This window comes from Clinocottus analis, unplaced genomic scaffold, assembly GCF_023055335.1.
Source record: "Clinocottus analis isolate CAN_PGR_092001 unplaced genomic scaffold, fCliAna1.0.p SCAF_2, whole genome shotgun sequence".
Lineage (NCBI taxonomy): Eukaryota > Metazoa > Chordata > Actinopteri > Perciformes > Cottidae > Clinocottus > Clinocottus analis.
Genome location: NW_027175931.1, coordinates 10,239,922 through 10,293,066, shown reverse-complemented (window position 1 = coordinate 10,293,066; position 53,145 = coordinate 10,239,922). Strand labels below are relative to the sequence as shown.

At 40.0% G+C, this 53,145-nt stretch overlaps 1 protein-coding gene across 1 annotated transcript; it reads right to left on the bottom strand.

Moving 5' to 3' along the window:
• Positions 1-24,277: 24,277 nt before the first annotated feature.
• On the bottom strand, positions 24,278-33,871 carry abhd15a (abhydrolase domain containing 15a). The gene is made up of 3 exons (XM_068585210.1): positions 33,003-33,871; positions 26,722-27,074; positions 24,278-25,846 (listed from the first exon to the last, which is right to left on the bottom strand). The coding sequence occupies exons 1-3, from the start codon at positions 33,537-33,539 to the stop codon at positions 25,186-25,188; spliced, it is 1,551 nt and encodes a 516-aa protein (XP_068441311.1). The 5' UTR covers positions 33,540-33,871; the 3' UTR covers positions 24,278-25,185.
• Between the last annotated feature and the right edge of the window lie 19,274 nt (positions 33,872-53,145).

Genomic DNA, 53,145 nt, shown 5'->3' with positions numbered 1-53,145 from the left:
TTAATTGTTTTTCCTGACTAACCGTCTAAAGCAATAAATTCAAAATGATACAACACAGAAAAAAGCTGATGCCGAAACCAGCAAATATTTGGCTTTTTTGCTCTATCGAAATAGTTGCATATTAATTTTCATCAATCAACTGAAGCTCCTTTTTCATCAGCATACAAATATAAATCACGGCAAGTATAATAACATTACAAGATGGCACTACACAAGTGTAGTAAGTTAGTATACTGGTAACACCAGTGTAGTCCAGAAGAAAGACGCACACTGCTACTCACCTCAAATCTTTATGTCTGCATTATTCTGATGAAGACGTCTTTGTCTAGTAATCGGAAACTACAAAAATCATGTATTTTTTTTAGGTCTGTTTTTGGATTCTACACCTACCTGTCTTTCTCTCTCTTTAACCCATCAATTACCTCTTTTATCACATCGCTCCCCATCTCCACCCTCCCATCTTTCCTACACATCTCTTGTGGGCTTTGCTAAGCTCTCTTCTTTGGCCTTCTAAGCTTTCATTTTCCTCTATCGCCCGTTTCTCCCTATGTGATTCCTTTCATCCCTTAATATCATCTCCTTGGCTCTCCCTTCACTGTATCCCTTCCTATCCTCCTCATCCTGCTCAGGTCCCTCAGTGTCTTTAGGTTGGTCAGTTCAACAGGGCTAAGTTACATTCCTGGGATGCCTGCTACATATGGTCCACATTCCAGCCGCTCTGCCAAGAGGCCCACTGCTTTTCACCGCTGGCCCTGCAGAGACCAGCGCCAAAGTTGAGCGTGCTCCAGCATTGCTTCATCCTAAAATAATCTTAACACAGCTTTAGTCTCAGCCTGCGCCTACATGAGGGTAGAACTAAAATTCAGAAGTAAAGCTCCAACTTGAGCCCACAGCGGCGCTTCATAAAGCTTTCTTTCCTTGCATACAGGCTTTAATTTATTTCTCTATATATCTGTTTCCTGAGGCTACTACCTCTGATTCTATGTGTGTGTATGTGTGTGTGTGAGTGTGTGTGTGTGTGTGTGTGTGTGTGTGTGTGTGTGCGTGTGTGTGTGTGTGTGTGTGTGTGCGCAGTTTAACATTTTTGTTGGAAGAGAGAACTTTTCCAGTGGGCAGACACACATAATGCAACATGTGTTGTACATATGAGTATGGGGCTGGTTAAATCACACTCAGCCCTGCAGAGGAGTGGTGGCGATCTCTCTCCATTTGATGCATACACATTATAGTGCGAGACATGAGTGCAATACTGTCCTTTACTAAAATACGGTTAGCAATGCATCGCCAACGACTATATCTCAGACTTTGTGTGGCTGCACGCAACAAAATCTCCTTATCCTGTGAATGTGTGCACATGAAAGCACAGATGATACTGCTCTCTCATCATACAATACCATACACACACTTATCATACAATACCATACACACACTTTCACACAACACGGCAACACCTGCCGAGGAGCTTTGTCCGTCTTATCTGTCTTAAACGGACGCAGACACACACCCTTTTAAACCCGCTGACAATTGCTATTCTCGTTAACCTCTTTCAACTGTACACGGATGTTCGGAGGAACATTTAGATTTAGAACAAAAATTGCTGCATTCATCCCAAAGCGTGGAGAAAGATTTGTCTTAGCTAGGCAGAGTTAGCTCCCTAGGACTGGGCGTGGCCATAGAAATATGAAACCTCACTGCAGCTACCGCATTTCCCCCGCAGATCCTCCCTTCTTTGGTTGGTCATCAATAACGATCAATGTTCAGTCCTGCTCACTTACAACAAGTCAATTGATGGATTGGTCATCCATGAACGTAAGTTAGAAGAGGAAGAGTGGCTCATCAAATGACATATTTACACGCTACGGTTCTGATCAATGTACGTAACTCTGGTAAAACTGTTCCAGGTCTCTCTGTGGGTATCTTAAAAAGTTAAGTCAAATGCCTGTTTGTCCGACCAAACCCTTTCCAATTTGCCAACCCACACGTATACACAATTTTGCATACGATATGACAAATACTCAAACACATGCACATATATTTAGCATTCACATCCACTCAAACTAGCATCTTTCAGGATAACTTGACATTTGAATTTAGATTATAGAGCACACACACACCAGTTACCAATCATTCTCCCCTCTTTCATGGCCTTTCTGTATGTGACGCAATAGACGTCACTGCTTGACGGCCATATTATTCACATCTGGCCATGTAAAAATAATGACTGTGCCGGCTTACCACTAACACACACGCACATATCTACATACTTAGGTTAATTCAATGTGGCTAAACAAGCCGTGCCCAGACAAAACAAACATTCCAACAAGATGGCAAATGGGAGAAAGAGAGAGCACAACAGCGTGGTACAGTATGCTGTGTACAGTATGCTGTACAGTCCCTTGAAGCGGGCTGCTGTCGTGGTGAATAAGGGTGTTGCCTGAACAGCAACTGACTTTATAAAGTCATTACACAAATACACAGTAATTACCCTTGAATTGCAAGAATGCAGCCTACTGAGGCTGCAGATTCAGTTCCTTTTTTACATGGTAATCTGAATTTCTAACTTAGACCATATTAAACCCAGTTCACTTGAGCTTATCAAACAACAGCGACAGTTTCACATCCTTTTTGTAGACCAGTCTTTTAACACCGATAATGTGTAATTATAACCAAAGTCCACGAGGCAGTGTAAATACATTTTCACACTCCCAAATGTGAAACCAGTCCCAACGCAGTGCTTCCTGCATGGGTGGGACATGTGCTGGGACTCTGACATGTTTACCCTTAAGGTTAATTCTCTTCAATACAAGCCCAAGGCCTGGGCATTCATATGGTGGCATCCCGATAATCCAGATGTGTCCCGTGGTCCGGACTTTGACCGGCCTGCAGCATCATGTATAATTTACTATTCATACCCAAAGAGAGGATAATTACAGCAAGCGAGGGACTCTTGAGGAAAAGGAAGGCAGTGGGGGAAGCCAAAGTCATCCCCATACAACTAACAAGCATTTCCAGCTCATCTCCGGCCTGAAAAGTATATTTTCTTTGATTCATCATGTAGAATTGGAGAAGGATAGTAGGGGAAAAAATTGCAATCATTTTGCATTTGAGCAGGTGAACTTGTCAGTGCAGGGTAGGCTGTTGGAACAGCAGCAGCAATGGGAAGGTCGTACCCCCCCCCCCCTACTGGAGGTGTGGGGGGCGGGGGGGACAACGGCCATTAGAAATGGCCATGATTTGCACATGGTTAGGTTGTCCATCAGGAGCTTTGATGTCAAAGATCAGAGACACTAAGGTCTGAATGTCATTTGGCTGATGTAGATAGGATGCAAGTGGAAAAGGACAGGATGCGAAGACGGGGAGTTGCAGCTCAGCCGTCAGTCCTTACTGCATCATAACCGGACTCTCTTTCTGACAAAGATTTTTCACTTTGAAACCTGAGCTTAGATATATTGTTATTTTAACCCATTATCTTTCTAAATATGGAAATCTTTACACTGAGATTGCATAACAAAATATGCGAGGGCCTTGAACACAGACTAAACGATTACATAATCCCTGTCACTATAATTTATAGCAAACATGGGGGACAGAGTTCATTGACTGTTTAAACTTGCAACAGGTCAATGAGCACAGCACAATAAACAGGGTGCCAGTAAAATAAAATGGCAAGCAGAAAAAAAGAAAGAAAAAAAAATGCTGACAAAGCATATACATATTTTTTTTTAAATACAATTATGTGACATGAATACATTTCTTGGCTGTCCATGGCAAAGTAGACAATAATCCTACCTTTTTGCTTGCTACACTTACAATAGAGCTTCAAGCATTCCACAGGTTGACTCAAAAACAACCACGCCTTACCTCCAACAATTAACACCTTTCTTGATCCGTGGAAGTAGATCCCGACGCCTTGATCTAAAGTTGGTGAAAAGACATGACGATCTACTGGAGGCACCCGAAGACACTGGGGGGAAAGCACAAGACAAGCTTGAAAATGGAAATGAATGACGCGGAGGGAGTGACGGAGAGGAGGAGGAAGAAGAGGAAGAGGCGGTGGGGGCAACTCTCCACATCCATGTTGCGCTACAAAGGGTGGGGCCTTGAGGAATTCACTCTATCTGCTTTCCTCTCGACTTAAAGCTTATCTTAATTACACTATAAGGGGTCAGTCTGCCTGTGCACTCAATTATAGCTCGGTTATTGTGGAATAAACGCATCTCAAGATTGAGGAATGACTGCTCGATATTCTTTGACAAGTAGAGCAGACTACAAATATAGACCCAACTCCTTCCCCGCTGGATTCAGATTCATTCAACGGCCAACCGTTTGCCTCACACGCACCCGCCTCATCCTATTATAGCAATAGAATCACGCTCCATCATAAAACCATGCAGAAATTACATATTTTAAATAGGCCTCGGCAGAACGACCCTTCATTGCCAAATCATTCGGTATAATCTGTTTAAACTGACACAAATCATAACACGAGAATGACAATAAAACATGTAATAACGCCTTTGCTCTCACACCGTCGCACGCCCTTCCTGTGGCCTTTTAAATGTCACCACCGCTAAAAAGTTTGCAAAATTGTATTTGCCAGTCGCACTTACTTTGGTTCAGGTAAATCCAGCGGCTGCACCGAGGCACTGGTCAGTTCGGTTATATTATGTCACATATGCGCAATTTGTGCCGTGCTTGGATGAGATCTGAGGAATATTAGGCTCTGTCCGGACCATTTCCCCCACGCCCAGTTTGCCTCTGGCATTCAGCAGGGCTGCCTGCTGTAAAGTTGCCACGTCCGTTACGTTTCACTTATGAAACCAAATCGACCTGTCAAGCAGTAACAAATATACTCGACTTACTTCTGAACTGCGTAATAGTCCAATTTATCTCGGTTACTGCGAGAGATGTGAGCCAAAAGGTATGCGCACATCAAGATGTGGCATTACATTTGTTATGTAATATCTTCCTAGATGACGGAACAGAATCTATAAAGCCATCGGTATATATAGGGCTCAGCCCTGACTGGAAACTCGAGTAGAAACGATCGGTTTTGTAACATTTTTCAGCCCAGAAGCCTGACAGAAAACCCTTAGCCACACCTTAACTCTCAATCATTTTTTTTTTTCTAACAGTTCCAGTGGTTTCGACGTGATGCAAAGCCCGCAAGTTCACCCTAACCCGACAGTCTGCTTTGTGTGTCTCGTGCACTCAACTGTTACCGTTTAAACCCCTAAAAAAGAAACATACAGCGGTCCAATCTGAGTATCCGGACCCACCCCGTGCTACGCGTTGCTCCTCGGGGCTCCCTCGCCGGTCTCTCTCTCTCCGGTCCAACTCCTCTCTTCAAACCGGCTTCTCACTTCGATCAGCTGGCAGAGCCGTGACGTCACCATCCACCATCGGCCAATCAGGTGCGAACCGGAAAAGCAAGTGCGGACGCCCACTGCATACGCACGCTGACGATCCGCTGCATCGACCAATGACAGCGCACTTCTGTGTGAGGAATAAGGCGGGCGCTAGAAATAATGACCAATGGCACTCCATCCGCCCATGGGAGGCGTTTTATCCTCTGACCTATTAGGTGTTGGGAAACGTTATGTGTGAAGTGTTGAGAACTTTTCTACACTAGTGGCCAACATATTTAATTGAATATATACTGCATTGCTATTGAATGATTATGAATAGTTGGAATAACGTAATGTGTTGACTATTAACATGTAATGCTTTCACATGGTCAGCTACAATAAGCGTGTGTGTTTTTCATTTATTTATTTTTATTTATTCGCTGAATTCAGAAAATTAAAAAGTCCCACAATTCTGTTTTGTTTTAGCAAAGGCCTGTTTTGCCTTTTTTTCTAACGTCATGAGTCAAGTTCACATATATAGCCTCGTCCAGGTGCTGCAGTATATAACCAAACTTAATTTTCTGAAGAGGCCCTCTGGTTTTCTATTTTGGGTCGTTTAGCTGGTAAAACTAGCTGTGATCAAGCCTTTACGACATGGGTCCTCACCTCTGAAACAGCTCTCCATTTACTCCATTTTAACGGCTGCTTATCCTTTTTATTGTCTTTCATTTTTATAACTCCGGAAAGCACTTTCTGCTTGAAAAGTACCCTATAAATAGAATAGTATATAAGTTACAAAGGGATTAGGGGCACATTACAAATTAACTTTGCGGTTACACTACTTTATGCAACTGGAAGCAAATGCAAACGTTTACCATTATACTTTTTACTTTCACACTGAAATGGTGCTGTTCCCAAATGCACTTTAAACTTAGGCACAGATACCTTTTTGAACAATTGCAGACCTCAGACAGACACAGTAGGGTGGGAGTTGTGTTCAAACTCACAACAAACACCCAAACACTCCACCTTTTTTTCATAATTCTCCATGGTTTGAGAAGTCTATGTGGAGACCGAACAACCAAAACTCCTTTTAACAGTTTTAGATGCATTTTGCATCTTTTTTTAGGCAAATAAAGCTTTCTTGTTGTTTGGAGTGAAGTAAGAATTTGGTTCTACTAAAAAAAATAATTGATTGCACTTCTCGTGGATGGAAACGTCAATTGGAGGCTTGCTCGTTGAACACACTACAAGTCCACATTTGAAAAATGGAGTGGTGTGCTGTTTCCCTTTTTGAACCGCTGAAAAAAATTAAACATTTGTGTGCCAGCTGTGGAAGTAACTCTCGCTTTAGAATTCAAGGTAAAATGAAAATGCACATGATGTAATTTACATGATAAGATATGTGTTGAGAAGACTAGCCATGTCTGAATGCAGCAGCAACAGAGTTTGGGCACTGAATGGGACATGCAGATATGAACAGCAGAGAGTATGGAGTTTTTGATACCGACAAGCAACGCCCAGTGCTGCACAATTGAAGACACCTGAAGTCTTCTCAAGCCACTGCAGACAGTGCATGCATGAGAAAAAACAGATATTGCTTGAATAGACATAGCTTTTTTTTCGAGACAGACAACCATTCACGCTCACATTCACACCTACGGGCAATTTAGAGTCCAATTAACCTATGTCGCATGTCTTTGGACTGTGGGAGGAAGCCGCTGACACAGGGAGACCTGCCAGACCAGTATAGGAGGGAATCAAAAGAATGCAGTTTACCAGTTTACACAGCACCAGCTAATCTTTTGACTGAGACACAGAGCAAAGAAGCAACTCATAGGCAACAACCTGTCAACCCTTTTGTTATAACACTTGAAACAGGCAGTAACACAATGCTGCCTCAGCACAGTGACACAGCTTTTATTCCTCGCCTCAGTTTATGTTGATGCATTCACAAAGCTGGGCAAGACCGCGCCACAGGCACACATCGCTCAAGAAGCCAGTCCCTCCTTCGCTCAGTATTATTGCATGGGTCTGATCCACACCGTGAGGTGGCTGCTATGGTGTCCACCATCAGGGTAGGGTGCACTACTTCTGTAAAATACATCCAGGTTGAGGGAAAGAGGAGAGACATCTTTAAACCTCAGTGATGACGGCAACGATTTATAATATCCCCATATAATACAGCTTGTTGTGCACCACTCGAAATGATCAGATTAGATTTCCTGCAATCAGTAGATTTGATATTACAACCAACCACAAAATGTCTCTCTGGCCCTAGATGGCTACTTTGAGCAGACATGGAGCGAGCATGAATTGAACTGAACCAGAAATTACTTTAATTGCTTGAATTTTAAGGTGGGACAACACAAATGAAACACAATCATTATACTGATGTGCAATTACATTAGAGGCTAATACATTTCAATGTTGTTCGGAGACAATGTTGGGTGAAAGTAAATGGTTTGACTAATTTTCTTAAATTAGCTTTTTTTGATCACTTTCCAAGCAGACTGCTGTCTTTTCCGAACTCACTTGTAATTTAACTTGTAGGCAACCTGGTGTGAACAGGAAGGTTAATTTAAACTTGATTACTAGAAAATGTAAAACCTTTGTATAATGTAATTCAATAGTTAAGTGAAATATAATGTTTTACAAAATTGTGATAAAAGTATTTGTCTCAACTCTATAACAATATTCAACATCTTATATTTGAATTGTTATTTCTTTGGATAGCATTATATTGTTAGCTGGTTTAATGATTCTTCGGAATGGACAATTAAGATGGTGTTGCCACATGAATCCCCTAAATGATGCTCTTTCAGAAGCACCATATTTATTTCACCAGCTTGATGAAATAAATATGTCCATAAATATCCATTTCAACATCTAAAACCTTGTTGTACTTGGAAAATGTTATTTCTTTAGCTGTGGTTTCACCTTTCACAGACCGCCCTGGGAGAATACATTGATTAAGGATTCAGAATGACGGCGCACACATTTACTGTAACTGATACATCATTTGAACTGCAACGAGAGACAAAACTTAATTGAAGACTAGATTGCATTATTTAGTGATTTAAATTTGTTAACAGCAGCCTTTGAGTTGCATCACATCGGCAACACATTTAGTGGCTGCCCTTCCTTTGTGTGGCTTCAAGATCAAGAATATAATTGAATCTAATAATAATAATTCCATAACAAGGATGCCAGGAAATTATGTCACAACTTCTCTATTATTGTTAGACGTAAAAACAGGTTGAACTTACCGCTTCCAGTACACATTGGGCCTCTCTCTCTATCTCTGTGTGACTAAAGAACCATACAATCAAAAATGTACATGACAAGCTGTCGTAGATTCAAGAAAGTGCATCGAGAGTGTGTTAATAATGTTTGAGTTAGTAAAACATCATCAATACTGTGGTGACAGGATAACCAGAGTGGCTTCTTAAGAGCTTTTGATGCATCTAATCATAATTAAATGACTATTATTTCCCAAGTCGTTAAGGTAGCATACCTTCACTGGTATCTTATAAAAGCCTGAGTGAATCAGCGTTATTATATAGCAACAAAGGAGAGAGCAGCCTTCTTCCTTTTGTGAAAGATGTATCACGCATCACAGAGTAATAAGCAAGCCTCAGGTATGACGTGGAAACGTCAGGCTGCCACTTCCTGTGTCTCTCATAACCACACAGCACAGACTTGAATACCATGATCTACATCAAAGTGCACCAGTACACATGTTAGTTAGAGCCACACATTTTCCATCTTTAAACTGTATCACTTCAATACATGTTACACTTTTTTCTCTCCTACTTTCTCCCCCTTCCTCAATTGCAGAGTAAGACTAGATACAACCTCTGCCAGTTATTAAGGAGCAATCTTTAAACTGTTCAAGCCTGCTAATGGCTTTCTACAGCCAAACAGAGAGAACACATTGCACACATTACAACAGGTGGGGGACTTTCTGGTCCGAGTGAGCGAGAGCAGTTTGCGCAGATGAAATTGAGAGCCTGAAGCCATAAGTCAGAGGGTTGAACACTGACAGACTGCTGAGGATATCACCCAAACCATCCTCGCCATTCAGGATCTGGATATTATGATCCATAAAAGTGCAGCTCTCTTGGAAGGAGATTTTCAGGAAATAATTTAGATAGCATCACTTTGTTCTGAGGGAAATAAATTGAGGAGCAGGTAACGATAACGTACTCTATTTCTCTAGTTCATTTAATTATTAATTTAAATGATCAAATGTGTTTATGAGCGATGTTGGGATTCTTTGTGCAGGTAAGAGTCAGGGCCTATGTATTGAAACAACACTGAGAGTCCGCTACGCTAGCGACTCTAGCTGTACTTTTACTGTGTCTCAATTTGGACACTTTATTCTTCGATCATGGTCTTTACTCCAGCATGCTGACTCTTCCTCAGTCTCTGATTTAACCACCTCGAGTGTCCATCTGACCCATATCCCAAACACCCAAATGTTTTTTTGTTCTTTACAGTTGTCTCACATCCAGCCTCTCTCCTTTCAAAATCCCCACACTTAAACCTCTATAGACTTCTAGGGTTGAGTCCTCTCAGGCAGTCAGTTAGACAGCAGTCACAGGGGAGAAAGGTATCATCCCTGTAACTTTAGAAATGCCTCTGGTAAAAAAGAAACTGATTAGTAGTGCCGGCAGCCAACCACGTGGAGTGCTGTGTGGAGACCAAGGCCAATGAGAAGCCCTGCTGGGTGGAGGTTACAAAAGCAGTCTGAACCCAATGACTCAGCAAAGTTGGGTGCGTGTGAGATGACACTTTGCAGCGATTTAAAGGGCCAGCGTGCTGGCTTGCAGCCCTCCAAAGGAAGCTGAAAAATGCACTTTCAAAAGCAGGCCAAGTGTTTAGTCCCTCCCTCTTGTGCAGATCATAAAAGTATGTGGACCAGGTTGTTCTGCAGAGTTGTCTGTAAATGCCGTGCAGAGTGCATTAAAAGGATTCACGCAGCTTCTTTCAGTCAAGGGCACTGTCAAACTGTTTGTTGCAGAATGATCCACCTCGGATAACATCTAAAGGCTTCAAACTATAATGCTTTAATAAGTGTTGTCTCAGCCGATGTTGTTCATTTCTCAAATTAAGAATCTATTCCATCCTCCCCTCCTTATGATCTGTTTCCACCGGTATGCTTGGCAGAGTCATCCTCACACTTGTACACAGATTTGCAGACGATAATGAGTTGGCCCATTCAGCTCTTTTATAGATTGAATGACCCACATTATATTCTGGCCAGGCGCCGTTCCTCCTTCTTCCTCTCTATATTGTAATACTGAGCAGTGTTGTGAAGAAGTTGGGTCTGCGAGGAGCAGTGGAAACTTCCATCAGGCACATGAGAAGTATACTTCTGAGTATTGTTCTGGTCAGGCCTGCAACAGTCAGCATAGAGCACAGCACACTTCTGTGACAAGATGGGCTAAATATATATACTGTGGTTAGCAGTAATTCAGCAACTGCAGTCATCTCCAGCATCCCAGCCATCACTGCAAGATGAGAAGGGGCCTCTTAAAGACATAGTTCACAACTTCATGTCTTAAAAAGAACAGCAATGGCTTGTTCTCTCTCTTGCACAGGGTTAACTCAAAATATTAATACTGCTGCTATCTGTCCAATATAAAGCCGGAGCCAGGAAATTGTTAGTCTAGCTGTTTTCTGTTTAAGTTAAGCTAACAATTCTATTCTTCTCTCCCAGCAAGAAATATGCATATTTCCCAAAATGTCAAACTTCCTTTAGTTCCGAAGGTTACCTGACATTAAAAAAACACATGTGGGGCTGCACGGTGGTGTAGTGGCTAGTGGTTCGGATCCCGGGCGGGGCGGGGTTCGGATACTGGTCTGGCAGGTCCTTCTGTGTGGAGTTTGCATGTTCTCCCCGTGGCAGCGTGGGTTCTCTCCGGGTTCTCCGGCTTCCTCCCACAGTCCAAAGACATGCTGCATAGGTGAATTGGACTCTTAATTGCCCGTAGGTGTGAATGGTTGTCTGCCCTGTGATGGACTGGCGACTTGTCCAGGTTGTACCCTGCCTTCGCCCCTTGACAGCTGAGGATGGATGGATGTGAAACATTTGAACTACGAGACTTTTTTTTCTTAAATTTAAATTTAGTTAATTCTTTGACTTTTTGTTAACCAGACGGTTGTGACACAATCCTGTTAACCTGATAATTGACACAAAACTAAATGTTATCATGTAAATAAATTCCAGACCAAATGATGACCCAAATTTATGGAATCTTGAACTCATCTGGAAAAAAAATCCAAGTGATGCTCAAGCCACTAAAACCATAATTTGTAACTTTGTGGAACATACTTGACAAGAGGGTTCAATACATTCTGTTCATAATTGTCAGCTAGGCAAATTTCCGAACAAGTGAGAATTCAGGGCAAAAGTGTGGTGAACATATACTTCTGCTGAAAAATGTCAGTGACTGAATATTCAGATACCACTATCCTTTTTTTCTTTTCATACTAAAAGGTGAATGTATAGACCGTTTGCGTAACAATATGACAACTGCAGATAGAGAAACAATTCCGTTCCCAGTAGATTAGACATTGGTCCAAAGTGCTGTCCTCCTCGTGCTCTCCTTTCTGGGCTTGTTGTACTCTTCCGCAGTCTGAACTGTAACCACTGCCCTCGGTCTCCGTCACCTCTCCACGTTGAGTTTGTTTGTTCCAGGAAATACTCTCACTTGAAACCTGAACCCTTGAAGAAGTCACCTACTTTCTTTTCAGTTTGAGCCAGAAAAGAGTGTTTCCTCGTTGATTCATGTGATCCACATCCAGCTGTTTCATGAACTTGTTATGGCTGTGATGCCAACCACACTCGTTCATGTAAATGTAACCTGGATTAACTACAAAGAGAGGAGTATTTCTATGCATAGTCACAGCTGACGGCTGAACTGTCTGTGTTGTAGATTTGTTTTGGCTCAATAGTTACTTTGGCCTTTTATATCATTGTCCTAATAATAATTCCCCACTATTCCCCATGACATACTGGGAACTTTGAGCCCTTTGCATGTAGGGAGGCCATGGCAATGTGCACTCATGTCAGAATTCCCAAATAACCGTATTTCCATAAGGTTTATCTTGGTTGCCACAGGGCCACTTACAAGGCCTACTTACTGATATGATTGGCCTTGCTCGTGGAAAAGAAACACATTTTTCTCAGACAGTCTGATCCAACCACCATTCTTTCCAAAGACCCTTAATGTCTAATACTTGGAACAACTGATGATGATAGTAACTGAAATGCATTTCCCTAAAAAGTAAAAAAAAAACAAAAAAAAACCTGATTGGATTGTTGAAGCTGATAGATGGAGACAGGATAGCAGAACTGTGGCTGGTGAAAGGGATGGCACGAGACTTTGAGAGAATACGTCTTAATGACAAGTGGTAGCTACTAGAGCAGAGAGCGTCAAAGATCCAGGGCTGGCTTTTTCACACCAGCAGAAAAAATATTAATATCATCCAAATATTTTGTTTCACCTAAAAATCTGATACTGATTCGATCACTTTGTACCTCCAGCAATGCTCTGACATGTTGGCTTTCCATGCGGTGACACCATGTGACTGTATTGCAGCGGACACACCAGCAAGATGCCTCAGTCCCGACTAGCACTCTGTTTTCCAACATGCATTCTCACGGATCAATAACCTCTTACATAACATTCGGGTTTGGACTGGAGGCCAGATTCCAGCTGACTGGAACATGTGACAGGGCTTTGACTGTGTTGACCCACATTTTCCCTTCCTCTCGAGATCCCTCCCTCAGTCTCCTCCCAACGCTCCCTCCCCCCCCCCTCCCCCTACCGCTCCCGCCCTTCCCTCCTTCAGCCCAAGCCCCTCTCTACCCCTTCACACCCATCAGGAAAGCAGTCATGTAGGCTGTCATATCCAGACTTGGGTTGGTCAGGCCTTTCTGCGACATGCACGAACATGCACGGACATGCACGGACATGCTTGGACTTTTTTACTTTATCTGTAATATTCCAGATGAATACAGTGTTATGGCTGGACGTTTTTCCTCTAACTGCTAGCTAATAATCAGTTTTGGACAGGTACACATTACTTTACAATGTATTACAGTAATAATATTGTTTTTTTAGTAATGAGTACTCGTGCCATTAAGAGAGATTACAATTAGAAATGTTGTACTTTATGTGCATCACAGTTAATAATCCCAGCAAGGCTCCGTTATTTCAACAATTTGAGAGTCAATTTCAGGGTCAAATTGTTTTCTGTGTTACCGCTTGTTTAATGGAGGGTTGATATCAATTTCTTCTCTGTGCGTTCTGAGGACAGACTGCTGCAGAAGCATTAGCTAGACAAGAGTGGGCGATGTGGGGAGGTGATTATGTTGCATTCACAAAATGTCTGCTAAATATGAAGAACAGAAAAAAAAACCTCCTGTGGTTCCAACTTGGGTGCGTGTATGTGGGAGGTTCTCCACCTGCTAGCCTTGTCACACCATTTTTAGATGAATTATGTATCATGGAGCAGTTTGTTAACAAGTAAAGCAGGTATGATCTTTGTAAACCATTGTTTTCACCTAGTTGGAGCTATTTTAGAAGTCATAAATTCTTAATTGTTTGTTTTCCCGCCTTTTTGTTAGAAGGATTGGCTGGAAAACAGAATTGTTTTATCCGGGGATCTATATGACATTGGTATATTGAAATCTTTGGAGGACTTTGTACAACAATTTGAAATTCCCGGTCTCAATTGTTTTAAAACATTTGCAACTTTGCCATTTGCTATCCATGATCTTGGATGTAGTACACCAGCTCACACAGCTGCAGAGTTATTAGATCAAGAACTAATAGGCCATGGGAAGGTCATGAGGCATCTCTGTATTATTCCATGATGATTCAGAGCCTGGGTAATGAGGACTTTTTTTTTTACTCTCAAGAAAACACAGGAAATAGATCTGAACCTGACATTGGATGATGAGTGTGATAATATGGAAGAATATGATTTTTAAGAATACCAAAATCATGTGAATAAGGGATACAAGGATATGTCTCATTCAATTATGCAGCATGTCCACTAGACTCTCTACAAATAATAAACATTTTGGTGAAGAGACACAGCAGATGAACCACAATGTCTTGTTTTCTCTTTCAGGTGTGCCGGGAAAGAAAAATAAATAACCAAGAAGCTAATTACTTTTTCAGTTCTTTACTTAGTAATTGTTGTTGTAATGTCTTTATTTTTTCACGAGTGATTCATTTCAGTTTTCAAGTGGTTACCATAATAAAAGTAATGCAACAATGAATTTGATAGTTTCCTTAGTTTGTCCAGTTTCTGAAGTTTTGTTCGAGGTGTTGGTGCTTGGGTGACTGTAGTGTGTTCATACACTACATTTGCTTGTTGTGCCTCCAGGAGAGTGCGCAGATCACACCCAGGCACACAATAGATGCAGCAGGTTGCACACTGCATTGTCTGCAAAACTCTGTGTTCTTACAGTGAGCAATCAGACAGCATTACAGTTTGAGTCTGAGCTCGTGTAGGGGGAAGCCCGTTCTGTTTTCCTGCCACATTAACCTGTCTGACTTTGCATTACAGTAAGCTGATTAAGTCCCCACAGGTGTCCTATTTGAGTGTTTGTTTCGCTAAAACTTCCTCCACACAAGTGCCTCTGAATCTTGTGAATATTTCTGACTGATCAGTTTACAGCTGGCTGTCGAGTGGTGTCTTTCCCTCAGCCCCGTTTATTCTGAGCGATACTAAACTAAGCCAGTTGAGGCTTTTCACTGACTAATTATGCCGAGTACTGTGCAACAAATGAACTGACAATTCCTTTCTACTGATACTTCTGTACGTTTGATCCACTGGAACAGTTTGGTCTGCATAAGTACACACGGCCTCCATGTAATAGCTGTATGCTCGCACCATCAAAGTTATCCCAGTTAGGTAAAATAGTTTTTGTTTTAATCAGGTCTAGTTTAGCTTAATGTTGTCAACTTTATGTTTTGAGATGATAATGAAGCATACTGCTTCACTTTTTTCTTCACTCATTTAGACACTCAAGCGCTTAAACCTGTTCTCCATAACTCAATTTACAAAGGCCCACTGTAGTTCTATTTCTATTCTTATTGTTAATTTAATATTGTCTCATAGTCGTCTGCTTTTCCTATTTGGGTAATTAGACAGTGAATTACATTGGGCCTGCAGTTAGTTCCTTAGGAAGTAACAGTGACTCATCAGAAGCCCACTTCCTGCTTCTATAAATAGACTGTATTCACTAGCTTGAACAACCAGTACAAATCAGTTGACAAAACCATTTTTTTTTCTACAAACTTAAATATTGGTCTATAACTTGTGTCTCTCACTAAACAGAAAAGAGTGGTGGGTACTTCTCAGATGCAAAGTTTGAATTTAATAAAAGATTTTGACCATTAAAGTTAAGGTTAAATGTAAAGTTTGAAAAGGTTATATAGGCATTTTCTTTAGTCTGAAGCCTTGTGAAGGAAATTCAACTCTGTGTTCTCTTTTATTGTGTTTTTAAAGCTTCTATAGACAAACTACTGTTACTTTTAAAGCTATAATTCAAGTTCAAACGTCTCCCTTGTCTTAGTCCTGTTTTGTCTCAGTGGACATACACATTCATATATTTAAAGTTCTCAAAAGTGATCAAATTGAACTTTCTGTACATCTCAGGTACAGACTGCTAAATTCCCAAGTACATTAATAGATCAGATTCAGAGCCAATGAATGCAAATTAAGCAAAGTGACATCTTCAAGCCAAGTCACTTTCTTACACTAATGGCTGTAGCATGAAAGAAATGAGGGGAGGAGAGGAATGAGAGGAATGAAAGACCCGGGGCAGAGGAGAAGGGCAGGGTGCCACCGCAAGGCTGTGGTGGTGATGGTGGTGGTAGTGATGGGCGGGTGTGCAGCAAAACATCCAAACGGACCGTGGGACAGACATCAGTTACGGAAGGCTGGTATTTTTCTAGAGAGTGCAAGCACAAACTCTGCACGCACGTGCACACACACACACACACACACACACACACACACACACACACACACACACACACACACACACACACACACACACACACACACACGCACACACACACACAATGCCCACCTGTATACCTACTCACTTTCCATCCATTCTTTTATTTCCAGATCTGTCTTTCTTGAATGTGCTTTTTTCGACTCCTTTTTCATGTCATTCTTTCCACATGCCCCCATTTTTACTTTTTCCTGTCTGCGTTACCGCCACACTGTTTCAACTTTAATTTCCCTCGTCTACTACTTCAATTCCCTCTCCTTTTCTCCGTCATTCTTCATCTCTGTCTGCCCTACCAAACCTCCCCTTCAGTGCCCATCTGGGGCCCTCGTCAGCGACGTCTTGCCCAGACAGTCACCAAGGGCAAGGAAACATCCTCTGGTGACACCTTACTGATATGACAAGAGTTGCAAAAAATGTCTGAGAAAAAAACCATTTGTCTTTCTGCGTACAGCATATATGCATCCTAAAACAGATGCAGCGTAAGTGTGTCATCAAGTATGTCCACGCTTACATGTGGAAGAGAGCGTATGGAGTCCATTTTGAAAGCAGCTGCTCAGCGGCTGTTTGCTTATGTAAGCCTGTAATATAAAACACAACAGAACAAGAATAAACTGGCTGCACGGGACAAAGGCCCTGCCCTCCCTGCTGCACTGTCAGACATGTGTGTTTTTTGATCTGTCTGTATCCAGGAGACACAAAATGATGGAGACAGACAATTAAAGAGACAGACAGAGACAGAGTCCTCTGGAGACTGTATGGGTCCTTCTCCACAGGACTGTTGTGCTGAAGATTAGGGGATACATGAGCCCTGCTGCGCCCCCGGTAGCACCTACTGCTCTTTGGCCCTCATTTACTGCTGCTTTTTCATACAGCACATTGCCTTGCACAAGACTTCACGGGTTGCACATGTAGAGAGACCAAACACATTACTTGCAGAGAGAATACATGTAGGAATCTAATTAAAGAAAATCAGAGAGGTTTTACACTCTGATCCAATCAGAGTGGTGCCTATCTGCAATTGGGCCATAGGTACAGAGTAATAGCATTGGCTTAGAATAGTTCCTTTTAGTGTACTTGGAGGAAAAGTAATAGGAACTTTCCACAGAATATGATACATGGCAGATATTTCAGAGATAAAATATGTTTGCAAAAGCCGCTTTGTATTATGTCCATGTCTTATTAAACTTGGTTGAACCAGCTTGCTGGAGACTCTTGTCCTACGCTCTTGTCTTGAGGGACGCTTTGGTTTTACGTGCCAGGGCCGTTTGGATTGTGTGCAGAGACCGACCAGGCTAACTGTCATGTTGTGTTAGTTCTTCCAGTGTTAGCCGACTCCAATTTAGCCTGAGGGAGAGGTGGTTACCCACCAGCAACCTCATTGTACAGAGAAAAGTGCATGCATACACACATGCAACATGTGCAGACCGAGATGCACACTTACACAGCTTTGCACGCTGACAAGCAGTATAATATGACTTTGTCCAAACCCTTTCTTAACCTCATTTCCCTTGCTTTGGTCTCTCTTGTCTCTTTCAGGCACAACAAGAATGAAACTAGCACATATTAGCTGGTAAATACGCAAAACTATATTGCTCTTTGCCAGCAGAGAATGGCCACACCCTGTAAAACCCATGTAATGTGACAGTTAAGGAATTTGCTGCAGGCTAGCCACAAATACTTGCAGCCTGAGTCCAAGATACTTATACGTCAATTGTGGTGTAAATTGTGAAGTGGCAGTCAGGCTTGCTGAAAACAGTTTACAGCATGTTGGCTCCTATTTTAAGTGTTGTATTTTTTTAAAAAATTTTTTTAATAAATGTTTGTCATTGTTGAAATATGTGTATTTGTAAATGGGCGAAACGTTCTGAAACTCAAAATTTGCAAAGGAACTGAGATTTAACCCTTGACAAGGGACGAGAGACATTTTCATGATCAAAATGTAAATACAAATCAATAAATGTCAGCGTAATCTACCGTATCATAGGGTACAACACAACAACCAGTGAGTCACATGACCAGCATTCTTTAAACATCACAAAATACAAATATTTTGGGCAGGTTCAACAGCTTGGAAAATGTACACGTTCATCAGCTGGTCTCCATTAGGTGTTAATATTACACATTCGGATAATATTACACGTTGTGATAATATTACACATTGTGATTGCACTTCTTTCTTGTTTTCCTTTGAGGCTCAAATGTAGAAACATGAGCTATTGAGTCGAGTGCAACGACACACACTGTGCCTCAACTCGGCAACAGGAATGCAGATGATAACACATTTTCTGTAAACATTCAGTAAGAAATAGCCCAATACTGTATCCAGTTTAGTCTTTGAACTGGGAGAACATGGACATTTTCTTTTTGTTCATTGCTTTTACCTTTTGAATTAACCGGTCAGATTTACTCCTAACATTTAATCTACAAAATCTACTAGAGCTGAGAGCTTACCTGCTGCTCTTTAAGCGTTGCACACACAGCACCGAAAATACATTTTTGAATCTACATTGTATTTATTAGTCTTTTAATGTAATTAAATAATGCAAGTGCTCCACAATTATTTGATTATCCACAGTTATGTTACAGACTGTTGCTGGGTTTGCAACATTATTGCAGGGTTTGAAAACTTGATTATGTTTATTGGACATTATATGTCCCACAATTGCCAAATAATGTGAACATATTGTTTTTGGTTTTGTTTATTGAAGCTTTTTAGATAATCATTGATGACCCAACCTTGGTTTTACATTTATAGATTTTGTCAGTTTTGACTCTTTCAGTGTTTAGGCCAGACATAATCTCTTGAGTCATGCACCTAAAGCATCACAAAAATGAGGAATCTATAGTCTTTATTGTTCTTCAGATAACATTTGGGAACGTTTATTTCTGTAATAATTAACTGCACAGACATTATTAAACACAAGTTTATATTTAAGGTTATTTAATTTAATTCTATTGTTAATAAGTTTCAGCATTAAATAAACGTTAAGTAGGATTCAATGCCAGTATCAGACCCAAGATGAACACACAGAGGCTCAGACTTCATCCACATTGTGCAGTAACAAGAAAGGTTCATAAACAGCTCACTTAAATCAGGAATAAATAGTCTTGCATAACTCCTTATTAATTCGTTATTCTTTTCCGATGCCATATCTTCCTTTATATATATATATATAGTTCTGTTTTGCTTTCGGAGTTTGCTCCTTACTCATCTGTAGAGTGGAACAAATTGCAATGGAGTCATGTATCAACAGTAGACAAATAAGCTATCTGTCTGCATTCAATTTAATTAAGTGGCTTGTATCAATGAAAGTACTTATAACTATTCAGTACTTCATGAATGCTCAGTGTGTTCACATCTCTTAAGTAAGGATCATGTGTCATCAAGTAACCTTTGTCACACATTTCATGAATGCAGGATTTCTATTTTACATGATCCAAAGTACAAATGAGGATAAATATTTAATACGCAACAAATTCAAAAAAAACTTTGCCAAATGATTTTGTATTCCATTACATGTAAACTATTTATGGACATACAACATGTGTGCTCAGTCCAATTTGAGTGACTTGGCAGATATCTGTTTGAACTGCCAGCTTAATATACACCCCGTGTGCTGAGCTCTAATTTAAAACGAGGTGCTAAATATACAGACAGTTTCCGAGCCAAAAGCAGAGATAGCTGCGTCATTGTGTCTGTCTGAGCACAGTCAGCACCTGGAGAGGTTCTGGACATTTCGGGCAGAAACCTTGTTCATGTTGCCATCTGCTGGCGGCTGCAGCGGAACAGGTAGTCTCCATGGCAACCTCAAATGACACGGTTGGATAGTTCGGTTGGGCAAGTAGGTCGAGTGATCTTGATAAAGACATCATTGTGAAAAGAGGTCACCGGGATGCAGACAGTGTTTAAAGTGTTGTGGATGTTAAGCTGCACCGAATAATGATGCCGTGGTATTATGTCCTCGTTGCTAACAGACTGTGTTTGCACTTTTCTCCTGAGTTAAAGTTCTAAATGAACATTTGCTGTCATGAAAACAGCTAAACAGGGAAATTATGAACGTTCTGTTTTTGTTGGACCCAATTATGCTACAATCTTATACTCCTTGAAATACTGCACATAGACTATACTAATATATTATGAATGCCAAATTTGAACATTTTTCTTTATTTGGTATGTTATTTTCATTAAAAATCGTAGTGTCTATTTTCAAAATAGGGTTTTAAGATGTAATTGTTAATTGAACATATAAGCGTGACTAGAAATATCCATCCTATTCCCCATAATGTCCACAAGATGGTGCTCTGGTCAAAGGCATAAACTGTGGGATAGCTTCAATTATGTTTGCTGTTTTCTTTTCTTTTTTTTCCTTAGCTTGACAAAATGAAGAAATATAAAAGATGCAATATATACCAGAGACTAATCATGTATGCCTGACAAACACCAAAATATGAATCCTTACAGGAATACATATTATATTTGTAATGTTAGATTTAATGGAAATAGCATACACTTTTCTTCTAATAGAAAAAATGACAGTTTTTTTTAAAATAACTGGAGTTTTGAGCACTTTAGTGGACCATTTCTGATCTAGTTCAGCAGCCTCAGGCTGTTCAACAAATGAAACAAAACAAAAAACAAAAAAAACACTGGACTGTGTAGGTATAGTAAATACTGCATTGCACTGCAGGTGTTTTGTAAATATGTCATGTTTCATAAAAGATTGATTGAAGGTCAAAGTTCACCTTCAAGGTTTTGCGCTGAACTACAAAGCCAAGAGCCAACACGTCAGAAATAATAAACAGAATGCTTAATGTATATGTACGAAAATAAATCAAACTTTTGTATTTCATCTTGGCAAACCAACCTGATATACAAAAAAACAGAACACTAAGAGTGATATAACACACTAAAGAAAACACATACAGTAAAAGCTTCAGTAAGAAAGAGAGGGAGGTTTATCTCTCTCTCCTTTGTCTGTCCTCAACATATCTCTGGGTTATTTAAGTTGTGCACATATGTAAACACCAGGGAGACCAGAAGTCATTCACTGTAATCATTCCCTGTATACACTATGACTCTTTGGGGTGCTTATGGGAAGCAGAGCTGGCAAAGACACTTCAAAACACTTGTTGATCACTATCCAAACCATCCTTACCAATTAAAGTGTCAGTGCCCAAAACCTACACATCTGTTTTGTAATTTCACGCTGTTTGCTTACTTCTCTTTTATCACATTTAGGTTTTTCTGGCTCTGGAGTGACTCTGCTAATGTAATGCTTTGAGCTAAAACATCTCAGGCATTCCTGCAATGTTCTGTGAAACAGACACCAGCTATGATATAATCTTTAGTTGTGAAGGAATCAAAGATATCCAGAAGCTTCTGCAGATGTGGTTCTTTTTTTTTCTTCATCTTCGACCCCATAACATTTGGACTGGGGAGTGAAGCAGAGATGCTGTATTTGGCTCTGGTAGCGGCAGCGACCTGTCAACCACAGAAAGGCTAATACTCCGCTTGATGATACAATGTAATGAACTGGAATAAATGGGACCATATTTTATTAAACTACATGCTGTATTGAAGAAAACTTGTAACTAGAGATTGAGACGATAAACTCAAGTTTGCAATGTTTACTGAGGTAAATCAAGTGAGAAGTAGGGTAATTTTCTCAGAGACTTTTATACACTCAAACTTAGTTTACTTATTTTGTTTCAAAATCTAAATCTTGTCTGTTAAACTCATATATGAATGCAAATATATTTATTGTGTGTATATTATAATAATGCATTAACTGGCTTCTCTGAATTTCACAATTATAATGCATCCATATTCCCGAGACAACACAAATCTGTTTTCTTGTTGTTGTCCCACTTCAATACACGCCCAACAGACCCTAAGCTTCAATTTAGAGAACCTTTGTTTTTGTGTAATCAAAGTGATGGGAATGTCAAGCTCTTTCTTAATTAAATATCAATCATTTGAATTAAATCAGTCCCTGATCACTGCGGCCCACTATTAGGTCTGAATTGAATAAACAAAGTGGGAAAGGGCAATTCAATATTAATGGCTTGATTTGCTAGAGGTCAATGAAAGCCAGCGTTTATTGCGAGGGAAATTGTGTCCACTTTTGGTCATAAATTATGAGGGTTAATGTCAACAATAAAATAGGACATGCTGTATAAAGCTCTTTTTTGAATGCAACCCCTGCTGTTACGTGTGCTCTTTTTCAGCATGTGCTAGCCCACTTTTATTCCAGTAACAAAGAACCACAGACTTGCCCACTGAAAGGTCCCTGAAGTTTACTGCTTGTTTTGGTTGTTTCAAAAATAAGAGTTAAATAATGTGCCAACATCTTGTCATAAATATTGTTTGTATAGGAGCGATACAAAACTAATTCTCTGCAGAAACTCTATGAATCACCAAGTGACTGCTTTATTTCTTTAAATCATGACGATAATACTGTGTTGAATGTTGGATGGACACGTTGGCCTGTTATTAACAAACACGTTATGACACCAGTTTGAAGAACTATCTCCAATGATAATCACAAGCTTCACTTGTCAACAGCACAGTATTTAAGCCTATCTATTGATATTTGATTAAGAAATGTCTTATAAAGCATGCTAATATGCTACTGTATTCAAACTGCAAAATAAGAAAAATAAAAAAATTGTGCATGATCAGTTACATAATAACAAGACCATCCATCTTTTGTAAATGCTTTGCTATTAAACACATCCGTGGCTCTGGTGCATGTGTGAGGTCTCTTGTTTTCAGTCTTGTAAAGTCTTGTTTCTGCTCAAACTCCAAATCTGTATGCATGCGATGAAGGCCTTTGATTCCCATTTTGCATCTTTAAAGATTATTAAAGGGATTCATTTATGACCAAAGAGATGTTAATTTCACCCCAAGACCGAACAACTACACAGGAATTGAATAAGAGTAAACTGCTCTTGATGACTTGATTGTGTTCAGTTACAATTACTGTCATTACCATGGCCTGTGGGCCCAGAGTCACCCTTTAACAAGCATGTATGAGAATTGTGTATGTGTGTGTGTGTTAGAGAGAGAGAGAGAGAGAGCGAGAGAGAGAGAGAGAGAGCGAGAGAGAGAGAGAGATGGTGAGGATGCATGTTGACAATGTGTCTGCCGGCACACATTTTTTGTGCGTCTGTGTGTACACTGCTGTGCTCCAGCTGTCTGTGTGGATAAGGCTCAGTTGGGGGACAAAAACGGTATTGAAACACACACACACACACACACACACACACACACACACACACACACACACACACACACACACACACACACACACACACACACACACACACACACACACACACACACACACACACACAAATTATAGCTGTGGGGACTGTGCTATAATGGGGAGTGTCTGTTGAGTATTTACTACGAAGAGTTTTGACAAGACCACAGACCCCAACTAGTGCAAAGCAGAAATAATGGGAAACTGAGAACAGGATATATTATGTAATATGTTGATGTTAATGAGAAATATACTTACCTGCATTGAAAAGAGAAATGCTATTTTTCAGGACATATTGCAAACTGTATATCCCAGGTTTGTCATCTTAGTTCATTTATTATATTTTTACTGGCATAAAGCATGTTTATAAAACAAAGGTCAATTGACAAACAGTGCTTGGTAATGTTTTGTCGTGATGCTTTCTAATACTCTGAAACTTGGCTCGCTAATTAAACTGCTGCTTTTCAAAGTGTTACACCTTTGAACACTTCCAATGCAATATTAATTACTTTGTATATTTTTTTATTTGTATAATAAATATCTTAATGAACAAAAATTAACAAAAAATAAGACAATTAACAAGACTTGAAAAATAATCCAAAGATCCTCATGCTGCAAAGTATTGAAGGATCTTCGTGTGAAACCGGCCGCCATCAGAGCTCCATACCTTTCAGATCCTGAGTTGCAGAAAAACCTAAACGATGAGACAAACTCACAAAGTGCTTCCAGCTACCCGGCTTATTCAAATAGCATAACCTCATGATGACAAAGATTTTCCACTAAAAGCTAACTGAATGCCAGTCACACATACATTACTCTAGTCTGGGCATCACAAAACTTTTCCCAAAACAGAAGAGAAAATTCAATAATACACACAGTAAACTCTCTTTAATGTGAACCATTCCACTCGATTTGCTTCATTCTGACATTCTGACAAAATCTGACATGGAGCTTAAATCAATTTCAAACTTTTACAGAATTTCTTTCTTCACATTGTTCTTTTTGCAAAATACGTTCAACACTTTTGCTCTTCTATAAATATCCTTTCAGTGATAAAAAAAAAAAAAAAAAGAATAACGGCAAGATACTGTACATGTCAAGGATTCAAACATCATGTGTAAACTTTGAGGCAGATGATCTAATTAATCAACCAATAAATGTATGTTGTGAATCCTACAGATTAACCAGCTGGCAGTGCAGAGATTTGCATCGGTCTATAGAGAAATATATAGCCACACGTCTTAAGAGTTTAGTGAAAACTGGTCAGCAGTTAAACATAACAACTGCATGCAAGCTTGTGGCCTGTCGGGGTCTGAGTGTTTTATAGCTAACATCAAGTGTGTGAGAATGACACACGCCATGACCTCAGTACTTAAGATATCCAAAACTAGAAAAGTGTAGATGTTGTTAACGCTCAGTTGCTGTGTTACACAGGCAGAGACCAACCCGAGTCCTTAACATTCCAAATCTAAAACAATATCAGAAGGCATCAGTGTGGTCCATTATCTTCCATTAAGCTGCCTCATCGTGTATAGGACCTCTGCCAGTTGTAAATGGCATGGATATTATGGGAACACGCTGGCACTCGTTTACATGTGCTGACACTGCGGTGGCGGAAAACTCTCCCTCCCGCTCCTCCCCCGAGCCCTCTCCTCCGAGCAGCGAGCTGCTTTGCTCTCTCTTCTGCAGCGAAGAAGTCTGTGGTCGCCCTGAAGAATTCCAACAGAGCTCTGTGGCTCCAGTTGGTCCAACGGCTCTCCATCCCACTGGTCGGCGCAGCCGCAGGACCGGCTGCGCCGAATGCACCAGCGGCGTTCCCCGCGGGCTGGGTGGAGAAGCCACAGTGACTTCCACGGTCAGTTAGGAGGAGGAAGAAATGTGGGTTTGTCTCAAAGAGTTCAAAGGGGATCGTAGATTGGGCGTCACCGCGGACTGGGTCATCCTGAGCGCACACGCTCAGAACGGGAATAGCCACTTCATCCACGTCTCTCAAGGGTTCATTGCGTTCCCAGTAAGTATCCCAGGTACCTGAAGTATTGCAGACACTGCTGGGCCCTGTTAGTGCTGTTGGTGCAGAGCCCACCTGTCCAGTCTGACAGAACAAGGCCTCCTCCAGGCCACGTAAGGAACAGCTAGAAAACAAGGTGTCTGTCTGTATGCTGTCACCCAGCACAGTCTTGTACCTATGCAGATCATCCGATCACACACACACACAAGCACAAAGAAGAACACAAGCATGTCAATAAACAGGAAGAACAAGAAAATAACCAGGGAATCCATTTTGAAGAGCTGCACGGGTCTCGATCCCCATCGATGGGAGGAACCTTACCTGAATCCCAATGTCTCTCAGAATCGATGACTTGACACAGAGCAGGCTGCCTGCTGCGACATCAACTTGATTGTCTCCTTAATTGTCTGTGCTTTTCTAGTAAATGGTAAGTGAGTACTTACATCTGATCTTTTTTCAAACTGTGTATGCCTTTTTTCCAAATGTATTATTTTCCTTGTTTGTGTGTGTTGTAATTTTCCTCGTCTTGTCTGTTAAGTTGTCATCATCTTCTTGACACTGTGCTATCTTACAGTGGTGTTGATCTCATTCTGTCTTCCAAAAGTCATTATTCTCACATAAACTAAAGCACCATGTTCCAAAAGGATAGGCTTTTAAAATGATGCTTACCTGCACCTATAAATCTACTGTAGAAATATAACTTTAAATGCTATTTCTGTAGTTTTGGTTGTTATTGGTAAGGACTCAGGTCAATTGCAGACACCTGTGAATGTGGCAACATACCCTGCTTGCCGGAGTGGTGCACACATCTTTCTTGTGTAAGGAGGGATTGTAGCTGTAAGTTTAGGTGCGCTCATCGGTTTAGCATGACAAAACATCTGGTATTTTTAACGATACAAATATGGCGCGTAAAAGCCAGAAACTTACTTTAACAACGTTGTGGTTTACTTGAGACTTTCTGTTTCCATCACCTTTTATATATATTGTTCCCATCATCACTAGTTTTCCCATACATCCCTCAACACCATGCGAGCCCATGTCCCTCCGTACCTGCTGAGACAGATCTTCTGGTAGAGCGCCAGCGCCCACTGCAGAGGCCAGCACAGCCCATTCTCAAACCAGCTCTGGCAGCGGAATACAGGTGACAGGCAGACGGCAGCCGTCATGTAGCTGGATGATCCACACTCGCCCAGGTAAGAGAGAAGAAGGCCCGAGCCTGTGCTCTCGCTGACTGCATACAGTCTTCCTGCAGGCTGTCTATGGCGAATATAGCGCACAGCTTCACGCAGGTCTGCGGGGTCACCAAACTGCTGCAGCTTGAGGGTGGTGAGTGGGGTGCTGTTGTGGCTGCGGCGGTTGAAAACTGCCGGAAGGTAGCCATGGGACAGTGCCGTTTCACACAACTATACAGAGAGGAGAGGGAAGAATAAGTAAAAGGCTGTCATGTGTCATCAAAAAGTACAAGTTTTACAGATTGGAAACATTATGGAGGATTTGTGGGGAATTCTTTATTTAGTGTGATTGCTTTTTAAAAATTAAATAGAGGATTGTAAGCTATAAACCAATAAGGGAAAGGTATGAATCCATGTTGTTAACATTAAAGAGAAAGACAAGGAATGGTTAATAGACGATGCAGTTTACAATCATTGTGCCTACATAAATCGTTGTTTTCAGTTATTCTGAATAGTGCGGCCTGGTCTCTTGTAATGCCACAGAATCCAACAATGCCCCCTTTTAGAAATCAGTTTCCATGTAGTTTCACTAAATTTCTTTGCGGTTTCAACACCTGAAATGTCACGGTACTACTTTTTATTGTAAGGAAAAATAAACCAACAGTTGTTAAGGGAAGTAAGAACACAGTGAAATTGCACTGCTTCACTACTTTACACTGTACTGCAGAACAGATGAAACCCTCATTACCCAATCGAAATATACATTTAGTCATACTATGGATGGAATCATGTGTGATTTTCTCTTTCACTTTTACTCATTTATAGGTTCAAAGAGAAGAACAACCAACTCTTGCTGGACAGATAATTCACATACTTCTTTGTTATACAGTTTGGCCCAGATGAACATGAGCAAACAAGAGTGATGTATCCTGAGATACTGCCTTCCCAACGTGGCCCAAAGAAGCACACAAATCAGTGGCAAAAGGAAGCCTCCCTATGCTGATTGTTTGAACATCAACTTGTCAACTTTGAGGCAGTTTTCAGACAGCGGCGAGGCCTTGGTGAAGGCCAATAACACAATCTTATCTATCTTTTTGGATGCGATGATGTCCATGCAGCCAAATTCTCGTCTTAGACTGCCTCGACCCGCACAATACTTGAGTATACGGAAACCTGTGATCTCACGTCTCTGGCAGGACGTGTTTCCTTTCAGTCAGCTGCAGTTTGGAGAGAAATACCTCCACTCCTTGTTCCTTCTGAACAGAGGTATTATTTGTATGTTTATAAACATCACATTATTATAATAAAAGCACTTTTAAGCATAACGTAAAACTGAATAACAAATTACAAGAACAAGCCAGTTTCATACAAAGCAGGTAGAATTGAATATGATTCTTTCAAATCTGTCAAATGCTCTTCTGCTCACCCAAAAGCCTTTTTATCTTTGAAAGAAGCCTCGGGCGCAAATGATAACCACCATTTTTATTTTGCTTTGAAGTCTCTCCAAATGAAAATGGTTCTGCTGCTTTTTTTATTCTCTCCGCGTGAATATAGTAAACTATTCTTCATTAGAAACATTACGAGCATTATAGTGATGCTAAAGAAGGAAAGCAGAGAAAATATACAAGTTTGGACATAGTGTGACAAATGTTTTTGGGCAGTTTTAATAATACGTTAATTGTATATATCACTTTTCTAAGTACTCAAAGACACTTTGACGCTTTGAGTCGGAGCAGAGCTGTAAATCCTCTCTAAGCAGAGAAAGACTGAAAATTAGAGATTGTTCCAGTCAAGGTTCTGAATATTACCTTTAGAATACATTATTTAAGCCATAACAGCCTTCCTTCATTCCCTCAACATAGAGGGAGTAGTGTTTTCTCACACAATAGTTTGTGGTCAGAAGAAATGGTAGCCTGAGAAAACACATTTTCTGATGTGAAATGAGTTACATTCTGCTTCAAATCTGCAGAAATCCCAGTGCGATGCAGGAAGTGCTGCAGAATTTCTGTATTAAATATTTACCAGCTGAGGAAGACTGCAGTAGGATTTCTGCCACTTTCTAGTTGTCTGCATAAAAAGAGGATTTACTCGGCCAGATGCATCGCTCGGCAGTGCCAAGAGAGCTCCGAGCACCATTCACTCCCTCCTGCATTAGCCTCTTGGCAAACTCATTACATAGATACTCTTTTGAATCATGAGACGAGGAGAAGAAACGAACGTGAATCACTTGAGTTCCGTTTAATTCCCAAAGATATTGAGAGACACGGTTAGATATTTCACAATTTAAACTGCATATGAGGGCCAGTGGCTGAGGGGTGAATGTTGCTGAGATTCAATTAGGTGAACTGAGTGTGAAATGATTTTGTCCTGCTCACGCCTGCCTGGTATTAATAATAAAGCAACACTGTGGCGATGCACTGTGTGAATCACACACTATAACAGGCACAGTGAGTGATGAGTAACAACCGCTCACAACACATACTACACACACATTCAGGATGGCAAATAAAATGAATGGAATAATTATTTACGTCCGTAACAGATACACCAATACAATGTGTTACCAAAAGCAAAGCAATAACTTAAAAATCTAATATTTTTGGGACAGCTTAGTGGGAACACTTCCCCTAATTGCTTTCTCAACGTTACTTGCAATTCAATTTAAGTAGTGTGACCTTATTTCGAGATCACGTTCATGCAAATGTATTTTCCCGCAATAATTTGTGAAAATTGTATCATGTTTGTGTGAATTTGTCCTTATTAGAGATCTCAGCGTCATTGCAAGACAAGTAAAAAAACAACTGCTGCTCAAGCAGTTTTCTGCCAGCGCTGATAAACTGTCAGCATGGTGACAAATTCCTTCAGCCAGTCGTCATCCACACAGCTTCTTATACACAAACACACACACTCGAGAACGCATCATTCTCCTCCCCCGCTCAACTGAAACAATAACAAAAGCATAAATACAACAATTTTCCATTCAAAGCATATTGAACAAGTTCATCTACTTCTGTGAGACCACATCGTGTTAAGCAGACTTCAGCAGCGTCATCTCGACATGTTGCCACAAATCAAGTTAATTTAAGGACCTTAATTTAATTAGAAGCCTTTTAGAGGCAACAAAGCATCTCGCTGCAATGCTGTCCTCTGTTCAGGTCAATAGTTTCCTAAATCCTCTTCAATAGACCCATGTCTAGTGAATAGATTTGCTCCTCTAAGTTGGATATATGCAGGAGAGCAGGCAACATTTTAAGAAATAAGGGATGGTAATATTATACTATATTTTATATGTATAGGCTCACCCAGTCTTATATGACAACAATGATAACAAATAATACAAATTATGATTTAAAACGACTGTTCTTGTTGTATAATCAGCATAATTTGTATAGTTAATTGGTTGGCAGTTTCCAGACCAACTAATTGTATGAAGCCTAGCTAAACAAAGCAGAGTCTGTTGCAGTCCGGCAGAGATAGAAAGCTATGTCCTTTCATCCAACATGACAGCGCTGCTGGAGAAGAGGGGTTACTTAAAAGACCATGACTGCATACTACTGCTGTCTTAGTCTTATTGTAGAACTTAAATATATGAGTATCCTGTCAATATTCCTACAAGTTAAATGAACATCTACTACTTTTTTGGATGGTAAGAAATATGATATCATGTCATTTTAGCAAAAGAAAAAACATATTCAAGAAAGAGCAAGGCACTGATATTGGATCACATTTGGGTCCCCTACATTTGCATTTAGCTGAAAGTGTGGTGAGAATGTGCTCTATATCGCTGTGTACTCTCCACACACATACTTTGAATGGTGCAGCACAACAATTATGGGCTTTAAATCCAACACCGTTCACTTAATACTAACACGAACCCCATCAATCTTAAGCTAAAAATCAACTCTCTACATATCTTGTCATTATCTTACTTTAAAACCAAGAGCTAAGTTGCTGTCTTATACACTGGCACCTAGTGTGCTGACAACAAACAATGAAATTGACAAAGAAATGAGGGGACAGAAAACACAGATTTAAACATCCCATTTACTTCTTTGCCTCCTAATGCAGTTCATCTAAATAGTATATCTTGGTATTGGGCTGCTTTGTACTGCTGGTAATGTTTCTGTGATTAAAACCTTTCCGATCCTAAGACTGATTAAGTATTACTGCGACGATTACCTCTCTCACTGATCTAATCGAGTGCACGAGTGCCGAACTGTTATCCCACCCGGCAACGCATTTGGAAAAATCCAGGCTGCTCTCTAAGCAATCAGAAAAAAAAAACAATTATCCAAGTGTTAAAAGGTAAATTACACAAAACGACCGGATTATATAATACCTCATATCGATGAGGAATGAAAAATATTGATGTCAGCAACAGCTGGATGTCTGGCTCCTGGAACATTGTTTGGCCTTTCAACACTTTGCTCGAAACCGGGAACACAGATCACTGAATATTTGGCTCACTCCTGCATCCTTTTACACACCTCACGTATATTAAACTGACCTTGTTTCGTGATCTTTTTAAAGTTGAGGATGAAGCTCTCTCACAGTCTCACTGTAAAGATATTGCAGAAGATGATACACTTGCCACAAAAACCGACACGTTTAGTTTACATGGAGGTTATGTGCTGCTGGACATGCATACAAATCACAATGTGTTATTTTAAAACTAAAACACAATGTATTTTTTGTAATCGTATTTTATGATCCTATTAGTATTTAGAAGTTTTTCAATACACAGTGAGATATCTACCTAACTGGCTGAAAGAATGTAAGTATATTGTATTTTTGGGAGGAACACATTTCAAACTTTGAAGCCATTGAAAAGACTGTTTATGACTATTGTGAGGTACTGAGGTAATAATGGTTGATAATACCATTATGCAAATATTCATGGATCATTCCAGACCACATGAATCGAAAGACAAACGAAGAGTAAACCTATGAATGATTTAAGAGGAGGTGGTCCATTCATAAATTCATGAGCTACTGAAATGTGCCGCGTAAAAGAGATGGGGACAGGAACCGCACGACCCAAATAACCTACATTTCTTCTCTGTTTCTTCTCTGAGTCATAGACCCACGTGTGTGTCGTTCCACACAAACATGAACTCTTCTTACACACACACTAACGCGCACACACACTATGGGTTATTCAGGAGTGATCTTAATTGGTGTATATCGTTTGTGGTGCCTCAGCTTTCCCAAACATAACTTACTGACAGCATCACAGAGTGATGGCCTAGAAAAAAGCAAGAGAAATAAGCAGACCTGTCTGAATGCAACAATTACTTTTCATCTTCATCCATTGTGCCTTTTCCTGTTGTAAAGCCACATCTTTGTTGGTATTTGAACTATTTTCATTTTATTGTCGTCACTCCATTGTTTAATCGATCTACATACAAAGATGATATCACTCTAGATTAATATCAAACTATTTGGCTTTGTTGGTGTTGCGTTCTTGCAGAGTTGTTATTGCTGACACACAGATATGAAATGAAATGAGCAATGCCAGGTGCCCAGAGTGGTGCGAGAGCCAGCAGGCAGTCATGTGGAGCAGGGCTGCACTTCACCAGGCCCCTGACATCAAGCTTTGTAATCCCTCGCTCAATTACCTCAGTCAGTGAATCGAACGAGCAGCTGAAAGACTGATGCTGCCTCCGCATCTGCTCTTTTTTATTCCAACTGAGCTCGTCAAGGCTTAAGCTCAAGCGATTGACTTTGCCCAAATGGGCTTAGTTGATTTACACTTAAACAACTGAATATGTGAGTTCTCCTTTGACATAATTGGTCCTTTTTTACTTTTCTAGATTGAAAATGAGTGTCTCTGATACTGTTTACTATTGTTGTAGCTAGAGAACCGAACACAATGCTCTCAAAAGGCTGCTGAACTGTATGCCAGACAGATTCGAGACGTAGTAGGTTCATCACAAAAAACAAGATGAGGAATTACTCTGTTCAGCAATCAGCTCAGTGGGACATAAAACATGTTTATTGTTCTATAACTTTATGTACATTGTCTGATCTATTGTGTTCATAGATTTGTGAATAGATATGTTGATAAATCTGTCTTCTGTTCAGTTTCTGCATGGTTATTTCACTAAGATCAATAGGATTATCGTATACAGTGAAGTCTGAGAAAAGCCAAGAACGCACCTTTAACACATTTCTAGTGAACTTCCCAAAAGAGTTTGGGACGATGAGCAGAACGGGACTGGTGGAGTGACTGGAAGTCCGGCGTCGTTTCTGGTAGGCCGGCACTGCCCAGTCCAGTGCCACCAGCCCCTCATCGCTCAGCTGCAGGTTGTCCCGCACGAACTGGACCGGGCTGTCGTACGGCCAGCACGCCTCGTACACACTCTGGAGGAAGGCGCTGGCCCGCCACGTCCAGCCGACGCAGGGCGAGTAGTTGCTGAAGGTCCTGCAGTGCTTCAGGAGATAGTTGGCCAGTGCGGACGGTTTGCATACGAGTGCCACGGTGCGCGCGTTCTCATCGCAGGCCGCCTGGGAAACGCCGCTCCCCGCTTGCTCCGAGACGCACCTCCCGGTCTTGTCCTTGGTTGGGTGTTGCGAAATCCCCAGTCCCTGAAGCAATAAGGCATCCGACTGGCTCTCGGTGCCAAAATATGTGGAGCCTGGCCAGATCAAGACCACCAGGATCACAATGCAGAGAGCCACGAGCCATCCCAGCATTGGCGCGGTTGTTGGTTATTGATCGAAATGAGCACAACACGGAGGGTTTTTTTTCACACCTTATTCTGGATCTGAAGTTGATAATTAAAAATGCTTATGATAGAAAACCGTCAACGTGAACACACTAGCTCTGATAGTGTGACGATATGCTGTCCTAAATTGATGCTCAGCTCGTCCGTGAAGTTTGGTGCTTCCCTCGGTGCCAAGGCGCACGTGTCTCGTCTTTGCAGACCCGTCTTCTTGTTTCCTTTTCGGCAAAGCACGTTTTAATTATCGGGGAGGTTCCGTCCGTGTTTCATGCATCCAACGTCAACTAGTTCGTGGACCGACCATGTGCAGGACTGCACTCAACCCAACAGCTGGGAGCGCAAGAAACGTCCGCGAGTAACGCGGAGTTAGTACTGGAAACGCCTCCCATCATGCCCAGCCCCCCTGCTGCTATTAGTCATCTGCTGAAATTACTTCCAGTGCACCCAGTACAAGGAGGTACATCGTGAGTGTGTCTCTACTGAGGCTATCTCTCTGAATTTCTGCGAGGTGTTTTCTTTCTTTCTTTGTCTTTCCCTCTTTCTCTTGCTTGCTCGTTTTGACAGACACCATAGTCACAAGACGTGCGTGCTCATTGTCATATCTAACTAAGCGGTTCTCTTTTGCATTTCATCATCACTGCGATGCACAGTGAGCGTTGCAGACATGCAGTTTGATCTAAGCGTACTATTATGTTCCCATCTGAGCTCCTCTCTGCTATGTATCCTCCTCGTTATGAAACTCAAACAGACATGAATAACCCATTCATTAATAAAAGCTAGGAATTTTAATTGTAAATCAGATATGTTTGAGGATTCAGGTCAACTAGTGGTTCTCAAATGGGGTACTTGTGCCATGGGGGTACGGAAAGGCTCGAGATTTTTAAAAGAAAGTATATTTGAAATTAGCATACATTTAAAACTCATTTAAAAAATGTTATTTAATAAATATTCAATAATATAAGTGTGTGTTCGTAATTGGATATATAATATATTAAATTAGACACTGATGGTATAACAGTTGTTCAACCAAAAATGCTGGTTAGGGGATACATCACTGAACAAAGGTTGAAACCCACTGAGAGGGTATGGAGTGTTCTTCTCCTCGGTGTAAAAGATTAGTCATTTGATCAAAAAATGGGTTGTTATTCAAGGATCCATGCACTATTAAATTTACATCTTAATCAAACCTACTGTAATGATATTACTTATACGGTTGATATATTTCATGGAAAGCTGTAGCTGTGCCATCTGTTTTTGAAGAACAGGTTGTTTTGAAACACATTTGACCGACTTAACCGGCGTTGTCACAGTGTTCCTGTGGATGGACCAATGGAAAATGAAAATGGGAGATGCCGAGCTGACAAGCAGAGAATTAAGACACTCGGGTGGCTGGAGGGATTTTGGTATGGTCTCAGAGACACTTGAGCCAGAGCAAAACAGCTTCCAGCTCGAGACACGTGGGGAAGCAGCAAAACAACAAATACTTTTTCCATGTATGATAACGTTACATTTAATGACCATTGCCGTCATTCTTTGTATGATATCAGATGCTTTCAGAGGCTACAGGAAGTCTGAGCTGCAGACAGAGCTGGATTCTCTCTATTAGGGATTGTCATATTGGCCTTGACATGATCACATTTTAGAAGGAGCTAGAAATAAATGAATGACAGTCACCAACCTTTGGAAATATTTTATAGAATTATTTCATGTTTCGATGTAAATCTTAATTATTGTTAAATTCTTTTTGGAAATCATTGAAGAAGACTCCCCATTTATTTGGGAAAATCACAAAGAACACGTCAAAGCTCATTTTGATGGATCATGTTTGGATTAAGGCCACTTCTCTGGGCTGAGTGAGAAAAACACAAGACTTGTAGTCCAAATTAATTTAATGTATACTGCCCAATATCACAAGTCACACATTTGCCTAAAGGGGCTTCTCTATCTACCACACTGAGTGTGGTAGATAGAGATTTGGAAGAAAGTCATATATTGTGCAAAGATGGGAGGACAAAAAGGTCAACTTGAACTTTGGGACCAGATAAAAACGACAAGATTAGATAAGGTTTGGACTGACCGGGTAATATATGGAGGCTGGATGTTACACCACTGGAAAAGTTAGTCAAAGACCCTGAACAAAGTCACAAGGTCATCGAAAGAATCAAACAGCCACTGCTGTCCTGTGTTTGAAGACCCTGACCTTCATCTTAAGGTCTATTAATGACTAAAAAAGGCACAAATTGTGTGGAACGTGCTTTTCTCAATCCGGTCTGTATTGTGTGGATATCGTGAAGATAACACACAAGAAAACATATATAACAGAAGATAAACATAGAAAACATATATCTTTCAGAGTATTACCTCTGTAGTAGTTTTATTCAAGCAGCTGCATGATGCAAGAAAGATGGAAAGAGCCCAACCCAGTAACTTTTGACCCATGACACACAAACACACTAACACCTAATCCCCAATCAAACATTGTGCTCCTTTATGCAGAAGCTGGAGTCTTTTTCCAGGAGTGCTGAGGAAATAGGACAAGAACTAAAGATGTAGCCTCAAGATTACACTTTCTCTCACATTTTACTTAATAAATAAAGTCTCCTGGCTGCAATTCTGCTGAAATGTATATTCACAGTGGCAGTAGTACATACAATCCGTGTAAAGCAAGTGTACTGCAATCCATGTGTGTAAATCATACAGTTTGTATGTGTTTCTCGGGCTGCCTCAAATTCTAAGTTTTTTTTAATACGATTGGAGAGCTTAACATCTTCTTTGCATGTCTATTCAATGTTTTTAAAGACAATTTATCTGCTCAGTTGCAGATAAAGATCAGGCTACTGTCAAATATTAGTCTTAAAAGTGAGCAGGAGAAAAGAGCAATGAAGACAAGGTGGCATTGAATCCCAGGAAAAAAGAAAAACAGCACCCTACGCAGCCTCATGACCCATTTCTTTGTGTTTTGATTTAATTTGTGCTACCAAACAAACATCCTTCCACCACATTGTGAATCTAGTTAGCTCCTTGGTGAGGATGCAAACCAGTTGGAGTCATTTTAAAGAATGATCAGTCAATTTTATATTGATATTCAGTCTGACCCAATATAAGAATAAAAATGAGAGCTCTCCCTGTGTCATACTCCTCTCCCTTCCCTCATGGCCTGTCGCCATGGCACGGCCGCGACCTTTAACATCAACACAAACAGCGGCTATGTCACAGCTTCCAACGGATTCAGGCAACAGGGGGCAACTTCTTGACTCTGGCATGGTTAGACTTTTCTCTTGATTTATGTATGGTTGTTTAAGGAGTACACTTATTCTGAACACCGACACCAACATCCCACATCAGCATTGACAAAAGGAGAAATGTTACTGTCGTCCCCTCCCAACTAAACCCCTAGACCTTCAACCGTGTACGCAAAACGTATGTTTAGGTCTGCTTTAAACATTTCAAACACCAACAATAACTTCTTCTGTTTGCAGTACATGGCCTAATTCTGAACCCTAACTCTGACGTAGGTCTACTGTTGACTGACTCATGATGACGATCAAACAGATGTGTTCACTTCTCTGGCTGGATATTTGACAGACTGCAGCTTATGAGGAATGGTAGAGGATCAGAAACATAATCCAAACAAAGGTTTCCATTTACACAACTTGCTTTATTAAGATCAATAAGTCTGATATTAATTGAGAGGATAAACATTGTCCTTCATAAGGTCCTCAACAAGTGTCACAAAGAAAACAATAGGTCAAGTTAGCTAAATTCTTTCTAAATACTCAAATAGCTCATGTTGCTCCAACACCTTTTTGCACTTCTACCGGACCACATCCTCAGTAGCGGCATTTTTGCCCCATTTAAACTTCCTGTGACATCAAAAATACCCTTATAGCTGATGCATGAAACCTACTAGCAGCCTACTGAGCTATCGACATGAAGACTGAACAGTACACTTGTAGTAGCCACACGGGACAACAGTTTAGATCATTTGCCCAGGTGTTTAACATCATAAGTCGCTCTAACTGTGACAAGGCAACCCCGTAAAGAGTGTTCACATTTTAAAGCTCGCCAACAGGAAAACTAATTTGAGTCGGACAACAAATAAAACAACAGACGGGAGAAGCTGATAATTGAGAACCCAGAAAAAATATGCTGAGGCAGAAAGTTCAAGAGGGGAGGGGGGATGGAGGTTAAAAAGAAACAGACCAAGATGAAAGGGACACAAATAGGGAAGAAAATAAGAGACATGTACTAAAGAAATATCAAATTGAGGTGGTGAAAATTAAAGGAACATTAAATATGTATATGCATTTCTTTTGTTTGCCTCTTGATCTTCTCAGCAGAGACGAGTGAGTTTAAATTAACATATTAGATGAAGTTTAGCATGTCTTGGATTTCTTTTCTCCCACTTTCTTCCTTTTAAGTATGTACAAAATATGACTTCAGCTGGACCCTGCGATGCACATAATCCATCATTTTCCATAAAACGTTATTGTATTTGTTATTTAGTATCTGCATTGTAATGATTTGCATACGCGACATTCAGGAAACTAAAATAACAAATCACTTTTATAGGTATGCCCACCGGATTGAACTGCAGAAGATATTTAATTTCAGTGAACAGCATTTCTAAGTGCTGAAACGGGCCAGCTCAGGTGTTGTGTTTTTTTCTGTGACCTTGGGTGCCATCGGAACAAAATAAAACGTTTGAACTCCTGCAAAAAAACTGTGAGTCAAGCGGATGATTTGGCATGTGGGTTTGATGATGATGATGATGATGATGATGATGAATATTTAGACCTACACTGGGACTGCTATCAACAGATGTATTTAATAACCTGTCTAATATATGTACCAAATCCTCGTTGAATAAAATGAAATATGCTATTATACATGCTAACACCTTAATATTTCTTTTACCTACAATGTTATTTAGCATGCAACTTTAGAACTAAACTACGTAATCTGCAAACCGGACAAAAAACACCTTTTTGTCTGGTTTCCTCAAGACATTGTGAGTTCCATTTAATGTTACTTTAATCAAACCTATGCGTTCCTCTGGGGATGGCGTTGACATTTCCCAGGAAACTGATTGGTCAGGGGGCATTCGCATCCGACTTCCTGAAGTCAACATGTGAGTTTCCATGGTGATCCACCTCGCTTAAAAGGGCCACCCAACCAACACTGGGAAATCAGTCGAAAACACGCAGTTACCTCACTGATCCCAACGCATTGTGTTGTGCCGCTCAGGTGTACCACATTCAGCACTGAGCATAATGTACCACAAGAGAGAACATTCAAGTCAAGATCAAAGCGGATCTCGGTTGACATTTGCAATAATAAACAAAGAGAGCAGAATGCCCATTAAATCTTCCACAGCTTTTGTCGCTTCAACATATGCAATCAACAAGCTGAAAGCCAGTCCCGTACAGTATGTTCATGCTGGGTCTCATCCAATTACAACTGAGGCGCTGTAAGTCCAAGCTGCTTTGTTTGTCTTTTTCACGGATGGTCACTCTCTATGAGCTACAAAGCTGAGCATGTTCCCTTTGAGGTTGCAGGGTGCTGTTTGTGTGTGTGTGTGTGTGTGTGTGTGCGTGCGTGTGTGTGTGTGTGTGTGTGTTTTCTTTGCGCCAGCACTAAATGTACAGTAAACAGAACAAGAGCCCTTGACTACAGCATGCTGGCTGACGGGCATGACAATGGAAAAGGGCATGCGGGACCAGTAACTTCAATAAAGGTTGTCTGAATCTGCAGATATATTCTGCAAAAATTGTTAATCACAGTACCGAAAGATTCATTGGTAATATTCTAGAAATCTGTCTTTCCCGTGAAGAGGATATCTAAAGTTAAGTTAAAGCTGGGCACAGATGGCGGCACAGGGTTTCATAAATCTTAGTACCATGAAACACTGCAGCACATAATTTACTTAGAACTTTATCAATAATGTGTGTAGCAAGTCAAACTGTAATAACTGTGCATAATGTAATAATTTAATGACTAGTATTTTAAAACCATACTCAGTATGTCAATCTCTACTGATTCCAACTGTCAACACCTGTGAGGTCAGGCAACTATTTCTGCAACCAACATGACAATAGTTTCTTGTATATTGTAATATTTATTTCCTAACTGTAGGAGATAAGTTCAAAGTACATGACAATCGATGGCCTCTGTTACTACTGTTCACATGATTTACAAGTTAACATTTAGGAGCTCACACGAGTTAGAAATAGTTAACAATGTTAAAGACTTAATGTTGAGTACATTCCAGTATATTGGTTAAATTTGAAGACAAACATTAATCTTCCATTCTATGTTAAGACATGTTTCAAACTATCAAAGCTTTACCATTAGTTCCCTGTTAGGCTCAGAATTCCACACAGTATATTGAATGCTACTCAGTCGCATAGCCCATCACACACACACAAGCACACACACACACCCACACACACACACACACACACACAGGCGCGCGCAAACGCACACGTCACATCACACTGAATTAATGAGCCTTTCCCAAGCTACTTCTGAGAGACGTTTGAACCCATGAGATCTTTACAGAGCTGTCAGTCACCGGAGTTGGCAGTCAATCGTCCTCTGACTCCGGTGAGGGGGAAGTCAGTGCACATTATCATTAATTGCACTCACTTAACCTGTATTGTAGCTCAAATGACACAAGCAGTCAGACTTTCCCCCAGATTCAACAACAGAACAGGTTATACTATTAAACCAGAGCCGTTAGTCGCAGCTATTTGAAATCATTTATGTGGCTAAACATTATCCGTCACACTTATTTTCACTTGCCTGTTCACAAATAATCAGGACATTATATCTCTGCATACTGCATGAATATGCTTCATCCCTCTTGTATGTTTTAGTGACATCTGCAAGTGAAAATAAATTGTTCTTACTATCGCTCAAGAAGTTTGAATTTTGCTTTTTACATTTTGTTTTGTTTTTCATATGTTTGAATTTATTTAGCTGAGTTCTGAGCATTTCTAATACATGTGTGGTTAAATTTAACTCATGATTCTAACCCTCGACCCTTTTAAAATCCCAAACTTGAGCTTGATTATGATTACTTACTGTGACAGTTACCCTTCCATGAATGCTGTCATTTTAACATTTGATAGCCGACTGTGCCCACACAACGCTGTGGCACACGCTCAAGGTGAATAAAGGGAACAATAAGTCAATGTTTATAGCTCACCAGCAACCTCACAAGGGATTTTACTCAATACCACATTTGTCTATTAGTTAGAATATTGAACAAAGAAGGGCACTGATGTTGTGTGTTCAGTTCCCTCATTCAATCAGTCAGAATTTGTCAAAAGCGAAAACATTTTTTTCAGTCTTCCACTTCCAGTCAGTCACTCAATGATGACAATTTGTGGAGTGCTCTTGAAACGTTACTAATGACATCAACAGTGAAGGGCAGGAAGGAAGTTCTAATGTGAAGCAAAAACACACATCGAAAATGACCTTTAGCAGAATCGCAGTCAAAAATAGAGCCCTACGAAGCAATCATGTCCCAACAATGACACTATAAAAAACAACAATGAAAGCCCACAGCCGCTTTGCAACCCGTGAACGAGCAAACAAAAACCTCCAGTGTCGACCCCACTCACAGCAGAGATTTGAAGAACAAGAAAAAACACTTTTCTCGGTTAGGAAACTTCTCAACGGCCTTTTATATTCACTTGATGGTCTGAGTTCATCTTGTGACGGGTCTCAATGCACAGTGCTGCATTAATACTGAAGAACAACAATCTATTGAGATGTGACCTAATAAAAATATGGCGCCGGTCTTTTTAGAGCGTGAGAACATGTGAAAATGCAATCACAAATAAATAAAGAGTTGCTGACTTTCCCGACATCTTTTTTTTTCCCTTTCTTTTTAAGATAAGATAAAACCTCTAACCCTTTTGCCATTACTCCATAGCTGGCATGGGAATTGATTTTTTTTTCCATTCACAATTAATATATTTAATTTTAACAGAAAAGAAAAATAACTGTTCAGTAGTTTCACAAGAGAGAAACATTTTTTTCTATACTGACTGTCGGCATCATGTTCTCAGTGGTGGGAAAAGTATTTTGATATTTTACTTAAATGTAAAGTAACACACTCCATTAGAAATAAAAGAAGTACTGTCAGCAATGTTTATGAAAATTATAGCATCTCTCTGTCATCTAGGTCTATTTGTTTTTCTCCATGGACATGCACCGAGAGGTCTGAAATCATTGTGTAGTTGTGGATACAAACGCATAGTCACGAGGGCTGACGCTGCCCTTGTTGGCATCCTGCCTTCGTAAACAATATTATCTGAGATCTCTACAATACAAATTGTGTCACTCCCTTTTTATTTTTACACACACACACACACATCCTGACTCTACACGGGCTGTTCATGTCACTTAGCACCCATTAGAACTTTAGCATGTCGTAAGCTGTGCATAAACACACCCAGGTCACGACAAATCAGTGTGGGTCAGAGCAGAAATGAAGTTCCTGTTATGATAATGAGATAGTTTATTTTAGGAATAAATACTGTAGAAATTCTAAGAAGAGAGATATGGGCATTGCAGTTTCCATATCTAAACAGACCGCATGCCCAAATAAACGGAGAAGATAATCGTATGATACGAGATGAAGTTTTGTACTTGTGGTTGCTAAAATTGAGGAGAGTCACAGACTCAAAGCATATGATGTTGCGTCCTCTGTTGCTTATAGACAACCAAGTATCCTGCATAGTTGCTGTGTGCAGCGTTACCCTGCTGTCTGCTTGATGTCATTTAGGAAATGCTACCATGGAAAAATTGCACATGGTTTTTGTAAATAAAGTCAGGTCACTAAGCACATGTACAAGGTTAACTCCTCTGAGACAGAAAAGCCTTATTTGGACTTAAACATCTGATACTAGAGTTTAACATGACAATCTTGAGGCAAAGATAAGCTAGTCAAAATGAAGGACCTGGTCTATGTTAGGAGCTCAATGTTACATGACATTTTCTTATCGTTTCAGGACGAGTAAACACCTTGTCAACTGTATGCAGAGTGAGCTTCTTATGTTTTTATTCAAAGAACAATTTTAAATGTACAGTAGAGGAACAGTCTCAAGAGTGGAAACAGTGATGGTTTAACAAAGAAAATAAAAGCATACAAACAGCCAATTAAAAAACAAACTAAGAGATAAATATGAAGTTCTGTTACTTTTTTAATCTTGAGAAAAATAAAGCAGTGTGATAATGGCCAGTGGCTTTTTGACCTATCTCTCTCAGCATACTGTCCGTATGTTTGTTTTATTTCTTTCTTACAGAATAAATCGAATAATCATATTAATGGCAGCATTGGCTGCAAGTTGCAATTTTGGATGATGGTAAAAGTTGTGAATATTATAACAATAGCAAAGAAGACTCATAAAGTGAGAAAACTGACTAAATCATGTTAGTTATAAAGCATTATATGTCAATCATTGCTAACATAAGTGAGCAGAGCGGGCAGGGCTGCAGTGTACAGAGCTGAGTAAGGTTTGTTTTTATTTATTTATGTGATGAGGTATTGTAAGAATGAGTTATTTCTCCTTTCAAAAGACACAAAGTCTTGCTTTAGTGCAGAAGCTCTCTGCCTGTACTGAATTACAATAAATGACTTCGGCATCAGACTGATGCACTTTTAATATCTTAGAGAGAGTGAGTTCTGGCTGACGAGATCAACTGTACCGAAATAGAAAATTAATTTGTGTGAGTGTGTGTGTTTGCGTTTGTGTGTGTGTGTGTGTGTGTGTGTGTGTGTGTGTGTGTGTGTGTGTGTGCGTGTGTGTCTGTGTGCCTGTGTGCGTGTGAGCGTGCTTTTGCGCAGAAGAGAAACGCTGAGCTGGCGACAGACGGAAAGAACATTAATCTCAGTTAGAAGACATAGACCCCAGAAGCCTCATACATATTACCACCACAATGACACCTGGTATAAAATTCTCATATTCATGGACTTGTGCCTCCAACACTCATACAACACAGAAACAGCTGTTCATGAATATGCTGAACCTTGCCGTGTACTGCGATCCTAATAAATACATTCACACATTTATTAGGTTGTAAATTATAAGCTGTGCTAATTAGTGAAAAAAAAAAAAAAAAAGAAAGAAAGAAAAAGAGATTTACAGTTATAGAGGCCAGCTCTTTGGGACTAATAATAACGTGTGACCTCAATGTTAAACGTATACTTACTGTACTCTATGTAGTATGAGTAAAGCTTTCCTACATTACATTTCTTTCACATGCTTTTCCTTAATTGAATACGAACATAATGCCCGGAAAACATACTTATGGATATAAACACACAATTACATAAATACACTCACTAACACACCTTCCAGCAACAATCCTCGATTCATATTTCGACACAGTGGCTCGGCATCATGGGAAAAACCTGGGCGCCCAACAGAAAATCCAGACACTCAAAACACACAGTGCATATTTAAATAATAACAGTATTACATTTGTATCTTTTCCTTTCCGCGATAGCGGAGACGCCTCAGATTCTACGAGTCATTGAGTTGGTTTAGTATGAGGCATGGTCTTGAAAGACTGCATACATAGCACAACATCATTACTGCCGTGCTCTGTTACCCATTCAGTGAGGCGGACACAGATCTAATCAAGAGTGAAATGCCACATAGGATGAGAGTGATCTTTGTGCAAAGATTAGAAAAGACGTGGCTCTCCTAACAGTGACCGACGATGATACAGTCTTATTTTTCAATTCCTTGTTTATTCAATTCATTCAATACTTTCTATGAAAGCAAAGACGGAAAAAAAAAAAACACATTTCCTCAGTCCTGGGAACAGTTCGGGCGCTAAAGCAAACCTTCCTATCTGTGCTGATGCTGAATCAAACTCCTGGTTAGGTAATGAACTGGAAAGGGGCTGCAGCTCACTAAGAGCTGCCGGGCAATGACCCTGACATCCTCTCTCCTGCTGCGTCTCTGAGTGACATGATAAGAGCTCCATAATTAGGGAGACAGATAGGTATAGTATGGGCCAGGGATTGTAAACACTAATGTGCTCACTAAACTGACATCCATTAACAAGCTTTCTGAGGCCTGCTGTCAGTGATGCGCTATGACAAAAACATAATCATCTTCTCATACATCCCAATGAGGAGCAATATGGATGCTGAGATTTGGAACAAATATAGAAATAATGTAGTGTTATTTACACATGCAACATGGTGGCTGCTCCATTAGTGGATTGGATATGACAGAGAAAAAGGGAAAGCAGCAGAGAAAATGCAGTCTGAATGAATGTTGCATCTTGTTCCTTGTATCTAATTATTCAGCCAACATTCACATTTAAGTCTATCAATGTGTTACCTGGAAAAGATAACTCTCTGATACAGTACACCAGAGCAGATGTTGCACTCAACAATAGAGCTGGACCGACCTTGAATTAGAACACAATTTACTTCTCCCACCTGCACTGTTGCTCACCAGTCCAAACACAGAACCAACCAACTCTTTTACTGTAAAACTCTCTCACACACTTTACAGCTGGCATACCCATTTAGTGGAGACAAAGATGGTGATATCAGGCAGCCATATGCAGATCTCCCAGCAGCATAGATGAGGATATAATAGAATTGTGTTGCAACTGAAACATGAATAGATGGACAGGAGGACAAGACAGAAAGAGAAAAAAAAAAAACAGGCAGAAATCCAGGAATGCTAGTGTACATAGAGACAGGCACAATAACATTGAGTACTGATTGATGTGAAATGGTTGACTGTTTACAGAGGCAAGAGAGGGCGAAGGGAAAGCAATAGGGAGTACTTTGGCCTGCCATCAGTGAGCTTTTAAGAGCCTGAATGAGGGGTGGTGTAACTTCATTAGTGCTCCTGGGCAGCGGTGAGAGCAGGTGGGGAGCATTTAGGGACTCGAGGGACGGATCCCATCTGCAGTCATACAAGCAATTAGACACAGTCTCGGCCACCTGCCTCGGCTGTGACAAATAAAAGGATATAGATTGACGTGTAATTATGACGGCTATCGAAGCCATCTAGGTGTGTGTGGTATTGCTGTTCATGTTGTATTTCGATGTGTGTGTGTGTGTCAGAGGGATTTAATATTCAATAGTAGCACACAAAACTGCTGTTTGCAACTCAGGGAGGGTAATGGCAAAGAGGCCACTTATTGACTGTGAACACAAACGCTTAGAGGGAGTTACTAACTGTGTGAAATGGAGAAAAAAAAACAACAGGAAGATTGGTAATGGGTTACTATAACAACAGTTAGCATGGCCTATTTAAGTAAGCCTTAATCAGGCCATGCCACTAAAAGCTCAGAAATGAAAATTGTGGGTTGGTGTTTTTTAATTTAATTATTTTTAATTTAATTGTATTATCTTTATTATTATTTGTATTTATTTTTGTTTGTTTTCTTTACATCCCTGTTATTTTCTTCCTTACTATTGTAAAATGATTAACACCTACACAAAACATGAAAATACTTGTTCTCTGATCCTTGATGTCATATTGTGCATCCTCACAATATATTATAAAGTGTATATATATATATATATATATATATATATATATATATATATATATATATATATATATATGTATATATATATATATATATATATATATATATATATATATATATATATATATATATGTACAAACAAAAATGAAATATAAATTACCATTTGGACACTAAGAAAGTAAAGATTCCCTTCATTTTACTTCATTTTAGTGATGATAATGCTTAGGCATACCTGAAAAATCATTCTCTAAGTGTCTGGATTGAAAGTGAAGAAAGGAACACACATTTTGGTCTACATTACAAACTCAGAAGAATGTTTATAATACGTAAAATTATTGGTCTCAAAGTAAATACACTGAAACTTCATTCACTAATCTCCAATTGTTTCTCCAATTATTTCTCCTCCAAGCCAAAGACGTGTAAGTGTTGTTGGGAGTTAACATATGCAATGACTTTAGATTTATGCCATAACAGCAGCCATTACCAAGTTCTACGAGCACGGATGGCTCGCTCACATCCTTCACTGTGGTTTGCCCTGTAGCGGCATCTAGTGGACACATACTATCATAGCAGCGCACTAGTGATAATACATGAAGAGAAAGGATGCACATCACATTTGTGATTTGTATAATGAGAGCAGCATATTCAAATATTTTGACCATATTTTAGTCAAACTATATGACATATTTTGACTCGTTTATTCTTTTTATCTTGATTATGTACTGCAGGTGAGCTGGTTTACCAGTTAATTTGAAAGGTTTAAGCTATGTTAAGATCATTTAAAAAAGACAAGACGAAAACACCACATTATGTGAATAAATATCCTATGTGTATATGTATATATGTATATGTGTATATGAGTTGTGCGGATTCGGAAAAGTGAAACATAAATGCAGTGACATTTTCTAAAGTCAGATGTACACTGACCTAAGTCACTGCACACTTGGTTGTCTCTTTGTGTGTCGGCACTGAAAAATTAGAATATTCCCTAACTATCCAAGAAACACATTCAAGGACTTTCTAAGCCTGATTATATTTTTGAAGACCTTATCTTAACTTTCGTCTTTTGTAATCTCTGGCACTTAAACACATAGTTTTGTAGGCTTGAGTGGAGGCAAAACAAGTCATGCGCTGATACATTGGTCATATTGTTTATAGTATATTTATAATATTTGCTTCTCCCTCAGTTTCCCATCAGGAGAAAGCAGCATCCTTTCCTTCTCCTGCAGTGAGCAGCCTCGGGCCAGCTCATTACTGTCTGTGGATGAGGCAACAACTTGATGTTAGCTTGAAAACAAACACATCACAAGAACAAATATACATGAGTGTTTATCTCTGCATGAAGGAGATTTAATGTAACCCATTATGTGGTTTTATTAAGCGCAACACATTGTGTTCTCTTTCCTCTTTATCTTCTTCTTCTTATTCCTCCTTACTCCGCCCAAAACTTAGGTCACATTTCCACAGGTTTATCTTTTTACATGTCTTGTGGATTCTAAAATATTGACCTTTCCAATTTTCGCTTTTCCCCCCCAAAAAATCATTTACTGTGAAGAAACTATGTATGGCACACAGATGTTTGACAAAGAGGCCAATAGTGCCATCCTGTGGCCAGTGTTAAAGCACTTTGTTGGTTTCCTGCAGTCATACTCTAACAGATTTGATTTCTAGCTGTGTTGCTTAATATGATAAGTAACGCAGCTCCAGAGGAAAATGGAATTTCCCACCTTTTAACCAATACCAAAGACCATGAAACGAGGCAGTATGAAATACAAATATACCAAGATTTGACTTTGATGCTATGAATACATGCGTACAGTTATGCTCCTGGTTCACTGAGTTCAAAAGGAGCAAAGCAGCAGGCTAGTTAGTCATCTAAACAGAGACTTGTACCAATTTACTGTGTAAACCGAAAGCATTATTTACAAACTAATACAATTGGAGTTATGCAGGTCATTTATTTTGTATATGCAAGAATCTTCTTTCCGCATGATAAAAAAATAAAAATCACAACATTCTTCCTTTTGAGTCAACGATATAAAATTGAGCATTTGATTACTTGATCTGTAAAAAAAAGAAAGAAATAAAAGTGAAAGTAACTAACCCTAATTTGCATTATAAGTTGCAGTTTGCAGGCAGGTGCCCCCTCACGCATGTCTTTTATTTTGTGCCATAAAAAAAGCATTTTACTCATATATGCATGAATGCTGAAATGGGCCCACATGCGATGCACCTCTCGTGTAAGTCCCAACATCCACACACGCAAATGCACCAGCAACCTCCTCCACACACCCGCTCAATATCAGGGGGAAACCATGTGACAATCCAGTGAAGCAAAAATAATGTGGTCTTCCTCATCAAGTTTGAACAAAGTAGGACACTGAGTCAGACCCTGTGATATGAAGGCACATAGCAAGATAATATGGACCACTGAAATTCGAACGTTGGTACAAACCATCAATTAGAAAGTGTATTTACGACATAGATACACTTTCAAGACGATGCATTGATTGTCAATAATGGTAAGATGTTTTGTGGCATTCAAGCGTGCCTTCCCTTTTATCAAGGGGCACAGTGTTTTTTGTAAACACTGTTCGCACTGTCTCACACAACGACATGATCAATATGCTTTTGCTTTCAGGCTTGTTGTCAACTGGAGGATTGGTCATTCTGAACGCACAAGGGAAAACTCACTGGCAGCTTCCACTCCTAATGTACGTCCCATTCAAATGCACTAAATACTCTATTGTCCATTTTAGCTGTCCATTGATACGATGTATGTCTTTATAATCAGCTCTATACATGTGCCTTTAAAACTGATGACCCAAGTAGATTCAAAATGTGCAGTCAAGATCTGAATAAGCATGTATGCCTATGAGACCTGTGAGACATATTCCAGAGAAAATGCATATTTCAAAGAGGGATCAAATATTCTAGTTTATACAAATGTTAAGCTTAAGAAATGTGTGTGGATCAAAGATTTAAATACCCAGGTAATGACATGGTAGTTTGAATTTATTGCAGAAAGATGCTTCATGTTGTACAAGCTGTTCCATACTGGCCCAGGTTATAGATCCATTTAACCATTACAAAATAATAAACCAGATATTGATCACATGGACAATTATGGACATCAGATTAAAAAGGCACGATGTGTGCACTTACTCTCCTTTGTGAAGAGAACTGTGACACACACAAATACTGAATGAGCGCAGACACACGCATGAGGTCAGGCTGTATTGAGATCTATTCCTGTTTCTGACAGCTACACGCATCACTGCTTGGTTTTGTCTGAGCCAATAAGCAAATGGCTCACTGGCTGTTTCTTTTTACTGCAGCAGGAGTTAACAACAGCCTGGCACAAAAAAAGACTGAAAAGGAAAGAAAAAGAAATGCTGAAAGGTGTGAGACAGAAGGAGAGGGATCAGACCACTTATTACAGTGACGTGAATTTGTTAAGTGTACATCAAACAGGAGAGCCGTGTCACGCCGGATGGACCAATAGGAGGCAGAGAAATGGGGCCACTTATGACATCAATGCTGGCATGACATGAGAGTTGCCTGCATGAGGGAGCTTTCCAATGAGTAGACAGACGGAGTGAGCATACAGTGATACTCCAGTCATCAGCAATACAAAAACAACCCAAACACTTTGCTTGATAATTCATCTTTGGCTCAAACATTTTCTTGTTTTTCATTTACACTAATGTTTACATAAAGTGCAGAGATGCACACAGATTGAAAAACATTCACAGATGGTGATTCCTGCAAAAACATTAAATACTGTGGATATACCATGTGTGCTATGTTCTGTTCTGCTGTATGTTATATCTGCAGAGTATGCGTGCGGCTATCTTTTCTATCAGTTTAAGCTTGTTGATACTACCAGCATCTTATTTAGGATAAAGCTGGGTGGTTATGCTGTTGATAAAAGTCCCTTATTTACCAACATAAACCATTCATTTAATAAATACAAATATTGTGCATAATAGGTTGCCTTTTTTTTCAACATAATAGCACAACGTTCACATTTGGACATATTGGAAAATATATTTATTTATCATGTGCATAGTCAGATATGTCTCACTTTATAGTTAGCGGTGGAGTCTGTCATTGCATGGCTAAGTATTGTTATTGATGGAAAATAGCAAATGCTTTACTCATTGAAGTACACATTCTAATATAATACACCGTACAGTAAGTTGAATTAAAAAAGCTCTAAGGTAGGAAGAGAGACTAATAGAACAGACTAAAATCCACTATGAACAAAGACACACACACAAGTTATACAGATCCACCTTTAAAGCTTTCAGTGTGTACAAAGTCTACAAAATATTAAGGCAAAGATCTCCGCTCCAACTTTGAGATGTTTCTGTGCATGTTCATGCACAAGGTACGTTCGTGAAATAATCCCAAAGACACACACACACACACACGCACACACACACACACACACACACACACACACACACACACACACACACACACACACACACACATAAAGGACTACGAAGTAATCCAAGTCGTTAGATCAGGTTTCTTTCCTCAGCAAAGAAATATGTGTGTGTTGTGTGTGTTTGCGCGCGTGCGCGTGCAAGAGACGGACACATTGACTAAGACTGCAGTAGATGCTGCTGCTCATACTATGTTCCACGATTGTGTTACTCATCACGAACAGAGCAGAACAGAGTATTATTGTACGTTTTTGATTCTGCTATGAAGTTAAGATATGACACATCATCTAACAACATTCATCCTTTGTCAATATGTTTTACAATAATTGCATTTTGGCAAATAGGCGCGACCATGTGTACATGCATGATTCATGAATATAGATGGGAGTATGTGCACACAGTGTGCGTGTAGTGTGTGTTGTGTGCGAGGTAATGCTAAAACATTATGGATCTCAGCGAGAAGGATATAGAGGTATGTACTCCCATTCACAAGGACACACACACACTTTGTGAATGAGCTCTTATTGATTGGAGTTCTTCACATTTGAAGAGATGAAATCCCTGACAACATGTAATGCCTTTTAAATGGCCATTATGTAGGGAGCAGTAATGTGTCAATCCCTGGAGTACCGACAGTGGCACTCATGCGTGCTGTTTTGTGTACAGAAACAGTAAATGCATGCAAACGCATGCACACAATCATAAACACTTTTCTGGCTGAATTGATATTTGGTGCTCTACAAAAATGCCGTTTTCGACCAATATTTGAGTCTTGAACGCCGAATCAAAGTGCACTCCAACAATTACCAGTAAAAAAACACACACAAGCCACTTGGCTGAGGTAGCATAAAGCAGCTGCATCTGGTGGCCTGAACATGCTCATAACAAATGTTTCCATAACAATGCTTGATAATATTATGCCTCAGTGGAATCATGTTTGTGTGTTCATGTCTCATAACAACCTAACCAGCTATTGCAAACCGTGCGGTCAAGGCAAGGTCTCATAAGAAAGGACACTGCTAAATGCTCAGTCTCACTCAGGAAACGGCAATGAGAGAGAATCACAAACTTTGAATAGAAGTACCTCAGAGGATTGTGGGAAATCTATGATGTCATGACATTCTTCTCAAAAGGGGACTTGACTAATCAGAGGTGTTTGTCAACATGTCCCATTATGTTCCCACATTGTTGAAGTGATAATGACAAATTGTGCATTTCTTTGTATATGAATTTATATGTATGCAATGATACAAGTATGAAAGCATTTATTAAACTTGCATTCACACTACTTATGTCAACCGTCTCTATCTGCACACTGTAAATTACTAAGAGAACCATGCCTCGTCATACCAATAATGTATTATTAAAAAAAAAAGTGTTTTCTAATGCACATCATGAGTTTTAAGTGTTGGGAACAAATTGAGCATTGTTCATCTGGCTGCACTCACAGTAGTAAAAACAATGCACATTAAATCCAGAATAACTCCAGTATGTAGAATAATGATGTGAATTTTCCATGAGCACTCATTTGCAGAAGCTGATGTGATTGTTAAAAGAAATACCCCTCTGCAGAAAAGACCCCAGGGATGTTATTATACATGAATCTGCATTTACATCTACTTTCTTTCTTTCTTTCTTTCTTTCTTTCTCACCCTTCCTCCCGGTCTGGAGAGCGGGGAGAGGCAGGAAGGGAGCGGGGGACTGGGGCTTTCACAGCTGTTTGTAGCGTGTTATTCTCTTTCTATTTATGATTCCCAGATGTTTGTAAGGCAAATCCTGGTTTAGCTATGCACACAGAAACATGACACACACATCAGGATAAATTGATAAATGTCCTGTGTGAGTGTTTTAGGCATTTAGCAAATGTATTTGCTAAGGTGGTGCATTTCATTAAATAACTTTAACATGTTGCATTGTTCAGGGACTACTTGCCAAAGAAAAGAGGCAGAAAAAATATAAGCAAGCAGGAAGAAGCATGCAGTATGAGGTAAGGCTCTGTAATACTTTATTGACAGTAGCTGTGAGACAGAGGGGAGTGTTGCTCATTTAGTCCCTCTGTAGCTTTTTGCTGCTTTTCTAAGGAGTCAAACAAACGACCTTGTGGGCACATGCACACCGCTGTAACCTTGTATCTACCTCCATCTCTCACAGTACTTTCCAAATTGTCGAGCATTACATCGTTTGTGTTTGTTACAATATCCCCACTTATTTTTCTTCGCAGAAAAAAAAATATTATTTGGATGATTGATTCAGATGTAATACATCCACAAGATAGAATGGTACAAACTAAACGAACAACTAAATGTTTATAGCTTTGGATTTGTGTTCTCTTCTCTTACACTTGCTTTCAAAAATTATTTGAAGATGTTTCTCCTCACCTCTCTGGGTGCCCACCACTGGGTTTATGGCTTCACAGATAAGGCCAATTACATGTGCTTCCGGGTATGCCTGCTTACTGTGAGCCAGTGTGACACTGGTACAATGGGCCAATAATGGGTCTCTTGCTGGGCACTAAGCCCATAAGGATGATGACTAAATGGACTCGGCTTTTTTCTTATGCCGTTGCTTTCTCCCTATTTAGTG

What these genes read in the sequence shown, in the direction of transcription:
- abhd15a (XM_068585210.1), bottom strand. Translation starts at nt 33,539, where the DNA reads ATGCTGGGATGGCTCGTGGCTCTCTGCATTGTGATCCTGGTGGTCTTG. An exon ending in TCACTAGAAATGTGTTAAAG is followed by an intron (nt 27,075 to 33,002) that starts GTGCGTTCTTGG and finishes CTCTCTGTATAG; the next exon opens with TTGTGTGAAACGGCACTGTC. An exon ending in CAGAAGATCTGTCTCAGCAG is followed by an intron (nt 25,847 to 26,721) that starts GTACGGAGGGAC and finishes TGATCTGCATAG; the next exon opens with GTACAAGACTGTGCTGGGTG.